Source organism: Clavelina lepadiformis, chromosome 3 (assembly GCF_947623445.1).
Source record: "Clavelina lepadiformis chromosome 3, kaClaLepa1.1, whole genome shotgun sequence".
Taxonomy (NCBI): domain Eukaryota; kingdom Metazoa; phylum Chordata; class Ascidiacea; order Aplousobranchia; family Clavelinidae; genus Clavelina; species Clavelina lepadiformis.
In genome coordinates, this window is record NC_135242.1 from 2,315,250 (window position 1) to 2,385,046 (window position 69,797).

Consider the following 69,797-nt stretch of genomic DNA (forward strand, 5'->3'; position numbering starts at 1 on the left):
TTAAACAGCTCAACATAATTTGTTCAGGGAATTACCGTGGTTTCCACTTGTATTGTTCTACGAACGACATATGCGTAAAATATGCACAAAGAACCTTAATTATCAACGACATGTTTGTTGTGATATTGTGCGTGTTGGCATGAGATGATCTTTTAAACGTGAGCAGCTTTAGAAAATATGCAAATTACGTCCAAATTTAGTGCCAAAAAATTTAGCAAGCAAACGATGTTTTTTAGGGAATTTGAACAAAAGCTTAATAACTTATCGCAAAGAAAAAAATTTAAGTATATTTTTTCACGATTTAAAAATTGAGAGACTGGTCCTCTATAAAAGACGAGTCGTATTCTCGTTGTATGCAGTCATTTTCGAATAGAAATTGGCATTACAACTTGATATTTAAGAAAACTTTGGAAAATTTTTTAAAAGGTAAGTTTTGCAAAATTTCTAATTCTTTTACTAGCAATTAGCTTATGTAGATATGGTTCTTTAAGAAAAGAAATTTATTTTTAACAAAAAAGGTTAATTTAAAGTTTGATTTTTTAGGTTCGTTTCCTCTTAAAAGAAAAGTTAGAATCATGAATGGAAGATTTTTATTCTCGTTGTTGGTGATTTGCTTCCTGGCATATTCAGCTGAATGTCAAGAGCTAAGACCCATTTCCCTTGGTCCCATCGTCGGTCATCGAAGTGAGTGTAGTTTGTTGATTTGATCATTATTCAAAAATTACAAAGAACAAGTTAAGATGTTTATTTGTCTTTGTATTTCTTCTTGTCTATGTGTTGTGTATGCACTTTGATATAGGCTGTTGAGAAGTTAAAAATTTTTAATACTTTTTCATTTTAACATTTTTAGTTTATTTTTGGAGACGTCATTACACCTACAGAATAATCAGAATCTGCACATGGAGATGCTATTGCCTGAAATTGCCTAATCCATTCACCTTCCAATCATCGGCTTTTCCTGTCCCGGTACGTTTATGTCGTTTCCAAAGTACTTTATTTTGCTGAATTATTCGGCTTGGTGGTAGAGTGGTTAGCGTAGCCTAACCCGGCTCGTAATTAGGCGTACGACTACCAAATTTGATTCCCAGTTGCGCTACCTTTGAAAAGCCTTAGTTCAATGTACGAACGATGCTTGCTTCTGTTCAGTGATTTTGGTGAATAGTTCCAAGTTCGGTCAAGGAAAAGGAATCATCGCAGAGTTTTAATCGAGCAGAATTTTTCCTTTGTCTAAGGATGAAAACTGTGATACTATACCAGATTAATCTATATAATAACACTATTGCGTTTGTATATATTTAGCAATAAAATAACAAATATTTTGTTTACTAAACTTTACTTTTGTTGATTTACGCAGGTTTCGTCTTCTCAATGTCTATCAAGCGTCCGAAGACCTGTTGAACGGCCCAGACAAATCTTTGAAACAAAAGCATAATTGTGCACCTACGACCAGCATTTTGAAAATATATGAGCCAGGCCTATATGTACCAGAATATGAATGTGTATTCACCTTTTTGCTTTGTTAAAATGTAAATAAAAATCTAGGCTGCATCTTTATATGTTTTAAGCTGAGTGTTATAAGCCATTGTAAATCATAGTAGGACTATAACTGAAGCAAATTGGAAATAACTAAACAAGTTGTAAACAGTTTTCACGTATAATGTCATATGAAACACTTTCACGTAAATTGTGGTGAAAAGCTTGTACATTAATGTGCAATTCTAGCAAAAGCGAGTCGATTTTATGCTAAAAACGACGTCTTATGTGTAGCTTTTATAATAACAAGACGGTTTAATTGCAGTTTGTTTTACGGCTGAGGCAATTAACTTGTACACTACTGTAGTTGTTCATACATTTACGAAGCATTTCATGTCGTAAGTCGTAACATTGTACACGATCTAGCTCAGCGGTTCTTAACCTTTTTCATCTGTTTCCCATTTACGCCAACTACCGAACCCAAATTTCCCCGCTTTGGGCGATTGGGCAGTGGCTACACTGCAAAATGCATGTTATACAGTAAGCTGTAGCGTGTATGTTAATTTACATCAAAACTTTTTTCGTGAGTTTGATTTTAGGGTACAAAACATATATAGGTTAATTAAATAAAATAGAAATGGGCCTTGGCTGTTGACATTCAGCTGAATATGCCAGGAAGCAAATCACCAACAACGAGAGTAAGAATCTTCCATTTATGATTCTAACTTTTTCTTTTAAGAGGAAACGAACCTAAAAAATCAAACCTTAAATTAATCCTTTTTGTTAAAAATAAATTATTTTTTAGAGAACCATATCTACATAAGTTAATTGTTAATAATAACATAAGTTAATAGTAACAACAAACTTATTTTGAGAACTTTAGTGAGACAAGTGCTATAAATTATTTGACATAAATGCTTCTTAAAGCCATTTGATATCGTTAGAGTACATTTTGGCAGCTGTTTATCAAAATAAGTTTAAAAGTGAGGTTACAATAACGTATTAAACTTTTGTTCAAATTCTGGATAAAACACTGTTTTGCTGTAAAAATTTTTGGCGCTGAATTTGGACGTAATTTGCATATTTTCTAAAGCTGCTCACGTTTAAAAGGTCATCTCATGCCAACACGCACAATATCACAACAAACTTGTCGTTGATAATAATTAAGGTTCTTTGTGCATATTTTACGCATGTGTCGTTCGTATGACAAGGCAAGTGGAAACCACGGTAACTCCCTGAACAAATCATGTTGAGCTGTTTGAGGAGAAGCAAACCTCAGGAATGGTTTAACAGCACGCTTAAAATTTCCCAGTTTTAGCAAAAACACTTCGCTGCACTGCTAAATAAATCCAATGCAAATGAGCAGAATTTCAACAAAATCTTTCTTAAACCGCCACCAGTCAATGTCTTTATAAACCAATGTTCAAAAACTTTTTGTGGCGTTATGCGTTTTAACAGGACATCATGTCGACAATTTTAAATCATAAAATCCTTTATTCTCTGGCGAGGTTTACCAGTCTTTACTTACTTTTCATCCAGGAAAGCTTTGGTATAAAACGGCTTTAAATTTTTTACATTTTGCGTCCTTATAACGCAAAACAATTAACGGATAACATATAATATACCTAGAAATTGCACGAATAATAATAACACACAATAACACAATAGTTCATGTCGGCTACGTTATACAGTAATTGTACGGCTACTTCTAAGGCAAGCATTGTTGCTTGGGATATACAGATACGCGATTAGGTAAGAGTGCTTGGTTAAGAAAATATTCAAACAAGGAACTTAACATGGCGCATATGACATAAAACATTTTTTGATGAGATTAATGATGTCAATTGCTGGTTAGTGATGAACTAAAATCAAGCATTAAAACTAGAACCTGAGTCGGTTTCTCTGTTAAGTTGAGCAAACTCTTAATTCACAAGTAAGTTCAAGGTTCAAGAGTAAGTTGGTTGTAAACGTCATAAAATTACTACATTTTCTGCGATTCTTTTAAAGAAAATTACAAGACCGGAACCTCTTTTAAAACAAATTTTTCAAACCTATACATACCAGAATATGTTTGGTTTAAGAAATCTTTAGCGAGGCGATTAGCCTTCAATAGGTTTTTAGCGAAAGTTGTTAATTATGTTGTTGCACAATAAGCTGATAGGCTACAGGTCTGTTGAAAATTTTATAACAATGCCTTATTCTTGTATCAAATATTTTTGATTTGGAATTGGCAAAAAATTTGCATTTTCTTCAAAACAGCTCACGCTTAAAATTCCGTTTTTACCAACAACAAAAAATCTCACAACTAAAATGCCGTTTTCGGAAATTATTTTGCATTCATTTCTGCCAATATCTCATTAGCATAAGGTAAATGCGGAAATTATCCAGAAAATTCAACTGTGTTGTTCGTGGGAAAAGTTAAAATAAAAATTCGTACGCAGTTCGTGTACGCTCATAACCATAATGCCTCGGGCATAACTTGTAATTTTTGCGGGAAAAAACGTGTTTTAACGAGCAATTCTTTCCGTCATACAATTTTTACCGGGATATACGTGATCAAAGTAGGCCTAATTGTCTATAGTTAAAAATTGATACATTTTGCACGTACAGTCTTCTACAATCTAAACCATGCCGTCAATGGTAATATAGAGATTAAAGAACCATTCAGAGAAAATAGTTAATAAAAACAACAGCACGGAAAATGGCGAAATAATCATGCATGAAAATGTATTCGACACAAACTGTTGAAAAGTTCACAGTTTTCCATGTTGTAAAGTAAGCAAAGAGTCAAAGACTGTAATAAACTTCTACACATAATCAGGAATTCTATGATTTGTAAATGTTAATGAATGCTTGTATAGCTGCCGTAATAAAGTTGTTGAAATTAAGCTTATTTAAAATTAAGAAACGTCGTTATAAGACGCATAAGGAAATAATAATCAAACATTTATAAGCTTTGACAGGTGAAAGGTTTTGTTGCATTTCTACTCATTTGCATTGGATTTATTCAGCAAAACAGCGACGAGTTTTAGCTAAAACTGGGAAATTTTGAGCGTGTTGTTAAACCATTCCTGAGGTTTGCTTCTCCTCAAACAGCTCAACATGATTTGTTCAGGGAGTTACCGTGGTTTCCACTTGTATGGTTCTACGAACGAGATATGCGTAAAATATGCTCAGGGAACCTTAATTATCAACGACATGTTTGTTGTGATATTGTGCGCGTTGACATGAGATGATCTTTTAAACGTGAGCAGCTTTAAAAAATATGCAAATTACGTCCAAATTCAGCGCCAAAAAATTTTACAGAAAAACAGTGTTTTTTAGAGAATTTGAACAAAAGCTTAATAACTTATCGCAAAGAAAAAATTTGAGCATATTTTTTCACAATTTAAAAATTGAGCGATTGGTCCTCTATAAAAAAACGAGCCGTATTCTCATTGTATGCAGTCATTTTCTAATAGAAATTGGCATTACAACTTGATATTTAAGAAAACTTTGGAAAGTTTTTTAAAAGGTAAGTTTTGCAAAATTTCTAATTCTTTTACTAGCAATTAGCTTATGTAGATATTGTTCCTTAAAGAAAAACAAAATTATTTTTAACAAAAAAGTTTAATTTAAGGTTTCATTTTTTAGGTTCGTTTCCTCTTAAAAGAAAAGTTAGAATCATGAATGGAAGATTTTTATTCTCGTTGTTGGTGATTTGCTTCCTGGCATATTCAGCTGAATGTCAAGAGCTAAGACCCATTTCCATTGGTCCCATCGTCGGTCATCGAAGTGAGTGTAGTTTGTTGATTTGATCATTATTCAAAAGCTACAAAAGACAAGTTAAGGTGTTTATTTGTCTTTGTATTCATTCTTGCCTATGTGTTGTGTATGCCTTTGGTATAGGTTGTTGAAATGAAGTTAAAAATTATAAAGACTTTTGTTTATTTTAACATTTTTAGTTTATTTTTGGAGACCTCATTACACCTACAGGATAATCAGAATCTGCACATGGAGATGCTATTGCCTGAAATTGCCTAATCCATTCACCTTCCAATCATCGGCTTTTCCTGTCCCGGTACGTTTATGTCGTTTCCAAAGTACTTAATTTATTTTGCTGAAATAATCGGCTTGGTGGTAGAGTGGTTAGCGTAGCCTAACCCGGCTCGTAATTAGGCGTACGACTACCAAATTTGATTCCCAGTTGCGCTACCTTTGAAAAGCCTTAGTTCAATGTACGAACGATGCTTGCTTCTGTTCAGTGATTTTGGTGAATAGTTCCAAGTTCGGTCAAGGAAAAGGAATCATCGCAGAGTTTTAATCGAGCAGAATTTTTCCTTTGTCTAAGGATGAAAACTGTGATACTATACCAGATTAATCTATATAATAACACTATTGCGTTTGTATATATTTAGCAATAAAATAACAAATATTTTGTTTACTAAACTTTACTTTTGTTGATTTACGCAGGTTTCGTCTTCTCAATGTCTATCAAGCGTCCGAAGACCTGTTGAACGGCCCAGACAAATCTTTGAAACAAAAGCATAATTGTGCACCTACGACCAGCATTTTGAAAATATATGAGCCAGGCCTATATGTACCAGAATATGAATGCGTGTTTACCTTTTTGCTTTGTTAAAATGTAAATAAAAATCTAGGCTGCATCTTTATATGTTTTAAGCTGAGTGTTATAAGCCATTGTAAATCATAGTAGGACTATAACTGAAGCAAATTGGAAATAACTAAACAAGTTGTAAACAGTTTTCACGTATGATGTCATATAAAAACACTTTCACGTAAATTGTGGTGAAAAGCTTGTACATTAATGTGCAATTCTAGCAAAAGCGAGTCGATTTTATGCTAAAAGCGACGTCTTATGTGTAGCTTTTATAATAACAAGACGGTTTAATTGCAGTTTGTTTTACGGCTGAGGCAATTAACTTGTACACTACTGTAGTTGTTCATACATTTACGAAGCATTTCATGTCGTAAGTCGTAACATTGTACACGATCTAGCTCAGCGGCTCTTAACCTTTTTCATCTGTTTCCCATTTACGCCAACTACCGAACCCAAATTTCCCCGCTTTGGGCGATTGGGCAGTGGCTACACTGCAAAATGCATGTTATACAGTAAGCTGTAGCGTGTATGTTAATTTACATCAAACATTTTTTCGTGAGTTTGATTTTAGGGTACAAAACATATATGGGTTAATCAAATAAAATAGAAATGGGCCTTGGCTGTTGACATTCAGCTGAATATGCCAGGAAGCAAATCACCAACAACGAGAATAAGAATCTTCCATTCATGATTCTAACTTTTTCTTTTAAGAGGAAACGAACCTAAAAAATCAAACCTTAAATTAATCCTTTTTGTTAAAAATAAATTATTTTTTAGAGAACCATATCTACATAAGTTAATTGTTAATAATAACATAAGTTAATAATAACAACAAATTTATTTTGAGAACTTTAGTGAGACAAGTGCTATAAATTATTTGACATAAATGCTTCTTAAAGCCATTTGATGTCGTTAGAGTACATTTTGGCAGCTGTTTATCAAAATAAGTTTAAAAGTGAGGTTACAATAACGTATTAAACTTTTGTTCAAATTCTGTATAAAACACTGTTTTTCTGTAAAAATTTTTGGCGCTGAATTTGGACGTAATTTGCATATTTTCTAAAGCTGCTCACGTTTAAAAGATCATCTCATGCCAACACCCACAATATCACAACAAACTTGTCGTTGATAATTAAGGTTCTTTGTGCATATTTTACGCATATCTCGTTTGTAGAACAATACAAGTGGAAACCACGGTAACTCCCTGAAAAAATCATGTTGAGCTGTTTGAGGAGAAGCAAACCCAGGAATGGTTTAACAGCACGCTCAAAATTTCCCAGTTTTAGCTAAAACTCGTCGCTGTTTTGCTGAATAAATCCAATGCAAATGAGTAGAAATGCAACAAAACCTTTCACCTGTCAAAGCTTATAAATGTTTGATTATTATTTCCTTATGCGTCTTATAACGACGTTTCTTAATTTTAAATAAGCTTAATTTCAACAACTTTATTACGGCAGCTATACAAGCATTCATTAACATTTAGAAATCATAGAATTCCTGAAGTTTATTACAGTCTTTGACTCTTTGCTTACTTTACAACATGAAAAACTGTGAACTTTGCAACAGTTTGTGTCGAATACATTTTCATGCATGATTATTTCGCCATTTTCCGTGCTGTTGTTTTTATTAACTATTTTCTCTGAATGGTTCTTTAATCTCTATATTACCATTAGGTATATTAACCTCTATATTAACCAAAAAGGTTAATTTAAAGTTTGATTTTTTAGGTTCGTTTCCTCTTAAAAGGAAAAGTTAGAATCATGAATGGAAGATTTTTATTCTCGTTGTTGGTGATTTGCTTCCTGGCATATTCAGCTGAATGTCAAGGGGAAAGGCCCATTTCCCTTGGTCCCATCGTCGGTCATCAATGTGAGTGTAGTTTGTTGATTTGATCATTATTCAAAAATTACAAAGAACAAGTTAAGATGTTTATTTGTCTTTGTATTCATTCTTGCCTATGTGTTGTGTATGCACTTTGATATAGGCTGTTGAGAAGTTAAAAATTTTTAATACTTTTTCATTTTAACATTTTTAGTTTATTTTTGGAGACGTCATTACACCTACAGAATAATCAGAATCTGCACATGGAGATGTTATTGCCTGAAATTGCCTAATCCATTCACCTTCCAATCATCGGCTTTTCCTACCCCGGTACGTTTATTTCGTTTCCAAATTACTTTATTTTGTTGAAGTATTCGGCTCGGTGGTGGAATGGTTAGCGTAGCCTACTCGGCTCGTAATTGGGCGTACGACTATCAAATTTGATTCTCAGTTGCGCTACCTTTGAAAAGCCTTAGTTCAATGTACGAACGATGCTTGCTTCTGTTCAGTGATTTTGGTGAACAGTTCCAAGTTCGTTCAAGAAAAAAGAATCATCGCAGAGTTTTAATCGAGCAGATTTTTTCCTTTGTCTAAGGATGAAAACTGTGATACTATACCAGATTAATCTATATAATAACACTATTGCGTTTGTATATATTTAGCAATAAAATAACAAATATTTTGTTTACTAAACTTTACTTTTGTTGATTTACGCAGGTTTCATCTTCTCAATGTCTATCAAGCGTCCGAAGACCTGTTGAACGGCCCAGACAAATCTTTGAAACAAAAGCATAATTGTGCACCTACGACCAGCATTTTGAAAATATATGAGCCAGGCCTATATGTACCAGAATATGAATGCGTGTTTACCTTTTTGCTTTGTTAAAATGTAAATAAAAATCCAGGCTGCATCTCTGTTTGTTATAAAATATTGTAAACCATAGTATAGGACTAGGCTATACCTGAAGCAAATTGGAAATATCTAAGCAAATTGTAGATAGCCTTTGCGTATGATGTCATATCAAACACTTTCGGGCAAATTATCGTAAAAAGCTCGTACATTAATGTACAATTCTAGCAAAAGCGAGTCGATTTCATGCTAAAAGCGACGTCTTATGAGTAGCTTTTATAGTAATAAGACAGTTTAGTTGCAGTTTCTTTTATGGATAAGGCCATTAACTTGTACATTATTGTAGCATCCCATGTCGTAAGTCGTGAAATTGGGGTCGATCTCAGCGGTTCTTAACCGTTTTCATCTGTTTCCCCATTTATGCCAACTACCAAACCGAAATTTTTCTCCATGAAGCGATTGGGCAGTGGCAACACTGCAAAATGCATATTATACATTAAGCTGTAACGTGTATGTTAATTTACATCAAAACGTTTTTCCTGCGTTTGATTTTAGGGTACAAAACATATATAGGTTAATTATTTCTCACCTGAACTTGCAAAATTTTGAATTGGTAGTAAAATTCCCACAGGTGAAGAACCGCTGATCCAGTTTAAAACAATATTAGGCTATAGATATGTAAGCACTGATACAAATATAATAAAAGAACAACGTCTCTTGCTGTTTGAACATAAGAAGCAATTTTCAGAAATAAAAGGTTTTATCGTATTTGCCCGATAACTTTCCAGTTATGTTGGATATGTCACGTAAGTTACTGTATATTTTCACTAAGTATGGGTCGAAACGAAAATAAACGTCTGTTCATCGCCAAAGTTGCCGCAATTTCTCTCAATGCATAGGGTCGTAGAGTAGCTTAGAAAACTTGAACTCGTCAATTACTTTACTAATTCATCAAAAAACATGTATACTACTTTTTAATGCAAGGACAAATCCTACAGCGTTTTTCTTAGCTACTGTTTTTATTCACTAATATAGTTACAGTCGTTCTCGTAACAAAAGCAAGCTGCCTGTTCCAATACTTGCATAATTTTTCGCCATTCGTTCTTTTTTTTTCTAACCAACGGAAACGGTTTCGAATGGCTTCCATATAATAAGTTAGTAGAAAATGTTTGTACGAAACTGAAATCCGCAAAAAATTTTCTGAATTTTGTATAAAGTTGTATTTTGTCTATCTGCTGTGCACTCGATTGTTCCCGTAACAATTAGTTCAGGTCACTCATTGCTCCAGAAATACTAACCATAACAAATTCCAACCTTTGTGAAGCAAGAGGTTTGTTAAGGGGAATCCCCGTTTACGATAACTGAAAGATCTGAAACTTTTCAATACTTGTATTTCAAATTTTGAGGATTATTATTGAGTCGAACAAAACTAAGATCATAAAAATTATATTCTAGACGTGTAAAAAGTAATTTTGTTTTTCACATTGATAATTAATTGCAGATTTTAAAAGCACAGTCCTAGAATCCAACTCTAAAATCTGTACACATCTCATCATATATTTGATTTCTGTTTATTAAAGCCACACAGTGAAGCGCCCACTAGGGGTGAAGAAACCAAGCGATGGAAGACACACCAAGCAAAGTTGATTGAAATTTTAAAACAAGAACGGAAACACTGTCGGAGTAGAATTGAAAAAAAAACACGGGCAAAGCGTCAGAGTTTCCAAATTTCGGAAATTAAGTTCGATTTATATAAAAAAAAATTCGCTTCGTCAACTCTATCAATCAACGCGTCACCTGTTACCTCATAAAACAAAAGCAGCAACAGTTGAACATACTTTCCACAGCGTGGCATCACAGACAAGTAGGGATACGCCACGCCGCGACAAAGTGGCGCGTAATGTCGTTAACCACAGTTATGCTTCATACGACAATGTAAAGGCACTAATGATGTCATCACATGATCTCATCAAACAAAAGAAAATAACAAACATCTGGATATAGATATGGAAAAATCACGCGACTAAAGGCGCTGACGTTACGCAAGTGACGTAATAATCACCCCATCGAGCCATTCGAGCAACGCGAAAGCAAAAAGGCCGTTGGCGGTAAGAACGTGCAGAAGATCATACGACCTCCTCCATAAATGAGGTGTCATAGTTCTGTACGAGAGTCCGGATGTAGGACATCTCCTTTCTGGTGTTCTCAAAGATGATGCGTGGATCGTCGGACATGCAGCGGAGGCAGTTGGGAGCCATGACCATGGCCAGATTACTCGCGTCCATCTTTGTCACTTTGCTGTTCTCCGGACGAGAAAAAACCTGAAGGGATTGGGAGGATTTTTATTAATAAAAGTCCTGGTGGTTTGAAATAATAATTTAATTTTAATTTATTTCTAATTTAATACAAATAAGAATTAATTTAATTTTACTAATTGAATAAAACTGAGCAAAGTTTTTCAGATCTACCAGACAATTGTTGTTTTCGAGAAACATATATCTTGCCCTACAAGGCAACTTCAGTTTAAATAATTTTACTTGACTACAAATAAGAATTTGAAACGACATAAAACTGGTCCAAAATGTACATTTATACCGCTTAGATCACCTGCAGAAATCGTATGAGGTAGGATAGGCAAAGTCTGTTAATTTCAGGAAGTTGTTGAACCACTTCGATAGCAGTGGAGGGACTGTTGTAGGACAGGACGCACGATTCGTAGAACTCGGATGGTATCAGCGGCTCCTCGAGCTCACGATACCAAAGTTTTAACAAAGAACCTTGGAAGGAAAAGTTGAAAATTTGCAACCGAAAACAAACTGAAGTACTTGTAGCTTATTAAATACATTTAATAAGACAAGATCCATTACAACCAATTTTTTGAAAAGTATGAAAATTTTCTTAAAATATAAAATGTATTAAGTACCAACGTGTTTATTTGTGCTGTATTTTGGCAAAGTGTAAAACTAAAATTAATCTAAGAGGTCTGACAGACAGCTTTGCTGTCATACATAGCTCAATTAAGCAAGACAACTACCTGGCACATGGGGATCGTGCAAAGTTGTTGGAACATTCCATTGGTCGATTTGGACTTTGAGCATATTTACTTCGTCAATATCACCTGGTACTCTGAAAAGTACATCGGTAAATATTGAAGTAAAATTAGATGAAGTTAAACACCAGCAAGTGCTTAAACTACAACAAAGAAGATCTGTAAGCGTGTTATGTGACACGTTGTCAGTTAGAAATACCTGAATATGCCTTCAGTCTGGTGTCCGTTCAACTTGAGAACTTGATCTGATAAGGTCGTCATTATCCACGGAAGACGAAGGTCAGGGTATCTGTAGATCGAGTGAAAATAATGTTAAAACTCTTTCATTAACACACCAGCCATTAGTTGGACTTGAACTGGATGCCGGAAGGATCCAACGAAAAGGAAGACGGAAGAAGATCCATCTGTACTCACTTCTCCTCCTGGAGCTCCATCACTTCATGCAGCGTGTTGCCGAACATTGATGGGTTGAAGATGGAATATTGAGATTGGGCAACTTCGTCACGGGTCGGCTTTTTCTGGCCCTGAAATAAGATCAAATTTGAAAAGATATTTTCACCAGATAATCAACCTATCGACAGTATTTCTTTGCAATACCATACAAACAATACAAGCGACCAACTTCATCACTCGTTATGATTATTACTGACTACAACTAGTCATCAGGCCCAGTGCAACAGACATTTGAGATAATACACGCAAAAAATAGAACGAAGCAAACTTACTCTTTTCGCTCCAGTTTGAATAATCTTGTTCAGTCGTTTGTGGCTGACAGCTGCGTATTGTGAAACTCGAACCCCTGGAAATATCAACACAAAGAAATTTATGCAAGACGGCCATGTCCAGTAAAGAAATGTACTTTCGGTTTCAACAGTATTGCTCGTAACATAACTTGAGAATACTTTCAAGTTTTGGTACAAAAGTATTTTAACAGTTCTAATTAAAGAGCAATCATTTCCAACAAACACTGAAACTTTAAGTAATTATATTAAGTATTTTAAGTATTAAAGTAAGTATTATAGTAAGTATTTAAAGTAAATTAAGTACCAAGTAAAAATCTGTCAAAGCACTCACCCTGGACATCAGGCAATTCATAATGCGTGCAAATGTAACCTTCTAAGTAGGAGTGGAATTTGATGGTAGGCGGGAAGAAGGCAAGACACATCGCTATCAATTCAAGGCCCTTCTCCATAGACTCTGGTCTCGGGTTTGCTGTCGTTTGTCGACAAAGTTGGATATAGATCTCATCGCGCAAACCTGAAGACATTAAAAGACAAATAAATTGGGTGGAGTGGCAAAAAGTTATATAAAGATAAGAAAAGAATTTGCCTGTTTATATTCAATCAGTAATTATGGGTGTATAACACAAACACATTGTGGCAGACACACCTGTGTCAAAGAGCTTTCACACGTAGTGAAATGCTACGCTAATGCATAACATGAATTAGTAACTACCTGCATTTTGCCATCCTCGCGTGATGACGTCATGTGCCAGAAGGTCGGTCTTTTTCACTTTCTTATCTCCCATGTAAGCCTGGATGAGTTTGAAGGTCTCGCAGGCTTCCTTCTTAGTCTGTTGGTGTGCATATGACATTACGTGTTAAAGAAAAGATGGTTGACCATAGACATAATATGCGTGGTGCGGTTTAAAAACAAGACATTCGGCCATAATTTTTTATTTCAATATTTCTACCTGCTTCTGTTTGGTCATAATCATCGGCTTTCTGATTGGCTCCCGTGTCCACGACAGCATAGTGTGGATTGTTATTTTCTTCCTCAACAAACCTTTCTTGTGAACATTCAGATTACTTCTGGCGAAAGTTGCGATGTCTTTAACCTCTGAGGGTCTCTTTGAGGATTTTCGGTAGTCTGGTATGAATTTAAAAGTTAAATGTTTAAATGTGAGTTACATTTGATTGCAAGTTACAATTACACACTTCGACCAATACAAACAAGTCAAATTGAGCATAAAAAGCTTTCCAATAATATACATTACACAAATATGATATCCTCTCTGCAAAGTAAATTAGAACAATAAATAACTTGATATGATCGAAGCCTCAAGCTGGTTTGATTTTACCTTTCTTAGCAGGGGCACTGTGCTGAGGGAAGCTCTGGCTCTTCGTGATTGATCCTCGTTCCGGTTCATCGCACACTTTCGGTGGCTTACGGAGCTGCACAGCGATGGGATTCAAGACATCTTGCGACATGGAACGGACATGATAATTGCTCACGGAGAGAGCGTCGTTGTTGCTTCTCAACTCCGGCATGGTGGCGTTGTGCAGATCTACGCTGCTCTCATCCTGCAGCTTCGCTTGCTTCGGCTTCGATTCGGAGGAGTCGAGAGATCCGTGTCCGTCCGTCGACCAGGGAGCTGCTCTCTCGTTTTGATGAGTTTCTTTGTTCGTATTTAGGTTGTTGCTTAGAACAACGTTTTCATAGCTGGGGTTCAACATGGAGAAACTTGTGCCCTTGTCTGCTGTAGCCGCCTGACATACCAATGAAAATATTTAGAATTTAGCTTCAATGAAAATAATTAGAGGGAAACTTTTTAAATATTCAAAACCACAACAGAAACAGCGAATACAACATAATTCCGGTAAAAGCCATCATACCATTCAATCAGACTCACTCATACATGATGAGCAAGAAGACATATTTGGACAAATATAAACTAGACCTAGAATCTAAAGCACCCACGGGAGAATCGTTACGAAGAGTTTTTCCGCCAGAAGTTCGGTGTCTTCGTTTGTGGGCGTCTTGTACTCGTTTTGCTGAGTCGCTGTCACTGCTCTCGGTCGAATCTCCTCTGCAAAAAATTGAAATTAACATTTTAGTTTCCAAGTTATTTAGAGTGAGAGTACATTTACAAAATGTAAAAAAGTATGTGCTGGCTCAAAAGCTTGTCAATGATTTCAAAGAGTTCAAGCCATGGTACAGTGCTCTATAGTCTGACATAATCTAATGAATACATGACAAATGGGAATAACACCATATCCATTTGGGCTCATTGTAACACAATCCAAAGAGTCGATTACTTAATTTGCTCAATCTCACAACAGTCATTATGTTAATCCCAGAAGGCATTCAATTATGAGTCTCTTATGGTTTCAACTTTCAGTGAAGTATTTTACACTGGAGACCCTACACAACACTTACCCTATGTGGAGTATTGCAAAATTCAGGTTTAGTTTTTGTGTAAACTGTAAATTATAATAACCAAATCAAATTGATAAATAATAGCTAGAAGATTAAAAACTTCCTAGTTTTATTTTTAACACTTGCCGATGCTACAGATCAGTGTTTAACTTTTTACTCATTAAGATAAATAACGAGTTGCACGTACCTTGACGTATTGTGGATTCCACTTCCTCTTGAACCTGCTGACTTCCTGTGAATAAACAATAAGGAATTATGAGCAAACAATGAACGCGCTGGGTGTAAGCTACAAATATTTGCTTCACATTTGAAGTGGGTTGAAACAGATCAGCCACTGGTGCAATCATTGAATGCACAAAATTTAAAAATAAATCCTTTTTAATGGAGTTCAAATGTGTCGTGAAACTTGTGGGGTAGCATGCATTGAATCAAAGCAGCACTTGCACCACTCAGTAATAAATTTCAGTACAGTGCTGCTAATAACATGTTTCTGTCGAAAAATTACTAAGAATTTGCAAACAAAGGCACCATTTGATTGAGGATGCCTTAGAAATCTTGAAATGTTTGCAGCAACTGGGATTTCTGCAAGTTTCGCAGTGAAATTATGAAGTGAGCACACCATGCACCTGTATTTTGTTTCATATCCACTCAATCGGTGAAGCGATACTTACGAAAACATGACAAATTATAAAGAAGTGAATAACAGGATACGCGACTCAATAGTGAAATGCATCCTGACCTTAAACACCAGGAAGCTTTTCAGCAACTACATGACACTACATTCACGGCTGGTTTAGTATTGCATGCCACACATAAGTACAATCATGGACTCTCGATGCAGCAGTGATTACTTGGTTAACATTCACTGGGTCTCTCAATATTAATGTTTAAATTATAGGTTTCATGTGAAAGCTATGACATGACACGAGCTCGCAACAAACACTCAATCACAGTTACATAAAAGTTTAAGTTAAAAACATAACTCTTTTGCAAATGATTAATTACAAATTCTCTCCACCTGTGACGGATTTTGCTGTCTCTCTTCTCATTTTTTGGACTTTCATTGGCTGCTTGCTGTTTGATTGTTTGCAGTTTTGCAAGAGAAACGATGTCAGCCCCTCTTGGCCTGTGCCAAACAGTCCTTTGCGAGCTGGCATTGTAATAATAAAATCGAGATGTTTTCTGGTCAAATAGTTCCCACCTGTGTGTAAGGAAACAGACAGTTGTATCAAAAACTGTTTTGGTTTACCAAGGAAAGCATAGAGATGAAAAGGTAATTTTTATAAGTCAAGTTTGAAACCAGAACAAAAGAAAAAGTGAAACTTGCTTTGACAAATGAAAGTGATTTGAGCTTTACAAGTAAAACTAAGATGCATGGTTTCGAGCCACAAATAAAATTCTGATAAAGTGCAATGTAATATAATAAAGCTTTGAAATTCAAAGGATTCTGCACAACGCCAGTGATTTGCAAAGTTTGCACAACTACAGGTGGAGCACAAGTGCTACTAAACATGCCATAACCTCTGATGTAGTAATTTGATGAGCGTGGAATGATTATTGCACATATTAAATGTATTTTGATATCAAAGCTTTACAAATTGCCACATATCAGGTAACCGATCATCTAATCTGACATAATTTAATCAAACAAGTGTAAAGAAAAGCCAATGTAGAAAATTACCATTGCTCGTCGGTCGAATGTTTAATGGGAACATTTGGTGGGGGCTCCCAAACACATTCACCAGTGAGAAGGTTGGCGTACATTCGCTCACGAGTTCGAGGTTCAACAATTTCTACCCATTCCAACCTAAAAAAAAACAAAATAAATGTTCGAACTTGATTTGAAAACAACACTTGTGTATGTGTAGCTGCGTGTTAATAATTACACCTGTAGTACTTTCTGAAAACTGATCAGACATTAGGTATGTACATATGATAGAAAGAAAAAGTTTTAATATAGTAGTGCAGCAAATTATAGCAATAACTATAATTAGTATAATAAGTTAAAATAACTTAGAAATTAGAATCTCCTTTATCAGGTATGTGCAGTGATGCTGACAATCAGGTCGGACAAATATAAACATAGCAAATAGAAAAAACAAATTCTGAATCAGTCAGTATGATTTCAAAGTTGAAACAGAAATCACACCGTCTGATTCAGAATTTGTCTATATTTGTATCACTCCATGTATCATGTACCAATTACTATTTTACAAATAGCAGTATTTTAAGAGCAGAATACGGACTCTATAAAAAGAGCATTATTTGTTGAACTTACCCCATTATGATCATTATCAAGCAAGACAAACGAGATGATAAAAGTACACAAAATAAATTATTAACACCCTACGATAACCATTAACATGATCATAAGTGATCTATCTGCAAACAATTGTAAAGTTGCACAAAAATCAAGTCAAAAAATAAACTGCAACGACACCGCGCTGCTCTAGCTAGTCAACTTCAACAACACAGCTGAGTAACTGCAACAACGCTTTCTAACTTATATCAAGGATCAACAACTAAAGCTGCTTGCTATAAAGATTGTGACAGTTCTTATCGGCCTATGTTTACCATATAACACGATCTGCCACCCAACTAAGACATATTACAATGACGCCACTTCCTGTTTAATGACGCCATCAGGAATAACCTGAGAGAACTAGCTTCCCGGTAGAGGCAGCAAAAGCGCGCGTGGGAGTCTTAGTTCAGGCGAACTACCAAATGCTCGGTTGGTTTAACCACACGAAATATAAATAAACAATGGCGGTAGTGTCTTGTTATCGTGCCATTCTGAAACCGAATAGAGCAAATAATCGTTGTAACTCGTTTCAATGAGCCGATTACTGCAATCGCTTTTACCCACAAGCCGAAGGCTTGTTTTTTTATTGAACCGAGCAAAAAATCTAGCAATTGAAAGGACAGGTAATCAGCGCTATTAAAGTACGGGATGGAAAATGAAGATAGCCTTAATAGTTTAACTTCCTCATAAGCGAAAGTAAAATATAGCTGACGCGCATTTTATTTGCTCACAGCGTGGAGTGACAAATAACCGCGGCATATTTGCACAACACCAAGCTTGCACTACGGGGTGGTGCAACTTTGCAGACGTTTTGCGTCCAGCGTAGTAAACGTCGTGGGAAGCTGAGAATGACGTCATCACCACACATATTTTCCAGTGAATCAGCTAACCCACTTCAGGGTACGACCGGACGGAATAGATAAATTGTTCCGATAACAGACAATCATTTCAATCTTACCAACTTTGGTATCAAGCATTGTTGTATTTAGACGGTTATTAGTAACGATGCAAGAAGCGTGCTGATGATGCGGTAACCCCGTTTCATGGAATAAACGGGAATTAATCGACTTGAATCCAAGAAATCTTCGTTATTCCGGTCATCACCGATCTGACTAAAATGTCCTAGACACTAAAACCGTCTCATTAAATATTCGTCATAGCGATTGAAGATGGGAAACCACTTCTAATCACCAGGTTCTAAAAATCCTAATTTTTCACAAGGTATGAGTGGAAAGTGGTTTGATGACTGACAACCTATTATATCAAAGATATAAGCAAGAGCAAAATAACTCCAAACCGTTGAAAATGAACATCTAACTTTCACACTTTCTTATTAATTTAAAGCAACAAAGCTAGCGATCATTTTAAAGATATTAGTGTATGGTAGCGGTCTCCATACCACAGTCTGCAAAGGTGAAATGTCGCCCATATTTGCTAACAATAACAATTGAACATCATTTGGTGTATGACGTCACAAAGACGAAACACTTCTTCAATTTTACGTCACAATCACTATTGTCTTCTCACTTTCAACGACTTTGACCTTTAAGGCTAAAAACGGTTTTTGTGATTTGCGACGTGAATGCAAACACGCGTTTCCTGAAAATCAAAGTAGGTTGCGCCAGTGTGTTATAACAGGACGTCATATGCGTAGTAACCAGAGGCCAATGTACAAACTAATCAACTAAATCAAACGATAGCGTCTTTTACCGTCGAGCCAAAAACGAAATTCTTGACATTGACATAACATTGTAATATCGACATCAAAAAACAATATACTGTACGGCTATATTACCATGATATACCTGTCAATCAAACGGGCGTAAACCAATGCGTGTGTGACGAATCGTATTTTATTTACATTTCACGCTTGAACGAGCACACCCGCGCGCCCAGGCGTGCAAAAAGTCAACACGTCCGTCACGTGTCATATTGTCAGACTAAAATGTAATTTGGTGATTTGTAAAACTACTGATTGCGTCTTTTAATTTGCAAAACCATGACACAACTGTTTACGAGAAACACCACCCAAACTGCTACGTGCTGATCGCGTTGGACAATACAGCGATCAGTCGGACACGACTTAACTCTATGACCTGCTCTCATTTAAAATTAATCCTAAAATTACTGAACGCTGCCGCGTCATAATTATACCCACGTTAAGTGACTTCTACATTTAATCACAAGGATTTCAACATTCCAATAAACTTAGAGTACTCATTACTTCGAAGATGGTAAAGACTTTGCACTTGTAAGATAATCTGCTATAAGGGACAGTGGAAATTACTGCACTGATGAAACAGCAACGCCACCTATTTAACCAAAATAACTTAACACACGAACAACAAAGCAGTAAAAGAAAATTTACACCATGTAGCGTTTATAAATGCCGCGAATCTGCGACATAGTTTTGAGAACTTTGGCTAACTTAACAGCCGTTTACGTTTCCTACATCTACATGCCTCTGTACACAGTGTGCAGTCCAGTATCACTGTCAGCTATGGTGGAGAATGGGGAAAAATCCCACGACTTTGCTCAGATCCAAGCGTTTAGTTAAAACCTTCCTAAACTATTTCTAACAGTCAATATATCATGCTTACGTGCATGATTTTTCTGGTGGGCTAGACGCTAGCACCATATGACGGTCTAAGCAACGCCAACAATAGATCACAACGTCCAAGTGGTGCGTGCCTATAGCCTTTTCTGAATGCATTTATGGCCTGTTGCTACTTCCTCAATGTATTGAAGCCAAATATGCTCAACTATTTCAGGAAAAATGTCACGTTACCACGCTCGTGCGTCGAAGACATCCCATGAAAAGCTAATTTTAGACGATTTGAAAAGCTTAAATTCTGATAAATAAGAACCGTGTATAATTAATCCCTTTGTTCATTATTTTTGAGCTTTTGCAAACACTTCTACAGAAACCAATGGTATAAAAAGATAAGTAATTGCGTCATCATCGGCAGGCGCTACGAAAAAAGCTTCTAATTAGTAATTAGTTAATTCCTTAAAAGAGCAAACCCTTAATGCTTTATAGAATCGTACATATCCCATGCATTGAATCATACATTGAATTGAATTTTCAAATTGTTTTTTGATACAATCGTCCAAGTAAACGTAGGCAAAATATGTGGACAATGGCAAATTGCATGATACACAAGTAAGGGTATCCCGTTGCACACCTACGGGTTAGCGAGCTTACGAGAGCAAAGTACCCTCTTGTTTTCAGACGGCGAAAAGACGGTTAACAAAAAATTCTTTGTTTTTATTTTCGCAAATATTTTCCCACGATATATGAGCAACACAACGCCAGCCATCGCCGGATTCTTCACTCGTATTGATACCCCTGCTATGATCCTCAGATAACAAGGCGCCGGTTCGTTGTGGAAATAACAGCGATGGCAATCGATACAATTGTACCCGTGAAACAACTTAGTTTTGCCACTTTGACGTATTCGCATCTGTTGTGATGTGGATAAATAATAATGATTAATGACACTATTCGTTAGATGTTCATCGAATTCAGGTTACTTCGCTTTGAAATTCGAAATTTCGATCCAATTTGAAAACTCGAAAATAAACGCGTCGTAAAAAAACAAATCAAAAATACATCTTTTCAGAAAGATTCTGATAAAATAAATTAACACCCAAAAAAAGCTTTACAATATACGTGGTCAGAATAGAAACACAAACGCCATATGACATCAGCGTCAAAGTCAACACAGTAGCTTTGGTCGTTACACGATTTTTAGCCAATTCAGGACAAAAATGTCGAACAGGTCTCCAGCTAATCAAATATATCGACCGTATTCAAGATCGATGACGATTAGGATTGTTCAAATTCCTATGATCAACATCGACTCATTTCCTTAGCCATTGTTGTCATCTGCCAACAATTAGCGACTGTGACGAAAAAGGACGTAAGAAAAGACAAGCCAAAGTGGGCCAACTCATTTATAGCAATATTTAAAAAGATTTTGTAAATATTTAAAGCAGCCGCTAAACAAGGAAAACTTCCTTTTGGCTCGAAGCCGTCATCGTGCCAGGTGACGTCATGCAGATCCCTGTTTTCATAACAAACAGGCTTTGAAGTTAGCCGCTCAACTTCCAAGTCTTAAAATAAATATAAAGCATATTTTGCGATGGTATATAAAGTACAGTAGACTTTACGCCACAATACACATACAATTAATACACGCTTATACAAGGTTATTACAGGGTGCCGACATCTGTATTTGTGTGTCGGTAGCCTGTTACCATTAAACGCAGTTGAGGCTGCTTTACATCTAAACCGGCTTTGCTTTACAGGTTAATGAAACACAAAAAACGCGCATCATAGACAACTCTCGAGCGAATGTAGGGTAGCAGACCTCATACCAACCTTCACACTAGCAAAGCAACTCTACAAAATACAGTTGCAATGCGTCTTACATACCACGTGATAAAACTAGATATGACGTAGTTTTCTTCAGGAACGCTGATGCTGTAGTAAGCGAACGGCAGACGATGTGCGAGATATGTCAGACGCGTGTTTGCTGTCAACGAATTAAGATAAGTGATGTAACACTGATAGGTTACCAAGATACTATCATTTGTGTTTACAAAACTTGAGGTATGATGCACAAATGGGAGAGTCATGGCGCGCTGATAACCTTCAAAGAATGATCGGATGAGAAATTGATTAATTTTCCTGTCGGACAACCTCAATTTCCTTCCGGCCTTTTGTGGAAGGCTTACAAAAAATGTTTGTAAAAGCTGAAACAATACTATTACAGCCCGTTGGCTTAAACAAATCCGCTTTACTAGCAAGGGCACCGCAGTGAATGATACTGCGCCGTACAAAAGCCGTTTGTCTTGCGCTCAAATTTTTCGATAGAACTGCTGTTTCCCCCTCTTCTGTTGCTTCAAAGCACACCTGCTGTGGTTAGTGATCAAGCCGTGAAACTGATACGAGCAAACAACTTCAAAACCCGATCGCGGTTAAGTGAATTCTACATCGATCGAGGCCTGCTTAAGTGCCACCATTAAACTCAATTTGAGTAATACTTCGCAAGGGTCAAACGAGTACAAACGAAAATGGCTGTGTTGGTACGACCGTTTTGTTTTTAAATAACCGCCACCTTTCGATGTAATAATTGCTTGCCAAAATAATACAAACTTCGTCGATGATAAAACCGGTCTGCCGCTGATAGCAATTCTTATTTGAGCGTGGATACCTGATGGCGGGATAAAAACCTACTATCTGTCTAATACGGGAAATTACTAGCTATCATCCTTTACGATTATTATTAATTCGGTGACGTCAGAGTGCTTGAGGTAGAGACGACAGCGTAAACCACAAGACATTGACAATGCCGCAGATTAATAGCTTCGTTATTGGGTAAAGCAAGTGACGCAGGCAATAGTTTGGATCATTGTCATAAAACGGCGCCGCGAATGTTTAACTTATTTAATTACGACCGTAAATTGCGCTGACAGGTCAATTGACCAACGAGGGTAATTACTAGTTAAATTAGAAGAACAACCACGGGAGCACCGTGACATTGCAGTTGTCACTGCCAACTAATTAATACAAATTCAATCGCAATATTAGCACGCCGGGTGCAATTGGTACAGATTGCCGGTCATCATACCGGGATACCAATTACGGGCAATTAGCAAATATGGCAATAATCTCAGTGGATTGCTTCGCCTATTGCCAGTTGTAACCTTGCTACCTAGATAGGCGTGTCATGGTGCTTATGTGGAATGACGGAAATTAGAATCAAAATTACGCTGCTTTAAATTTCTCGCGTACGTTTACTGCGGTCCACCACTTCAAAATAGCAAGTCACAAGCGATCCATCCTTTGTCGCGCAACAATGCAAGCTCGTTTTGAAAAGTAAACAAATCGGTTTAACTTATTCAGGCCAGCGGTGGTACGAGCACAAAACGTAACCTGCTTTCAACCGGATAAGGTTACCGAATTCTTGAAAGCGCAATGACATAGCGTTAGGCGAACCTTGACCCGGGTCACTTAGAAATTTATAAAATCTATTTTGTTGCCAAAACGCTCACAATTACAAACAAACTTTTAAAAAAAGTTGCCTTTGCAACGTCACAAGGGAAATATCAAACTCGCAAGACTTAAGTTAAGAAATACGAAGGCCGTGGTATGGTATGTTGTAGTATGGAATATTATGAGCGCTGTGGACAGCAAATAACATTTAACCACTCTCTAGCACAAATGCCCACAAGAGCACAGCATTCATGACAGTACACGAGGGACTTCCACGTTCATTAGGACAATTTCCTCCTATACTTCAACTAAGTTTGTGCGCAAGTTATTACAACAGGCGGCCTGCCACATACTTGAGAGTAGGTTGAAGTATTACTGGATGAGGGGTTTAAAATACAACACTATGATAGAAAAATGCACTTCATATAAGCCATGTGTGCTGTCATAATTTACAACGCTATTCATTGCAATCTAAAAAGGGATTTTATTTCAGCAAATCCCCATTATTTCAATGATTTGGTGAATTGAAGAATAACGAGCATCACCAAATGAAAGAGCCATTACAACAGCACAGGCAAACGTAATTTGTATAATTTTAAGACTTTTACTAATGTGGAAAATTCAGCAATTTGACATGTACAGAATCATTTAGAAATTTCATCTTTTTTATAATAAATCAGAATGCTTAAGAAAATTTTCTGCACGCACAATAGCAAGCTTCTTTGATGCTTGTAGCATGCTTTCTACCATAGGGAAATCGCTGGCTAACAAAATACAAAAATATAGAACTTAAGTCGGTGTTCTCTTGATGCAGTACATTCAGTTTAGTGTATACTAATATGTTAATGATACTAACATGCTAGTAACCCTTTCTAACCATTCACAATCAATTATTAAATGACTCCAAAATATCTAAAGTGTATGCACATCACTATTTATTCTGATAGACCTGTTAGGGAAATATGCCAGCCTTGGGCATATTTTACCTGTGTTCATAACATTCTGTTTTGTATGCTCAGTAAATGATTTAAGTTAGGGATGTCCAATCTTTTATTATAGTGGGCCGCATTGTCACTTGAAATAATTCAATGGGCCGCAGAAACTATTAATTTTCAATAAAAATTGATGAAATTAACTACTTTAACAATATCAGTCATCAAAGTATTCGGAGTGAAAATGACTAGCGGGCCGCAGAAAAATCTCAGGCGGGCAGCAGGTTGGACATCCCTGATTTAAGTCATATACTTAAATTAAATTGCAACTATTCAACCAGTTACATAAGAATGAAACTGAAGAAAAGTAAAACCAGATATATTTTCAACTGAAGAAAATTTATCAGTAAACTTAATAGTTTTACAAAATTTTCACCTGGTAAATCAATATAAAATAAAACAAAACAGCACCTGCTTTGAAATACTTATGTGTACCCAAAATTGTTTAAAACCAATGTCCCACTAACCCAACTGGAAAGTATAGCAGGTTTCGACAAAAAAGTGTACGTGCAAAACGTCGAATTTTGCTGTAATGACATGCAAGGAAGCCTCAAGTTCTTGTTTATTTATTATACAATGGCATTTACACAAACCGTTTTTTTGGTTAAGTATTATAAATCAACATGACGATAAAAACATTTTGTTGTTCACATTGATGAATCTCATGTGTGCAGGTAGCACACTTTCTACGATTTTTGCACGCATGACTTCTCATATAAAATTCCATACTTCCCAGTCACCTTAAGTCACTGGGCACTAACTGCCAGTTAAAGTTACCAACACATTGCACAAACAAGTTTACATAACAATCATTAAGTATACTGGCTAACCGGCACAAACTTATACCAGAGCAAGATTGCAAGCTGCCACCAGTCAGCCGGTATAGGCCTATATCTGTGTATAGGTTGGTAGGTTTAATTTTAAAGGCAACTTACCGGTCAGCGGTCATTATGCTGTTGTGTGATTTTTGTCGTCTATAAACGTCTTCTGTTTGGTAAGTGGCGATCATATTACGATTAATATCATGCACATGGCAGTTCCAAGTGGTGCGTAATCTTTAATTTTTCCAAATTTGAACAGAAATTCAAAATATGTACGTTGACTGCTTCCACGCTGTAAACTACCTCTTAACTTCTCACCTTCATTCACACGTTTAGTGACGAACTTTGCGATCCGCCAATGGCAACAACATAGAAATCAAATATTTCTCAATTGCAATCATGGTAAGTTTTGTGCCAAGATGCGCTAGGTAATTTTCGCAATTGCTGTGATTTTATTCAGATGTTTTATGAGAAGAATACTTTATGTCAGAATTTTTTTGGTTTTAACAAATTTTTTAAATTATAAGCAACATATTTCTAAAAGGCCAATCGTCTTAGTTTTTTGATCGGTTTAAAAAAGAAAGCCTATTTGTGTAAAATGAGATCCTAGAAGGCACTTTTTTGTTTGAAAGTCGATGCAAGAGGGGAATTCTATCTTATGGTCACAGCTTATAAACAACAAGTTTTAAAGTGAAATGCAGCGTTCAAAAGTAGAGCACAGGCGTCATCATAGCGCAAGTGCAAGCCATATTTTGAAGAATTTTCAGCGAACTGGTAAGCTAGTTCTTTGTTTTATCTTGAAATCTGCCCTAATTTAAGTCCAGAAAAACGTGCCGTCCAGGCAGAAGCTGGAAATTGCTGAATTACCGGTACGGTACAGCCGTATGTCATTTTTGATGAGAACTCTTTTCAGCTTTTAGCCAAGCATGAGGAAAGACACATTTTGACATAACGGCGTGCACCCAAGCCATAAATCTTTGGTTATTATCTTTCATGGCGTTTAATTTGCCATGTTTCAGTGTTTGTTATAAATCTGCTTAAACGTAGTAGCCTACGTCTTTCTTTCTGTACGTGTTAAAGTTAAGGGTTCAGACTGGAAAGCAGGTTTTGGTATGGCAGTTACCTGGTTGTGAACAAGAAATCTGGAAATAATGCAGACACAATTTTTGGCGTGAAGGCATGTCCTTGACCATTATAGTCTGTGTATTTACTATAAATTGGCGTTCAAATAGACAGTTTGCTCTTGTTTGTTTATTATAACTAAACATGAGCGTGTAAAAGTCAGATGTGCACGTGGACCAGTTGTCTGCATATTTCGTGCCTATGCCACACTTTCCACAATGGTGTGCCGCCAGTATTTTGAATGATCAAACTGGAACTATGTTAACTTGCAAACCTTCAAATTGGTTAAAATAAGTTACTTTTTGTTCCCGTATGTTTAGAGAGTTCAGATTCGATGCTTCTGCGGGGCGCTGGGACTTCCCCAGAGAATTTCCATGCAGCAGGGGGAAGAAGAAGACCAGGATCTGATTCGGATATTCTCGAAGCGAAATCATCTGGAGCTTCTCTTCAACATCAGGTTAGGAAACATATTCACTTGTGAATTATAATCTGTTTGCTTTGTGAAGTGTGATTGATTCTGGGTTGGCTATTAGTTTAATAAAAAAATCATTTTGTGCAACATTTTGAAGGATTCATTAATGCTGGCTTACCACCAACGACCTTCTGTTATTGCCGGCCACAGTGCAAGTAAGTATAATAACAAGATCTCATTGAACTGCATGCAATTGCATTATGAATAATTTTCAAAAATCTTGATTTTTCAAAGTCTGGTTTATGTTGAATTTTTGAATGTTGTTGAAGTATTAAAATTTTGGATAACTTAGATCTTTATGTATACATAGACACAGCTGCTAATGTTCCAGTTCGGCAGACAAAGCCAGTCTACGTGTGGACACAAACGGAGGTTTGCAAATGGCTTAAGAGGCACATACCCCAGACCCAAGCCCATTATGCCGATCTTTTTGCTCACCATGACATAACTGGTATGTCGTACAGTTTGTGTAGTTCAAATATAAACTGTTGCTGATCTTTTCGTGTGTGCAGTAAGCAATTGTTTGTGTGTATTGCACTTTATGCTTTATTTAGGCGTTGAATGTTATTAAAAGGCCGATATTTGTATTTATTTATTTGTTTTTAGGCAAAACACTGTTGATGTTAAACGACACAAAACTCATGAGAATGGGGGTATCAGACTCTGGTCATAGACATAACATACAGAATGAAATACTAAAGCTCCAAATGAAAAACTACATGCAGTGTTTTAAAGGATTGCAATCAGGTGAGCCAGTTATCGGTTGCAGCAAGAACTCTACTATACCTGTGGTGATAAGTTATCGTAGTACTTAACAGATGCTTTACAACTTACTTTTACAAGCATTATCTTCTATAAGCAACCTTGTCTAATTTCAGCTGGAATGTTTGACATTCAGTGAAGAAGGAATGATTGATTGTTGGAGCTCAGGTTTTGCAGAAATATACTTCTGAAGACAACATGTGACACCTCTTCTAATTGCAAACAAACCTGCTTCAATGACAGCAGAGTTTAATTTTAAACTTAACGTTGTGCAGTTTTAATATAATAATAATAATAATTTTTTATTGTAACGACATGCTGTAAACATATCAACTATCAAGGTGCTGTTTCAAAGCTTAGATTATTGTTAAGTTGGTTGAGATGAACGTGTCACAGTCTAACTAGACTCTAGATAGAGAGTCATCTGCGTTTGATTTTTATATCTCTTATGATTGGTAAAGAATTTGTTATTACTGCCAACATTTGGTTTTTCATTTTTGTGATTTCCTTTATTCAAAAGCTCTGGGTGTTATGCTTTCTACCTGTTGTTATTGTTTCTGTTTTTTTACCCATCATAGCTTGTTATTCATATCAATTTTATTTTTCTGTTATGCATGCATCAGTTGTTGAATTTATATGACCTGTATCTCGTAGATGTTCTTGTATTGTCCGAGATAACCATTAATCTCTTGTTATATATGTGACTTTGTATTTTTTACTGTGATTGTTTTGCAGGGATGGATGCAAATAGGAAATTTATTCAAAAATCTTTTGATACCTTAAGTAGAGAGTCTTTGATCTGGGACCAAACATGCCGGGAGTGCCAGATTTATATTTCATCCCTTTCAAACTTGGAAGAACAAATAAATTGCTGTGGTCGATCGCAATTATGTGACACTCAGTTGTACAGACACTTTCCAAACGTCAAGGATGCCCTGGTTTTAAAATTAGTTGAAAATTGCAACTCCCTGATTGAAAAAATTAAAAACAAGATTTTAATTTTACGTCAATGTAATAAGAAGATAAAGAAGTCTGCGAATGATGCGATGGCATCAATTAAAATGCTGCCTTTAGCCGATGTATGTGAAGCAACTGAACTTGAACCTGCTCTCAGTGACATTGTTGCATGGATTATGAATGTTGCTCAGTCGAGTAACACTCAATTGGCTGAGAAAGAGACACTGCTGGAAAGTTTCGATTTGAATGCGTTGCAGATTTCAGAGAAGGGGGAGTTTAAGATGAACCAATTCGAAAATTTTAAAAAACTCTGGATAACTCATTGCAAGCTTGTACCTATCTGTGATGAGATGAGCTCCTATTTGTGTTTTTTCCTTCATAAAAAATGATTGCTTTTATGTAAGATTAGAGATACCTGTATCGAATTCAATCAAATTATTTACTTGTTTTGCAGAACGATAGGAAAATGAGTGATAAAAAGGGAGCTGTACCATCACGTAAACGAATCTCGAAAGTTCTGCAAGAAGAATATTGGGACTGCAGTGTGTGTACTTACACCAACTCGCCGGAGGCTTTTAAATGTTCCATGTGCGATGTGAGGAAGGGTACGTCAACGCGAAAGCCGAGACTAAGTCAGCACATCGTTGCACAGCAGGAAGGGAGACTAGTTGCCCAAACTCCCCAACTCTCTCCGCAGGGTTTAAGCCCAAAAGAAGAAATGCAGACGACGAAAACGAGATCAGAGTCTGAATCCAGAGTGGGACGACCAAGACTGAAAGGAATCGATCGTAGCACACCTGTCACTATGGCTGTCACTGTAAACGATGTGACAGTTGTATTTACAGAATTTAAAACCAAGTATAATCCGGAAAATGAGGAATCCAGGAATAAAACAAAGCATGATTGAGGTCTTAAAAATGTCATTTTTACTGTGATTGTAATTTGTTGATTAGAATTATTTCTAAAATCTTATTCCATCTTCGAAAAAGTGAATTTAAATTTCACATATGTAGAATTATACACTGCCTACTGTTTCAAAATTTTTTAAACAAATTCAGGATTTATCTATAAGTTGTTTGTACTGAAATGTGCCATCAAATTAACGATGCAGTTTTTTCTTTGTATCTTTTATTCATTACCTGTGTTTTATGTGAAAATTGCAAATGAAGAGATGAACTTTGCAGATTTACCAGAGATACCGTATTTTTTTCTATATAGTACAGTTAAAGCACGTGAAGTATTTTCAATTGTTGCAAACAAACAATTGAATGAATTATCCGTAAACCTGTATTTCTACTGTACACGTGTTTTGCGTTATTTACTTAAATCTATGTCCCACCAACTCGGTTTGTGCGCCAGACTCGTAAGTCATTGTTTGTCTTGATGTTTATTATGCGGGATAATGTTTGCATATTTCTAACATACCTATTTTTTCTTGTATATGCATTGTGTGCGCCTTGATAGCAGGAGGTTTTAATACATTTTTGATCTCAAATAGAACGCAGATGCAATCCTGATTACGAAAAACTTGTCAGATAAAGGTCTTGAGCCTGGAAAGAGTTTTCTTCACCCAACAAAGTAGTTGTCAAGTCGCCAGCCGTCTACAGTGCGCGGTTTTATTTAATCCTGCTTTGAACCTTCAAGCGTAAAAACGTAGTAATGTTACCGAGCGGAAAGTGCTTGTAAGCAATGGAATCATTTTTGTGTTTTCGCTACGCTGAGTGTCATGGCTTTATGTAGGATGGTGCCAATAAAGGGCAGGATGAACATAGCTTAGAAAACGTCGACTGAATCGAATGCCTGAAAAGTGAATATGGGAAATCCCCTACCATGGAATGTCGAAACAAAAATTGCCTTTGTCTTCATTTGTTTGGGCAATGTGGCAAAGCACAACATCCACCCATTAAGTACAATTTTACAAATAATTTTTTTAAAGTATGCTCTACGTGCGGTATGTAAACAATAACCGGAATCAATTTTGCTACAAATGTTCCACCAGAGTTTTGTGATTTTATTGCTCGAAGGCCATGTTTTTTGATTGAAATGATTCTTTGCTAAGGAAAAACATTCTCTTTATGTCAAATAAACACAAAATTGCTAAAACATATTGAAATTCAGCAATAAACAGTTCCCTATTGCAAAATTCCTTCAAGATTCAAGATTGCATCATTTTCTGCAAGACATTGCAGCAACGTTGGCCATACTTACCAAATGTTAAATAGTTTTTAATTCACATATTATGTAAGCCAATAAATAAACCTGGTAATTGAATTTTTGTATAAAAATAAAAACTGTTTAAACAATATTCGTTTAACCTAGGTTATATCTAGAAAGATATTTTACAGATCAGGAAATAACTTTTGTAAGTTTTTCAATATTGAATTACAAAGGTGTGTGGCGAATGGATTATCTGAAATAGAAATGCCTGATTTCTCGCATATTTATGGTGATTCTGCCGGTCTGAACCTGTTTACTAAACTGCCAGAAGGAGGTTGGCTTGAGTTTGAGTGTGATGTACCGATATATAATAATAGGTTATTCTACACGTGCTGGTGGCATGCATACTTGTACAGTGGTGCCGACGTGTCTATATGCAAGGTTGTGTCTGTGGTATAGTATCGTGATGTTTATAGTATGTCTGAGAAAACCAAATCTCGACGGAGATCCCTCAACGAGTAACGACTTAGCTTTTATTTAAAGTGTATTATCATATGATGGATAGGCCTAGGCTACAGTACAGTATTGCTAGTAACAGCTAAAGGTGAGCCTAGTACTGGAAGTCAAGCATCGGGAAGTGAGAAGTTAAAACTGTCAGATCTTTTGCACACCCACGGTTTTGTTGAAGAGGCCAAAAAGTGCAATTGGGATTTTCTTACTTAGACATAGCCTGGCATAGATGTGTTTAAAAACAATTTCCATGCTCTTTGATAATACTGAGCCAGTTTATTTCTTTAAATATCACGAACTTCGAAAAGCATTTTAACAATGTTTGTATTTCAGCTTTTTTCAAGTGTTTGGTGTGGTTGTGTGAACTGGATTTAATGAAGAACTGCGAATAATTTCTAAAGTTTAGCCTACTATGCATTGACCTGAAGTGTTCTTATTTACACTTAAAAACTAGTTCATGTCATTTATGAATCCGTTGGCAATAAGATGATCAACTCACAAAAAGAAGCTTGGAACTTGTTGAAACTGGCGGTGGATAAATACTCCCAAGCCACTGGATCTGAGGTGAATTGTACTCAGTGAATTATAAGACAAATATGCTACTTTTTTATTTGCATGAGGTTTTGTGCTGGACATATAGTTTACTGTGAGACTGCAGAGTAAAAGCATGTAAAATATGTGCATGTGCAAGTGGCTGCATATCATGAAAAATTATAACTTTGCTGTTCTACAGGTCGCGGTTGCAACAACTTTCTTTCCTGACTATGATGAGAGTCACAATTATTTATTCAACAATGACACAAAACCAGTAAGAATATCTTTCATTTCTTCAATCATTTTCATTTTTGTTAATTATACTTTTGAATACTGTTCATTTAAATGTAATCCATTACCGATCTATTTATCTAGAAATCAGCGGTATATGGACATGGCCATCTCATGCATCGAATAAAGAAGGGTCTTGAATCTGATGCTAGCAACGATTCAGCAGAATGGCACAGCGTTGAGAAAAAGAATATTTTTGGTGGCAACGGATCGATGGAATCTAGAGTTCCAGCCACCAGACAAACCTCCCTTACGAATGATCCAACGGCCAGGTAATCATCAGGTGTCTACGTTAATAATGACACACATGATTACAGGGCAATAATGATATGATGTCTTATTTATTGCAGGTCATTATCTTCAAGTTTTCGAACGTTAAAACTTGATGGTCACCCTTCCCAACTACATTCAGGATCATCCGGCTCAATGTGTAGCGCTCCTCGAAAACCTGACTCGAATCTGGAACGTGATCCTGGCAAAGGTGAAAGTTTTTCCACCTTCTCACCAAGCTCGTATTGTAGAATGTGAATCAAACATTTTCTAAGAACTCCTTTTTAGTTTGTCTCTTCACTGCTATCTCTATTTGCAGTTCATCACAATCAGCCGAGAAGTGGAAAAATGAAAAAAACAAAACGGAAGAAGCCGCCAAAACTGTCTGGTGATTTTGAGCTTGACGATAATCGTGAGTTGAATCCAAGCTTTGGTTCACAAACGCAAAACTTCAATTTTCGCCATTGTTTATATCCTTCAAAAACAATGAATTCTGCATGTCAAAAAACGTGTTTATGTGATGTTGATTGTTTCCAGTTATGTTTGGTGAGGAGGAGCACAGTCCTTCATGTGATGAAGACGACTTGTCGGACGATTCCGAAGAAAGTGAGGAAGGCATGCCTGGCAATCTTCCTCCACGACGCAAGTTCAACGTACGCCAACATTATCCCGGCGGGTACAGCAATGACCAGTTTGCAACATCTTTACCTGTTAACATCCTTGCTTGGGGTAAGATCAATGCTTCTTGTAAGCTGTATGTCGGTGAGGCTTAAAAGTATACCTTGATATTTCTAAGTTTATTTAAATGCAAGTGCTTGCATCCCAGTTGCATTGCAAAAGAATTGATGTACGTACACTGCTGGCACACTACACACAAAATGGACTTTCTTATAAATAGGAACTGAATTTCATGGTTGTGAATCATGGAAGAGAATGATTCAAAAATTTTTTGCCAAATCCTCATTCTCTATTTACAAAAACAAACCTCAAATTGCTTGTGCATAGACTGCACTTTCTTTTGCAAAAGCAAAGTTAAACGCATAATAATAGTTTGTTGTGGGCACACACAACCCAAATCCAGGTGAAACATTTATCACCTGCATCAGATGCAAGTACAGTATTTCCCACCAGCCAGTCTGCATATTGTTAATGTAGTTTTGTTTTCTTTACATGTATTTCACCAAGGCGGCCAGAACGAAGGCGGGATGCATTTCCGAGAGAACCAAGGCCCTCACCCTCCGGCTTTCAACACTCAAACAGCCACGAACAGCGGCCCGAAGATAATCAAGGCAGAAAATGTAAGATAAACTTTCATCAACAACACTGTTCTATGGAAGTTTCGAAGTCGAGTACTGTAATGCGAGTTTGCAATAAATGGAGATCAATTCTTACGCTTTGTCTAGTGCTTGTCTTTAGACTAGTGCCGTCGCTAACATCGAACTTCCACAAAACTTTCATTAAATAACAGATTTCCTTGTTAGATCCAGCAGGTAATTGGTCAATTCTTCATTTTAACAGACACCTCAACTCGACACAATGATGGCTTCGATGCAGGCATTAGCCAGAAGTGTCACTGACGACACGGCCTTAATTTTCGGCGACCGCCCGCGACCAAGAGTGAAACTGGAGCAACGACAAAATTTTAACTGACAACAACGCCCTAATCGACCCCTTTCTGCTTTTCCTTGATACTGTATGACTTTGGTGTGCCTCATAGATCCTGTTCATGCTTTTCTCCTTAATGCAAACTGTCAGTGAGAGGTTAAGTGTTTCGTTTAAAGTTGTGGCCTTTGTTAAATGACTTGTTGTTCGTCTCGTGTTATCATGATAAGCACTGAGACAGAATTAACGCTAAAGTTCAATCCTGATTAACACTGCCGGAATGGTTCACGCTTCATGATTTATTGCAATTTAATTCCATCGAGTAATTTGTAATTTCTTCATCTGCTTTTCAACACAGCTCGGGTTGATGAGACCTAAGATGTCGGCTGTAGTGATATGCATGCACTATCCTAATGACAAGGTAAGAGGTGTCTACTGCCTGCCGAGGCGATTGCATTTTGAAACTTCTTCCGCATGTTGGTGCTTTCGCGTTCATGTTTGTTTTTGTGCATTTTCAAGGGTAAATTCTTTCGTTTTACTGCTCATAACCGTTAACTGTGGTCACATTACTACCAGCTGGATGGTGCGGATACTTAGTCCGCGCTCCATCTACTGTTGTGGTCTTTACAGCTATTACTGTCGCCGTTTAAGGTATTCGCACCTTCGTTCATAGTCTACTAAATCCATTCATGATTTTATGGACTTTGGAACGATGGCTAGGTGGCGCCCTTGAGCTTATTTTTTGAAGTTAAACTTTTATATTACAAATCACCGTCATTGGTGCATGAGCGTGTAGTAATCTTGTCTGCTGTGACGTAAAAATTACATTGGATATTTATTGAGTGCCAAATTAATTTTATGGTCACTAAACCTAGTAAATCATAGTGTTTTTGTTTCTTATCGCGTATTGCTCAATGAAAGTATGATCATGCTTTAATCTGGTGTAACACGTTCAAACCATTTCAGATATTTTAATCTGTTTTCGAGGCGAGGTTCCAAGTAAGGTTACTCAATAACCGATTGAGTAAGGTAGGAAGTTAAAACCACACAGACAGCACAGGCGTGTCACGTGGCAACTCAACCGATTTGACAAATATGCTTGGAAGAAAATTCATGCGGTCAACTCAGGTTTTATGTAAGAGTGAATTACTGGAGTTTAACTTCTGTTTAGTTGATCGACACTGATCGGTGTAAGCATGTTTTAGTGGACTACCTCAAGTCATAGCAGTAGGGGACTTCAGTAACTTAGTTTAGTGTTGTCCATTATGGTGTGATATCACAATTTCATCCTCGGGCTGAAGAAAGTTTTTTCACAGCTTAAACCGCTCACGTCCCGTCTACCGAGCAATTGTCCTTCGTCCTTTCAATGAATACAAATTTTTTATGTTTGAATTTTTTTGACTCATTTTCATTAACTCATTTTCTGAATTCGAAACTCTTCACCAAAATCACTGAACAAAAGCAAGCATAGTTCGTACATTGCTCGAATTCGTTAGAACGGTACCGCAACAGGGAATCGAACCCGACAGGTTAACCATTTCGCTGAGTAAGATAAGAGTTTTTAGCAGATAAAACAGAACTCTTGTTGTTCATATTCTTTTTTGCAACAAAAGTATTTCGTGTAGCCAGTAGCTCACATCTTATTTAACTCAGTGGATGGCTTAAACGGTTCATTTATTTAATGACTTTTGTTTTTGCAAAAATAGTTAAAATGATTTTTTGCGAGCTACAGTGATCTTACGCGTCATTATGACAAACACTAAAACAAATTTTGTGATAAAGTTTATTCCTAATTAATATCGCAGGAATAATTCTTCCTTCAGAAAGGTCTACAAGTCAGCTTCACCATATGTTCACGCCTCACGGTAACATGTTCTGTCGCATTTTTTGTGTATTTTAACAGTTTTTATGACGTTTCTGAGATCAATTGTAAATTAGATTATCAATAAACGTGTATGCACTGTGCTTCAGAGTCGCAATTACTCAAGTCACTTTTTGCAAGGATTATTCTGTGAAAATGCATGACTCGATTCAGTTGTCATTGACCAAATTTCAGCACTTAAATGAAAAAATTTTTTCTTTTTACTTTAAAGTTTAAGTTAAACACATCAAAATGTAACTTAACACAAAGTTTTTGTTCTTAAACCGCGCATGAGGCAAAAACGAAGCAAATTTGTAAAATTTCTTGTTGACACAAAATTTTTGTTTTACACATTAAATGATATTGATTTGACTTGACTTGCGACTCGAGTTTGGTGACTTGGTTACGACTCTACAAGACGTTTATGTTATTCATTAACTGTGAGAATCAATTGTTTGTCTGTTTTTAATTGTTTATAATTTATGCGTTTATCTTACTCCAAAATATATTAAAACGGAAAAGACTCACAGTCAATAAATGGGAAAAAAATGGCAAAGTCCGGGGGGTTTAAAACGTACAAAATGTTTATTATGTAAAAGCAACGGCCGACAAACTCAATTTTCGAGCAAAATTGCAATAAACTAAAAACTGGACACCTCGATTGTAACAACGTATTTCTCTAAAACACAGAAGAGTCGTGTTCAGAAAAATGAGAACTAAAAATAAGAAAAAAAGATAACATAAAATGTGTAGGTAGCACAAAAGGAAAGCAGACTAAATGTTACTTTTTGCTATGTATTGCTGGATTCATTTTATCTTATGTTGAAGATCATTTGAGGTAGAGGAAACAGGGGCGAAGTTTAAAATAAAATGATCATCTAATTTCAAAATTGTTTTGTAGTAAGTTGTATTTCGTGAAGTTTTTGTCAGCACTTCTGACACATTGCATAACTTGTATGACGAAAACCACACCAGTAGGCCTACTAAATTATGTGAATTAATATGCTCACAGATAAAAAAGAAATTTCCTACAGAAAACATTCACAAATTACTTTTTTAATTTGCACAATTATTTGCGGCTATTTGCTCATCTCTGCAATTTTGATGAACAAACGCTTATGCGCTAATAAACTTATTCATCAACTCATCTTTTGCCACAACTCCATCAACTTTATTCAAGATTTCTAGGCCCTGCTGAAAATATTCAAGAGCGTCTGGCAATCATTCAAGACATTCTCCAATATTGTAGCAAATAACTGAAGCGTCTTTGACAGCGCCAATATGACCAATTAATACTTGCCTCCTTTTCAAAAAGCGTTTCAAGTAACACTTCGTATAGCACACCGGTTTTAATGCTTTTCATTCTATTGTAGCTTACAAGAAGTTATCTGTAAGCTTTAAAGAAAAGTTTTCTTGGTTATGATATATTTTATTACGAGGTTATCGTTTATCTAGCTGAAAAACGTTTCCTCCTCGGGCGTGTCTGAAACTTGTTCACGTTTGTGAAAAGAGGACTCCGTAAATATTTTTCAGCCAACACATCTCGTTAATATCATATCATACTTAATTTCCAACTTTTATTTTAGACAGCAGTTAATAAATTACAACGTAAGCTTGTGGCAAGTAAGTACTTCGTAAAGTCCGCTGATTTTTGACGTTTGAAAATTTGTATAAATGCAATTTACAGGCATTTGCTTCCTCGCATCTTCCTTTACGTATAATGCAGACTTTATTCCAAAACGGTGCACTGTGTGACTTGCCTCCCACTTAACCGAACACCATCTTCAGTCTTGGAAAAATCCTATCTGCCATCGCCGAGCAGCTCGCCGACCACTTTGAAATACTTTTGCCCTGGCTACACCGCCACTGTCACAGCATCCCGACAATAAAGTCAAGTGCGACTTGTGACTAACACTGGAACACGCGGTGGCGAAAAAGTTGTCTTAGATTTCGTTATTTCATCGACGACGTCAATTTTCGTCCCTGCCACAGATGGTTTGGGTTCGGTTAATCCCCCAGCGTAAAACAACATTAGACGATTCCGCTCAACTTCTCACGAATGGGGAGTGACACACCACGTGTAGCACGAAGAATCAAACCGTATACTTTATCCACTGCTGTACGTCATCAAATAGCCAACAAACCGATGAAGATAACCGCCTTTGGTGGATGAGGGATTTCCAATTTTCGTCGCATTCATACAAGTTGTATCTGCAATGATCTATTTATTCTATACAGACAGCGCCTTATTTGTCATTATCCAAAGGTGCTAGATAATCGCATGTTACTAACCGTAAAGTGTGCAAAGATCATACATTATTATTATACATGCTAGATTTGTGCTTTACTTTTTAGCCTTCATATATTTTACTTTGTTTTGTAATAACATCAAAGTATGAACCTTTCATAAAAAGTATACGCCCTCAAGATTTGTCCTTATTTCTATGGCAACCTATTTTCGATACCTTCATTGTACCATTTTGTATCAAAGAGATACCAAAGTTAAGAACATTGTCTCGTTTTTTTTTCTTTTTTGTTATTATCATTTGAATCAATTTGAATCGCATTGAACTGTCTAGACTCTAGAGGAAGGCTTCTCCGGCAACATCAAAACGACTCCATCACAGCCAAGTACCACGCCCACATTGGAACTTGCTATGCACAGTTAAAATGTCATGAACAACCCTTGCAACACTTTGGCTCCGCTTTGAAATTCCAAAGCAAGAAAATATCTGCTAAAAGCACCATGAGCAACAAAGCTCGTAAGTCTTCAGGAGACGGAAAGGCAAAACGAAGCTAGAGAAAAAATTAAAACTGACAATAAAATTTTTTTCAAATGAACAGAAAGACAAAAATGTCGCCAGTGCACTGTTGCATGTCCTAGCAAGACTGAAAACATACATTAAAGCGAAAGATAATTTCCAGAAAGCTTGATGCACAGACAAGAAACGTATTTCAGTCAATCCAGGGTTAGACAAGGATATTTCCAATTGCTTGTATGTGGTTGGCGTAAGCTCTAACTTACACGTGGCTTTTCTTCTTACATAGGGAAGTGCTCATTTCATTTCACTACCTAAAACAACCAAGCAGTCAAAATGGACCGTTGTTTCAAAAAACTGTTTTTATTTATTGTGTACAATACGTTATACAGCGTTTCGCGTGCGTTGCTTTTAATTCAAAACCTGCGGGAAAATTTATGCGTTTGCTACGCTTACTAAGTTATAGAATTTGTTGATCTATTTTCAAGATATGTAAATGTTTTAGAAATACTTTGATGTTACAATCATCCATCACCACTTTTATTGCATTGTGGTGTATTAGTTCACACAATTATGAGCACTTTACATTAGTAACTTTAGAAGCAATATGTGTTCCACAGCATACTTTCGTGCACACGACGCCCTCATAAGGTGATTTGTTTCTCTATTTTTCTACTTTGCATTGACGGCGTTTCCGTGCTTGGTTTTCGTTTGGCTGATGGAAGTCTTGACATGCTGCATTGCCCAATCATTGATAAGCTCTAGGAGAAATTGCCGACGAGAAAGTTTGTAGGACTTAGTCACCTCTTGATAAACTATGTAAGCGTTGATTCACGATAAATCAAGGACATTTCGTACGTGTGATAGCTTGACATTTGTTCAAGGAGATCAACTCCTACCTTGCATTAAGGACCTCTCTTCGTTGTTTTCTTATGGTACCAATAATGGTAGTTACCAGGCCCTTGCAAGTTGAAGTCCTATAAAACATTCAAGTTCTTCCAGTGTTACGGTAAACCAGCAATGGTCTTTTGGCCGTGAATTTCTGTGTACTTTCGTATGAGATATAACATAGGTTCATTTATAATTCTATAACTTACACAATCTGTTATAGATTTTTCTGCTTGAATTGCGTATGATGTGCGCCCACATTTCTGTCTAAATACGTTTTCAGCAGCTGCTCTTCCTCTTCAGTAACATTTGTTCATTAAACTCCCTCATGAGCAGACGGAACCCTATACTAACGCTATCATCCACAGTATCTGATGGCGAAGAAGTTCGGTCAATTGCTTCTTCATCCGCGTCTGCATCGTCAGAGTCACTGGGGTATTTCACTTGTAGTTGATCTACAAATTTGTTGTTGTTCTTCAGCCATAGATTCATCTTCAGCACATGCTTGAAGTAAACGTAGGGCTTTATCTGTTCCAAAACGTCTTTTTTTCCGAACGGAAGCGCCATTTCCCGGCAAAGTAGAAAAAGATAAAGTTAACCTTCAGAGTACCAAACTATTTCCTATTTTTTTATTTTACAATAAAAATAGCTGACAGAAGCAAATTCCACGGAGAGAGAGTACAAAATGCAACAGCGGTCAAAAATGAAAGCTTGGTATTTTCCTAACGACAAACAACAAATGTTACGGAAAAAATTATCAAACATATCACAAAGAAAACATATCCAAGAAATATAGCAGCGAGACACGTATCTCTACACATATCTAAGTCGAAAAAAAAGATGGAATGGTGACCCCCTTTTTCAAAACACTGGCTTTGCATGAAAATTGTGCCTGCAATTCAAGACAGGTCCTGAAAAACGCTTTTTCGTGAACCAGATTGTAGATAAGTTACAATATGATTCTTTAGTACGAGGTTGCAACCTTTTCTGTTATTGCTTTTTAGGTCTTACCACAAATGCTTATCGATAATGGTGAGTCGGTGTTAAGTTTTGATCGGCAAAAACTTATGGCTGAAGTAATTTTCTTCACCAATTCATCTTCCAGCATAGCAGCATCAACTTCCTTGCACATCTCCAAACCTTGTTGAAAATATTCAAGAGCTTCTGTAAATCGTTCAAGGTATAGCAGACATTCTCCTACATTGCCACTTATTATACAAGTATCTTTATCTACTCCGACTAGCTCTTTCCTCATTTTCAACGCCGACGTAAAATGATGCAGTGCTTCTTCATACTGATCACCCTTGAACAAACTGCAAGCGATTTGATGCAGCGATGCAATAAAGTTTTTTTGATCAACTTTGTCAAAGTTTTTTGTCCGTGAGATGTTTAAAGCTTGCCTGAAGTACTTTCCTGCCTCGTTTATTCTTCCCATGCTTTGTAAACAACTTCCTATGCTATGGTAAATATTTGCAACGTAAGCACTGTCCTCTTGTTGCAACTTTTTTCTCGTTTCGAACGAAGATTGAAAATATTGCAGAGCTTCTTCATGTCGAAGATGACGAACCAAATAAGCACCACAGTTATAGAGCAACAATGCAGTTTCGCCATTTGCCTTTCTATCAGATAAATTATAAGTCAAAATCTCTTCATAGACTCTCTCCGACTCTGCAGTACGGTCGGCTAAATTTAAGCACTCAGCTTTGTTGTAAAGTAAAGAAATGAGGTCTTCGTTATCTGAGCTTTGTGTTTTTGCATGTATTGCGAGATCAAAATACTGTATTGCTTCCGCTAAACGACCCAAACATGCCAGACACATTCCCACAAAACGATGGGTATTTGCTACGTCACCATCTAAAGTAGCATCTAATGAAATTTCAGTTTTGATTCGCAAAGCTTTGAGCAAATTTTCTAAAGCGTCTTCATATTTCTCTAAATCATAAAAAGATGATCCAACATTGTAAAAAGCGGCAGCAAGCGCCGCATCCCTAGTCTGGTGTTTGGAAATCTGCTTTATTATTTTTAAATGCAACAGACCATTGTTTAAAGCTTTTTCAAACTCATACAAGCCAGTAAAGCACAAACTGATTTCATAGAGGCTATTTGCCACGTCCTTATCTTTGCTTTTATCCAGTGATGCTAAGTTCCGTATTTGCAGGCTTTTTTCACAAACCTCCAAAGCCTCTTCAAACCTTTGCATATTTCTCAAGCACCTTCCAATATTGTCATAGATTGCAGCAATATTTTTATCCTTTGCGGTAACCTGCGATAGAGCTGTTTTTATCCTTATAGCCAGTTGATAATGATTCAATGCTTCCTCCATTCTGTTAAGATTTTCCAAGCAGATTCCGATTTCGTTGTGAATACTTCCAACATCATCTGTTGAAGTTTGTTCAGGTAACAATAATTTCAAAATTTCCAGTCCGTTCTTAAGTTGATTCAAAGCTTCTACCCATCTCTTTGCTTGATGCAGTGAACTTCCAAAACGCCAATGGAGTAAAGCAGTCGGTTTATCATCACTTGATATCCACTTTCTTATAGAGAGGGCAGACTTATAACATTCCATGGCATCATCATGTCTTTGGAGATTATCCAAGCAGACTCCTTTCCTTTCAAAGCAACCAGCGTGGTAAAAATCTTCCATCTGAACTGCAAGAACATTTTCACGAATGGTAAGTTCTTTTTCAAATAGTTGTTTTTCTCCTGTAGGATCTCCCATTGATTTTAAACAAGGAGCCATGTTGCTATATATATCTGCGACTAATTCGTCTCTGGTTTCGTCTTGAGAAATTTGTTTTTGCGTATTAAGTGAGATTTCGTATTGGCTCAAAGCTCTTTTGAATTTTTGTTTATTAAAATATGCAAGTCCAATTGCTTGATGAAACCTGGATAAATATCTCATAGCTAATGCATTGGGTGCCATTTCCCGCTGGAGGCGTAAACCTTCTCTGAGTGCAACTATTGCTTCGTCACTTTGATGCTGTGCGTTACATAAATGACCAATGGTGTGGTAGAGAACAACCAAATCTTGCTTTTTACCTGCGTACTCCAGTGAGGTAATGAGATTAAATGATTCTTTTACTTTCAGTAAAGATTGCTCATAGTTACCTAAACCATTCAACACAACTCCACGACCATTCAAACATATTGCCATATCCCTTGCACTCTTTTCACATCCTGGAAGTTTTCGTCTCAACTGTATTTCTTGTTCATTTAAAAACAATGCTTCTTTATACTTCTCCATTCTCACTAAACAAATACACATTATTTTCAAAGTATCAGCAAGATCTTTCAAAGGAATGTCTCTCTCAAAACATAACTCAGGTATTTCATCATGTTTTATGCTGTCCAAATGGTTCTGAATTCGCGAGTAACTCTCTCCAAAACAAGTCAAGGTACTTTTGCAAGAATGATTGTGTTGGGCCCCCGTTGAGTTGTTGTTGGCTCTGGCATTCTTTATGAAAAACTTTCCAGACCTGATGGCATTTTTATATCGTCGAAAATAATAGTTCAATACAGCAACCAACACTTCCGGATTTTCATAGAAATGTTTCAAAGAAAATGAAAGGTAGTTTGCAATGTCATATTGCAATGAATAGGCGATTAAAAAGTAATCGATGAGACTTTTTGTTCCAACGGTCTGACTCAGCTCACCAACGTCACTCATTATTAGCGACTTTTCATTAATCCAATTATCTTGTTCTTCTTTTCTGGAATAAATTTTCAAACGAACTTCACAGGCAACAGCCACTGCATATGTTAATTTTCGTGCAAAATCATTGGTCACACCAAATTCGGAAAGTTCAGTGACAATTTCAAAGCAAGAAGGTGACCTTATATCAAGCAGCTTTCCAAGAGCAGATATAAAAATAGTAGTGCTCCTGTAAACAACGACCTTGATGTTACAACTGTCTGCATCGCTCACGTAGTAAAGATTATTTCTTATTCCAAACTTTTCCAAATCTTCTTTAATATATTCGTAAAGTTTAGAAACAATAGCAGATTTGTTTTGTTCAGCTGACAACTTGATCTTAACTTGTTTGTCAAACTCTTCATAGAGAGCCACATTTCCAGCAACATAACAGTTACGAGAAAGAATATCCGCTAAATTATATCCATTGCGAGCATCTTCTTCACTGTCCAGGTAATGTATCATTGCACTAACTGGTTTGATCAGTTCTGTCGTGTGAGATTTATTTTTAGTTTTTATTACCCTACCAAGTGGGACGTTACTAGCAAAAGGATAAAATGCATCAAATGAAATACCATGCCTTGTATTTTTATCCCAAAACCAATTCCCATTTGGTGAATTGAAATCATTTAAACTTGGAATTATTACACTAGGAATTATGGTTTCCCCAAGATTGATGATGACGACTTGAAAAATGACAGCAAACCAGCGATAATGTTCCAATATCGATTCATAGTTTGGCCAATTCTGCACACCTTCTTGCAATACAATAAGATTTTCGAAATCAGAATATGGTGTTACTTCAACTCGAGCTAAAGAACCCATTCCAACCAAAGCATAATCACAAGGTAATTCCCCCAAAACATGAACGCAGAACTCGGCTAACTCCGCCATAAGAGCCTTGAAGTCGTTTGTAATGTTATTTTGTAGTGTTTGAACATCTTTTATTTTGGCCTCTTCCAGTTGTCTAAGTTCATCAGCCTCTGCCTCATCCGGAATATTATTCAACAGTTTAAGCTCATCCTTTGTCTTTTCTCTCATCTTGTCCACCATTTCTTTTACCCACTTGGTTTCCAACAGCAGATCAGCTTGATCGTCATCTGCATTGGCTGATTTGAGAAGATACAAACAAAGTGTCTGGAGATCTTCTTCTACTTTTGCTTTGTTGGTGGGATCTCTCACAATCGCAGCATTCAGCAACGTTGCGCTTTGGATGAAACAAAGTTTATCTCTGGTCAGATTTGCTCGATTCATGTAAATGATTCCCATTTTGTGAAATATCTCAGCACACTTAACTGGATCTTTTTCTCGGCCATTTTCGTCACAGAGATCAGTTTTCAATTTGGTGGCAAGTTCTAATTCTTCTGCCTTGCTTGCTTTAATTTTCAAGGCAAAAGAGACATAGTGACACACTTCACTTATAAATGCAACTGAGCTTAACATCTGTAAAATTATTAACAAAGCACTGATAAACCATCCAATTACACATTATAACCACCAACACCACTATACGATTGAAGATTTTTAATAACAATTTACTAAAAAAATAATTAGAGTTGTAAATTTCACTTATTGCAATATGTTGTTAAGTAGCCTACACGTCAACACTTGCTGACGAAAAACTTTTATGTTGTTGATGTGGGTAAGAATTTATATAACTGAAGTGTATTAAGTTTATAACTCATTATTATTTTAAACTTCAGATAAACCAAAGTTTGAGTTATTTGGAGAAAACAACTTTCTTAAAAATTAAATCAGATGATAAATAAATGTGTCTTTTAGCAATCTTTTATAAAACTTTTAAATTAGACTTAAATTTTGTAAAAATTTTTATTTATGTTTTTTGTTTTGTTTTGTTATAACACAGGTGTTTTATTTAATTATTTATCAAAATGGTAAAGGTTTTGTGAATATTTATATCAATCATTCATAAGTTTCCCACAAACACAAGTGACAATGCTGGAGTGGAGACATTTTCTGTCAAATTACCTAAAACAATGATTTGGATCAAAACAAAGAGTAAATAGCAAGGTGAGATACGAAGGAGAGAGAATCTACTAACGTACGTCACATCCTTCCTAACAAGCCATAGGACTTGTGGAGTTAGACAGCATCGTGATATTAAGCTGACTTTACCATGGAAACATAGGACTACTTCTGGCAGAAAAAACACCTATCAATCGTGTAAGAAACTTCTAATTTGGATGATGATAGTAATCATCGTTTAGTCGCAAAATTAACGAAATCAACATCTTTCAACGAAAAAAAAACTAATCAACATTCAAACGTAAGGAGAACTGTCACACTAAATTCTCCAGTTCAGCATATCCCGCTTTAACGTCTAGTCAACTATAGCGAATCTTCGAAGTTGTGCAATTCAATCTCCCACCTCGAACGTGTATACGATAAAAACAACGGTATTCTTAACATCGCCAGTAAAGAAAAACCAGCTTCTCTTAAAAAGTGTAAAACGTAGAATGCTACTTTTCTACCCAAGCACTCCCCACTCGAGAGTCACACACCAAAACCGAACACAGATTCGGCGAGAAAATAAGCGTGGGGCGCTAATTACCAATTAGATCCTCAAGGATAGCGGGATAACGCGTCACAAGAAATAAGCTAAAAGCATGTAAAAGATGAGAAAAAGTGCGACAGTGCGAGGGTAGTTATGAAAACCGACAAGTATACACACGAATGAAGCAACGCACCGCACCAATAAACACAAATGTTAACACACACACTGGACTAAATTACTGCATAAGAGTGGAGTAAGCAAACAGTGAATGGACATACTAAGATAAAAGCTCCATAACAGTTTACTGGGTAGTAGATATGAGAACAAACTCTAAATAGTAATAAAACGTTTACAGCACCGTAAACAATTGCATGACAAATTTGGAGATACAACATTAAATTACAGTGCTTATTAAACAGGTGGGTAAAAATATTCCGTGACCGAACTAGTGTCATTATGCCACTATATGGCTATGCAATATATTAATACAAATTTATGTTGCCATCAACAATTTGGTAAAATAAAAATATTTTAATAAAATTCAGAGTTTAACTACCTTTCTCTTCCTCAAGACTTAGCCATATCCGTGTTAAATTGGTGTAATTACATGCATTTTTCCACAGATACTGCAGTTTAGTTTTTCCTTACACGCGTATAATCTTGGTACAAATACTGAGTATTTAGTTGCAAAAAAGATAAGTAAAAAATTGAAATGTATCCCAATACTTCTTGGCAGTATTTGTCACAAAACACTTGCGACTAAGCTGTTTAAAAAGATGCTCACAACTAATGGGTAAAAGCGAAAGAAAACAGCCTTAGATGTGGACTTGACGGTGTTTGAACTGAAAACAAGCTGAAGTTCAAGGCAAAGCAAGAACTCTGAAAATCATCAACTATTGCAATTTTTCAATCTACATGTCCCCAGATATAACATAATGCAAATGCTTCTACTGTTTATACTATATATGTTTTACTGTATAAACTACTACGAGCAAATTCAAGGTAAAAAGATACAAATGAGATCCTCGTTCACTAAACAAGAAAATACAAGCCGCGTGTCAGAGTAAATCGGTTGAAGTAGACCAAATTCTATAGAATACGTTTAATTAATGTTGACTATTTGTTGGTTTACGACAAAATAGAATCCTTCTGCTTTCTTAAACTGCAATAGGTGTTAATACTGAAGCTTGCCAATTAACTCAACTTAACATGTAACAGCTACAGGTCCACGCCGACTTTAACTGAAGTGCAAAACAAAAATCTCTTTCAAGCGGATTTAACTTTGCTCGATGTTTGAAAAGTTCCTGTTTCACTGCGAGTTGGGAACGGATGGCTAAGTTCAGTTGAGCGGCAAGATGATATTCTACCCAATCCAACCCAAAATGCCATTTTATGTACAGTACTCTTTTGTTATGTTTTGTTAGTAAGTCTCTTTTGTTACTGTGGTCACATTAGTTACTTTTGTTTTGTTGTCTCTTTTGTTACGGTTCTTTAGACACGCAATGTTTTGTTGCACGATTTCTCAAAACGCAGTCACTCGTGAAAACCTGTTTCCAGTCACAACTGCCTTTGCCGATTTGGGCTTCTAGAAATAGTCGGTTCTTCCACTGTATAATGGCGACAAACTTAAGAAGGTGCAGATTTCTTTTGGTAAATTACAGATACACTGCGGTCCACATTTCAAGGCTTAATTATGACGTATGTATGATTGGGCGTTTTTCGTTCAAGTCTTATCAAAATAAATTAGATATATGGCAACTTGACATTAACTTGGATATAACTAAACATATCGAAGATAATCCACAGTTATTTTACGCTATTTCTCGTAACTTATCCCACTTTTTATAACAACGCTAGTATATATCATTGGTCTACCCAGTTAGGCTGAGTTACAAGTTATTACAAAATGATAGCCGCATACCGATTCAATGAAGAGTAAAACCTTATCTTGGATTAACAAGTATTTATTAACTCTGAGGTGTCACAATCTTCATTTCTCCATTGTAGTAAAAGTGTCTATCAAACTTTTTGAAAAATATAGCTTGAAAATTGAAGGTATAGTTATATTGCTGTAACCCAACCTACATCAAAAAAAAAGTGAAACCCGAGGAGAATTAAAACTTTCTCAACTTGAATAAAACCTTAAGTATATAAATGACAAACTGTGGACACCATAATGCTAATTAATATTTTATTTTCAAAAACAGCGTCACCTATGGAGATCGCCATCAGAGAAGTTGCGTGGGGGGGGGGCTATGTATATGGGTGAGATCACTTGGAACAAGTGCAAGCACTGACATTCTGCGTTCATGGAACATGTTGATTTGAATTATTTAAGCAAACAATTTACACTTACAGTTCATTTCATTACAACGTAAAACGTTTCAACCAACTGCAACCATCACCAGGTCTTACTTGATGAAAAGCCGACCAGCCAAGCTTGAACAAGGTGAACTATTTCTACGAGCAAGCTACAGCGGTTCATTAGGGACATCTAGTGATACAATATATTTTCTCTGACTGTCGCTACATGCTGCAATAAAACAAAATCGAAACTTCACGCCAACAGCTAAAATGAGCGTTCACCAATTCCTGGTAAACAGATACCACCATTAAGCATCCACCATCACTCAAATTGCACTGTGAGCTTCCTCCTCATTCGGAGGATAAAGATTGTGATAACGTGCGTCATACAAACAAAGCATTTGTGACAATTTACAAATTTTAAATTCTTTTTAAGCGTTGCCGCAAGTTCGCAATCAGCCTTGTGCGTTTCTTCGTCTTCACGCTGATTAATTATTATTGCAGCTTTCAGTTCGGGGCGTGAGCAACGTTGCCACGGTCAGTGAGCATATAAGCTTGGCTGGGCAGTGGTTATTTTTCAGTAGTGCTGCTGTACGACTGATGGCCTTGCGTGCTAAGGAAACTATTAGTGGTATTTTGTATCGTTTTAATTAGAATACAATATCGGTTTCGATGTAGCGAGTCGCGAAATGAAATAAAGAACCTGGCAAGACAGAAGTAACTTTCCCGTTGCAACTCATCACTTCGACATAAATAAACGATTTCGCGTTAGTTTTGCAATATCAACTTTTCTTGTCGATATCAAGCATGGTGGAATAAAATGTAATAATTAAGAACGTTGCACAGAATGATTATAAAATATGCTTAGTTTCTGAAATGCCTAGAAAATAAGTTATTTACTTTGCTATTAAATGCAGTTGCAATTCATTTGCGAACATGCAACATAATTTTGGCAGTAACTGCTAAACCACTACATATTTTTAAAAATCTATTCGCCGGTATAATTAGCGAAAACTGCTCTTTGATTTAAGGTCAACTTGTTTTAGGACTTTATCCTTACTTTAACAGTGTTTAAGACTGGTTTTGGGGGAAAGTAATTTGCAGCAGCAGGTTTACAACAAACTATTTCACTGAGATTGCAAGTTTGTAAGATCAGATTTTTTATCTTTCCTCGAAGTGTTGACGAATTATTACTATTAATGGGCAAAGGACAAATATGCTGTGTACATGATTTTTTGAACTTGATTTGTATTGTCTAGTTGAATTTGTATTTTATCAGACGCTTTGTGATAGATCGGTTGCGACACCTACCGGTTTGTTTAGTTGCAGTTAAACGGCCCATTTAGACTTAAAAACAATTAACCTTACATAGTGTGAAATGCTGTGCTGAAATTACGCATTTAAATTACGTGTTAAATTACTACATGTTGCTTTTCAGAAAAAAAATAATTTTCTGGGTGTTAGTTATCTTCCGCTGATTGTCTTCGCTTGTCACAGTAAATTATAGGAAACAGTAGGAACAACAGGTAGGAAACAATATTGATATGTTGTATAAAATTTATCTCGATTTAGCTATATCTGATGGATAAGCATAAACGATAGAATTAAATTAACTATTTTTAACCCAATAAGTTCACAGAAGTTTGAGCTCGCAACAAAGAACAAGTGTTTTTATAGTTTTTTTTTAGCTGTAAGTTTTGTTTGGTTAAATTTTGATAATAACTGGCAGCTGTACGTTCAAGGTAATAATAAAGCACAAAATATTCTTAAATTTTTGGATTTTTTGTTTGCTTTAGTATCTTCGTGCTCGGTTCCGGTTCGTAGGAACGTTAAAGTTAAAATTTTGGTTCCAATTAACCTGAGATATTTTTGTTTCTTTTTCTTGTGCTTTTTGCTTAATGTTTCGTAGGCAACCGACCAACACTCAATTGGGAAAATGCACATGCATATGTGTAATGGCTTTAAAAAATGCTTTATTTAGTGACTTATTGAGAGTTATGTGCTAATACAGCTCGCATTTTGACGATGTTTTACATTTTGCAGATTGAAAACAAATGAAAACAGCAACGATAGCGCCCTTCTTGGCATTGACGTTGACTGTTGACCTGGTGACAGTTGCAATAAGTCGCAATCACAATGACGAAATATGCTTTCCCACTCAAGATGGGCACCTAGTGGTCCCCCTAAGCAGAGGCTCACGAGGAGAATCTGGGAAACGAGGCTTACCTGGACTTCATGGTCTGCAAGGCCCACAAGGAGAAAAGGGCGTTCCAGGGATTACAGGTCATAGAGGACCGCCTGGAGAGGAAGGTATTCCAGGACCTCAAGGCCCACGAGGAATAATTGGGCAACTTGGCTTACCAGGAGTAGAAGGCCAGCGTGGTAAAACTGGAGAACGGGGTACACCAGGGCTTCAAGGGCCCCCAGGAGTACCTGGGACACAGGGGTCACCAGGACTTGATGGCTTACCAGGACCATTTGGGAAACACGGTGTACCAGGACCTCAGGGCCCGCAAGGTATGAAGGGGAATCCCGGTCCACCTGGCCAGTGTCAATGCAATCAAAGTAATGTTGTCGAACTTAAGAAAATAATGGATCAGTTGTTTTTCTTGCATCCAAATCTTCGAGGTAATTAAGATTTTTTAATTAAGTTGGTCGCGTTATGACAATTTATTTATAGGAATTAGAGCTGGGAACTTAGCCGATTTTTAAGCCGTTAGCTAGCGGTTAGCCGCCATAGTCGCTAATTGTCTTTCCACATTGTTAAATGGAGGCAAAACTGCAATTAATTATAAAGAAATGTGATGGAAAGAGTTGTAGCCTAATAGCAACTTACGTCATGCTAAACCACAGAATTTATCAGAAAAACAAAGTAGCCCTATATGACCGAAACATTTGCTGATAAAGATGCTTTGTATGGACATTTTTGTTATTTTTTGTACAAAATCAATATCGATTGTGAGAAAGTTTTCCGCATCTTAAAGTGTTTCAGCAAATTATTATATTTTCCAGACGAATTATGCTTGGTGGGTGTTAAAAGTAAAAGAGTTCGAAATATTGACATGACTGCATCAACAACTTACGGCCAATTTTACACCGCCTATAATGGCCGATTGGACGGAGAAAGTTATTGGAGTCCTCACCCATACAAACGTAAGTGATGCGCCTCATCGCTAAGAAATCTGCCAATCCATTTACAGTCAAATCACCTGTAACTTTCATCTAGAATTGCCCGGGGAGTGGCTTCAGGTTGATTTGAGAACACCAACCATAGTGACAGGTGTTGTTACCCAGGGTGGTGAGGATGACCACTGGTGGGTGACAAACTTCAAAATTACATTTGGAAATATTGCCGATCAATTGCAAATGATAAAAGATGAAGATCAAAACGACATGGTAAGTTAATACTCACAAGTAACCTCGGTGTAAGGCCGGTTGTATTTAGGATTTTATCATCCTATACAGCTCTGATTTTTTTTAATTCTCTGTTTAACTTCGTAGATTTTTTCGGGCAACACTAACAAGGACACTCGCGTGGAGAATACTTTCCCCAACCCAATTAAAGCCAGATTCTTTAGACTTATTGTCGTCACCTTCCACAATGGCATCGGATTACGCTTGGATTATCTGACTTGCTAAGCTCACGAGATGACCGGCTCAAAAAGCTCACATGTTGTTCAGAGAAACTTCTTAGTGCTTCCTACAATTCTATTATATTTATGAACAGAAAATGTGAACTTAATCTATTTGCTGTTAAATATAATGTCACTACACAATATAAAATCGTACGATATAAATGTCGTGAATGTAAACCGAGTGTTTCTCATTCGCCACTTCATGTGTTCTGAAATACAATGTGGAATGCCAAATATTTATCTACCGTGAGTTTCATATTTTCTTCTGCATAAAATACACATTTTCTGTCTCTTTTTTTCAGATTTTCTCTATTGTTACGTACTTATTCGGCAAACATCTTTGGTTTATACACAGTGCGCCAATAATGATAATGAATGAATGCTTTACGACTAAAAATTTACAAAAGTATCTGCACGGCATAAGCCCAGCAGCCCGGAACACCGGTGGCAGAGAAAAATCTTGTGACAATTCAACAACCATGTCTTGAAAGTGAATTTCTATGGAACAGATTTTACTTTTCAACTTCGGGTATTTACCTAAAGAGAATCTCTTAGGCAGATCCGAGATTTACAATTAACAAGATTAGGTTTAAGTCGAGCGTAGTTTATAACAATATCTAACAACTAAAAGCAAATATTTAATCGATGAAACAGCTTTGAATGTACAACTTGTGACGGCAGCACCGTCTGTGGTCTCATAGTTTAAAAAGCAACTTTGTGCCACTCCTCAATGTTTCTGAACTTCTAAAGTATTTAGACGAAGCTTCAGTCGGAGGCACCTTGGACGTAAAGTTAGTCCAGGAATTGCGTCAAGCGATGGAGGATGTGCTGGATCTGGCATCAACTCGCATGTCTGAGCTAGGATGGCTGTTGCCAGGAAGAGCCAACCTTTAGCAAGGTCAAGTCCAGGACATTTTCTCAAACCCATCGAGAATATCAAATATTTATCAACTGCCTCGCTATTCATTGTCATTCCTCCAGATTCATCCTTGCAAAGAAACCTCATTGGATCAAATTTTTCCGGATCTGGCCAAACATTCGGATCTCGATTGACGGAATACTGGTTGACAAAGACCATGGTGCGTTGAGGAATGTGGTAACCACAAAGCGCGGTTTGTTTGAGTGTTGCGTGAGGAATGGAAATAGGTAAAATTGAAGATTGACGAAAGGTTTCATGGATGAAGGCATCGATGTAAGGCAACTTCGGACGATCGAAGAGAGTGGGAAGACGATCTCCTACCGCTTCATTGATGTCGTTTTTCATCCTCTTTATCACGTTCGGGTAAAGAAGCAAATAATTAATTATCCAATTAAAAGCAGTTGGAGTGGTGTCTTGGCCTTTAAAAAACAACATATAGTTAACAATATACAACCTAGTTGTGCTGGGATTCACACCGAGCATGATTCCAAGATCTTTATTCATTGTTTGCGACTTTATTCTTATACCTGCTGCGAATACTTCTGAGCAAATGCTGGCAATCTGATCCATATATTTTGTTGTAATTTTTCTTTTTCCATTTGACTTAATCATGGAGGTCACAACGTTTTTTGGCTCTAGTAAATCCTTATCCGTTGAGCTGGTTGCTATTTCTTCCACTCTAAGATATTAATTGAGAGTTTAACTTTGTGGGAAATCTCACGGTTCCTATTTTCATGAAACAGAACTTCACTTAACAGTTTAAGAGCCCATTTGTGACGGTATTTCATTGCTTTCTTGTAAGCTTCCAGAATTTGGCGATATTTTGGAAATACCTAAACAATATCGAACAAGTTACCGTTTTGGAGATAAATTCCAAATTTAAGTTGCCCATAAAACTTCATTATGAGTAAATAACAACTGATGCGATGCCACAGAGGAAAATGACCATATCCCACACTATTTTACCCTGATCCAAGGCATGGTGTCAATCATCGCTCCCGCCGAAACCACTGCGCTAAAAACTTCGTTTGCTTGAAGCAATTCACAGAAATCCTGCAGTTAAAAAAGGATTAACATGTCTACGTCATACAGTAAGCAGTTTCAAAGCAGTTACTATAGGTCTACTGAGATGACCATGCCAGGTAAAACTGAGATGACTGAGATAACTGAGATAACTACTGAGATGACCATGCGCTGCCAGGTAAAAGCCATGGTTTATTCATAATAAGTAGAAACTTTACAGTTAAACTAAAAGAGGTGACATGGATCGAATTTACCGAGCAACGTTTAAAACAACACTGTGTCGCTCTCTCACCAACAACAGGGGTTTTGTTTTACCTTGTCGTCATAATCGTATCTCTTGCCAAAGCAAATTGTGCACAATGTGTTGGCTGCCGCCTTGCGTATTATGTCTTCCGGATTGACGAAGTTCGTCTCAGATGTAATTTCAAGTTTCTTCAGCATGTATATGACGTCATCAGTGATGAAATCATTCATCTTTTTGCGAACGGTCGTAGATGTTGAGAGATTGTGAAGATGACGTAACATTTCCAACTTGGTTTTGCTCCATACCTCTCCTTGTGTGCTGACGTCATTAAAAACATTGCTTATTCCATTTTGTAGATACTTGTAAGTCTCAAAACGCATCCGGCCACCAAACACTTGTCGCTGCTTGACCAAAGCTTGTTTGATAGTTTTAAGATCGCTCAATACAATTGCCTTCACGCTTCCCAGCTTGATTCTATAGATTGGACCGTATTTCTCGGCCAACTCATGAAAAGTTTTGTGTGGTTCTGATCCCAAGAGTGGAGCATTTCCTACAACTGGCCAAGGAAATAAGCCTGGTGGAAGCTGCTTGCCACTTTGCTTAGGACAGAACAAGTTGTTGTACGTCAAAAAAGCAACATAAAATAGAGCAAACAAAACCAAAACTTCTAACAAGCTTGGTAATTCCATTTCAAGTTGGTCTTTAAACCTAACGATTTTGTTTTCAATCTATTCCAGTTAAAAAAAGGGAAGATCAACTTACTTCTGCACTCACAGCACAACAATAAAGACAACTGTTGATTAAAAAAATGTTTCCTTACGTTACCTTACAAAGTTACAGGTTTGGTTTTCCACTTGGAAACCAACTGTCGAAACCAACAACTGCTCAAAAAATTTAATGTTGTGTACGCCTTCTGGTAATAGACAGCTCATTAACTTTTTTTCTGGTTTGTTAACTAAACTACTAGATAACTAGAGTATCTGACGTACATTGTACAATACTAAAACATTGTATACATGAGAAGCTTAAAAGCACTGGTACTTGCTATTCCGCATTTTAGAAATGTTATAGCTGCCGTGTTCAAGAACTCGTTTTCGACGAATCATTTCTGCAGTTCCGGGCATTCGTGATTCTGTAACTTGACATGGGCGAAATTTTGTCGAGCAAAGACAACGAGTTGTCGAAAAAGTTACGAATTCTCAGAAAACTCGGCCTGAAGCTGAGAAAGCGAACAAAAAACTTTGCTTCAGCTTTTCTAAAACCAACTTTATCAACCACATGTGTGCATTAATAACAGCACAGCCAGCTTGGGTTATGTAAACTTAGCATAAAGGTTACTTCGGATTTCAAAACGTGAGAGCTGAGTTATGATCTATACATATCGGTCGCAAAATCCTCCGCTGCCAGGATTCTGACATTATTGAACGTGCATTCAGCTCAACAAAACGTGTCCGTATAGAACAACATCACGAGACACTGGCTTCTGTACTAGACTGCTGGAAGTCGAAATTAAACTGGATTGAATGACACAAGGGAGAGCTTATACTTACATCATGAAAATCGTGCTCTTCATTGTGTGGGACAGGAAAATGTTTTGTCATGTAGTTTATTACTCTCCGCACGATGAGGAAAACATGGTCCTTGTGATTGCTAATAACAGTTCACAGAATTTCTCAAGTTACATAATTTCAATTAATGCTTACTTTATCAGTATACATGTCTTAGACTTTCTTACGTCATAGTAGTAAATAAATTTTAAACTAGAAACGCTACAAGGTGCGTGATGTTTTCAAACTGTTTTTACCCCTTTTAGCAATACAACTAAAATGTGACAAAATTCCACAACACAGAACACAAAATTAACGTTATTTGCTTGTTAGAATTAAAGTTTTCTAGGCTTAGATTTCGGCGTCGTAGGAACGACCTAATGGCCTGGCTATTTATGATGTGCAATTTTGAAACTCTTTATAACCAGATTTTTACATGTTTTTCGATTTCATAGTCGATTAGTAATCGTAAACAAGAAAATACCTTGAATAAAAAGAATTGAAGACAAAATTGCGCCTATGGCCACAAAAATAGGGTTTGTGAGGAGGAATATAGGACCCGGGCATTTGTGCTTTTAAATTACATGCAATGTTATTTAGAAAGAAGTTGTTTCATTTAATTGGATTACTTCTCAGTAATTTAGCAGTTTCTCTGATCCCAAAAGGTACAGAATTTTCGAATAAAAATAGGCAAAAAAGCATCTCTTAGAACTGAAAAACATGCTCAAATCGTTAGTTTTAAGACGATAAAGCTTTCTGAACGAGAAGTAGCAAAGCGGTTAAAGATTAGCAAGAAAACAGTCCGTAATACTCTACAATCTATATAATATTAGAAAGTGACAGCATTTGAATTTAAGTAGCAAGGATTTCAGATCTTTTACTGTTGATATCATTGTTTTAATAACTATGAAAAGTTTTCATTAGCCTTAAAAGTTTTGTAGCTACTATGGACTAAACCTATAATTTGGTCAAATAATTCTGAGAACTTCTTTAATCAAACGCAACATATTGTAACCTTTGTAGTCGTTTCATAGCAAATATAAAGCACCAAGAGATGAATGACGATGACAACTAAAGACTAATTGCAAAATATTTCCATTGTTTGCGTGATACTGTTGTTATGATTTGTACAACGTTTGATTATAATTAGGCCGGAAATATGTTTTTTAGTCGTTAAAGATCACATCACACTCAAGCGTGGCGGTAATTACGCAATCTAAAAAATCATTGCGTAACACATGTTGCGCAGTTAGTGACGTATTGAAGCACAAGTGGCGACAATTAACTAGATTTATACAATATAGATTATTACATCATTAGATTTATTGTTACATTCACTTTGTTTCCAAATAATCTTGGCAATTTTTTGCGCAAGGAATGCCTTACGCCTTTGCCTTACTCAAAGAGCAGGGGCGTGAAACCTGCGGCCCGCGGAGCGAAAATATGTGGCTCCCGGCAGGCTTTTGGTTTTTGGCCCGCGCCACAAAACATCCAGCTGAAGGCTTTTGTCCCGCTGCTAGATTTTTATCTGCGTAACTACCAGTTATAAGAAAGCACCAGTTCTGTTTGATGTGTTGTCGTTCACTTTCAAATTGCTTCAGTACAACGTTGCAACTCCCATTTTCTATGCTAAGTGGAGTCACTTGTTTCCTTTTATTGTCCGCATGTTTCCTATTTTACTCACTGTATGACGTATTCTGCACTGGTTTGGTTTTGTTTTCTTCTTTATTAAGCAACAATCATAATCATCATTGCATCTTCGCTCTTGGTCATTTTACGCTTTTTTAAACTTTAAGAAAGTTAAATTCAAGCAGCGTATGGCAACTTCTGCAAATTTCACAGCAAAAAAGAGGAAGGAAGAGGAAGAGACTTTTCCAAGAAGGATGGACTTTAAGGATACTCTTTTTGCTCTTGGGTCAAGAGCCTTACTATACGGTATCCCGCTGGTTCTCAAACACTGGTTTGCATCATGGTAAGCTCATCGCGCTAATATTGTCAGTTTTATTCGCTCACCAATTATCCAATACAGCCTTTATATCTTGGTGCTACTTAAATAGCTAACATCTTGTGATGCTGTGAGAATTCTAATTTATAATTTTTGGTCAATTTTGCTTTAATACCACTGGCCCGAAACTAACCTAAGCTCCCTGACTCAGATAATGACGGAATTGTAGACAAATCTTGATTTTAATGCCACTAACTTATGTGCAGTGGGATTATTTTGGTGTAGGTTTACTTTCACTTTCATACGGTTTACCTCTAACTAAACATTTCACTCCTGACCTGCTATACCAAAGTAGTCATTGGAGCAGTTCAAGAAGAGTTTTTTGAGGATTATTTACAATATTTACATAAAACGATCACATCCAAGTCCAACACAGTAATAAATCACAACAAAACATCGTAATTTTAACACAGTGACAAAGTCACTACAAAGTTGCGGACTTCATAAAATTAACAATGCACATATTTTGGTTTAACAACTCAAACAATTCCCTTCTGTCTTGATCAAGTTTTCTAGGCTTTCTTTATCGAAAAAATTTGACATTTGTGAGTCGCACATTTTGTCTTTTCTTAATGCTTAACGCACAACAATAAAGACACGATTATCTGTTATCGTTTACATTTCCCCAGTTAGTGTTGGGAGCAAAAAAATTGGTGCTAATTATTTCACGGTATAATAGAACAAAATCATGCTAACATTGCTCAAAAATACATAATCGTTAAGCGGGAAAAAAGCGACAAAGCCTATAAAGCAGTGGTTCCCAAACTTTTTCAGCTTGTGGCACACTAGAAAAATTAGAAAACGCTCGCGGCACACTTACAAGAGAAGAAATGTTGCTTTAAAAAATTACCCTACTCTATCGTCAATGCCATAATTGGTTTCATCGTCACATGTGCTTATTTCTCATTGGTCGCTCTCATTAGATCGCTCTTGGTCATTTTACGCTTTTTTAAACTTTAAGAGAGTTAAATTCAACCAGTGACGGCAATTTCTGCAAATTTCACAGCAAAAAAGAGGAAGGAAGAGGAAGAGAAGAGACTTTTCCAAGAAGGATGGACTTTAGAATAATTTATTTGGTCTTGGGTCAAGATCCTTATTATACGGTATCCCGCTGGTTCTCAAACACTGGTTTGCATCATGGTAAGCTCATCGCGCTAATATTGTCAGTTTTATTCGTTCGCCAATTATCCAATACAGCTTTTATCTTGGTGCTACTTAAATAGCTAACATCTTGTGATGCTGTGAGAATTCTAATTTATAAATTTTGGTCAATTTTTTTTAATACCACTGGCCCGAAACTAACTTCAGCTCTCTGACTCAGATAATGACGGAATTGAAGACAAATCTTGGTTTTAGTGCCACTAACTTATGTGCAGTGGGATTATTTTGGTGTAGATTTACTTACGCTTTCATATGGTTTATCTCTAACTAAACATTTCACCCCACCTGACCTGCTATACCAAAGTATTCATTGTAGCAGTTCAAGAAAAGGTTTTGGAGGATTATTTAAATAAAACGATCACATCCAAGTCCAACACAGTAATCTATTACAACAAAACATCGTAATTTTAATATAATGACAGAGTCAATACAAATTGCGGACTTTATAAAATTAACAATGCACATATTTTGGTTTAACAACTCAAACAACTCCCTTCTGTTTTGATGAAGTTTTCTAGGCTTAGCCATTATCAAAAAGAATTGACATTTGTGAGTCGCACATTTCGTCTTGTCTTAATGCTTAACGCACAATAATAACGACACGATTATGTGTTATCGTTTACATTTCCCCAGTTTGTGTTGAGAGCGAAAAATTGGTGCTAATTATTTTACGGTATAATAGAACAAAATCATGCTAACATTGCTCAAAAATACATAGTCATTAAGCGGGAAAAAAGCGACGAAGTCTATAAAGGGCTTAAAACGAGCAAGATGTAAACTAGACGGTGGTGCTACAAAGACAAAAGCTTAACACGGTCAGCAAACCTAAATGTGGTTATGAACCTAACTATGACTTGTTCATGGCAAGATACAGATGCGCATATACACAAAATATTATATGTACATAACATTTAACATAATATACAAAGTTTTCAAGAAGAAAAGATGCTTCATAAAATTCAATCTTACGTTTTGTAAGCAATACGTTAGAAATGTTATTAGGCTGGAAGATACAAAAAGTCACCACAAAGTTCCACGCAATGAGAAAATAAAGTTTGCACTGAAATGCTTGTTTTAAAACCAAAGTATTTCTCTGATAAACAAGATACACGTTCATAAAAAGTCGAACCAGAAAACATTTTCTCTTTGCAAAACATGACTAAAGTGAAAACAGTTTTGGGAATTCAAGCAGGAATTTAATTGACAAATTGGTGAATAATTTCACTGTTTAATGTATTAGAACCTATTATATCATATTTTGTTGCACTTTGAAGTCAATATTATCTATGAAGGTTATAGGCCTACTAATTAATTATTTATAACTAATTACTTAACAAATTCCTGATAGAAGATGACATATAAAAGTGTACCATACTTACATCTAAGATAAAGAAATACAAGTCATACTTTTAAAACAAAATGCTTCATTTTAACATAAATATCTTTTTACAGAGACATGGTTTGCAATATTTAATAAATAAATTTGTCATTTATGGTCATAATTTCTAAATCGTATTATTATTTACACGGTTCATCACGGTTCACGGCCATCGTGAATATTACATTAGGCTACAGTTAGGTGCAGTTGTAGTTTGCAATTTTGACGAGCAAAACTTGATATAAGCAGTAAAGTTTGTGATCATTTCATCTTTTACAACAGTTTCATCAACTTTTTTCCAGATCTCTAAACCTTGATAAAAATATTCAAGAGCATCAGCAAATTGTTTGAGGCCCGCTAGACATCGTCCAATATTGTAGCAAAACGTAGAAGCGTCTTTGTCAGAGACAATTTTTCCGATTAACTCTTGCCTCATGCTTAAAGACCGCTTGAAATAAGGTAATGCTTCCTCAAAACGTTGGAGTGAACACAAGCAGGAACCAATTTGATTCAGTGAGCAAATGAAATCCCGATTTGGATGTTTATCAGGATAAATTTTCTTTAAAATGTTTAAGTCTTCCTCCAAATAAGTAAGAGCTTCTTCTGCTTTTCCCATTTCTTGTAAACAATTTCCGATGTTGTGGTAAGTGCTTGCGATCCTTTCATCTTCCTCTGGTTGATTCAACTGCTTCCTCATTTCTAAAGATGCTTGGAAGTTTTCTAAAGCTTCCTCATGCTGGTGAAGATGGAATAACTGAAGAGCGCAATCATAAAGCATTCCAGCAGTCTCATAACTGGGACTCCTATCTGATAAATCAGATTTTAGTATCGCCAACACTTCCTTACTTATTTCTTTTGCATCATTAGAACGGTTTGCAAAACTTAGGCAACCGCCTATATCGGACAGAACCTTAATCAAATTCCCTTTGTCTTTACCATTTATCGATTGCTTATATATATCTAAGGCAAAACGAAGATGTTTCAACGATTCCTCAAAACGACTAAGAAATGCCAAACACTTGCCCATTTGATGTTGTGTTTTAGCGACTGTTTCATCCATAGAAACGTTTGAAGACGTATCTCTCTGGATTTCCAGAGCTTCTCGAAAATAGCGTAATGCATCATCATACTTATCAAGAGCAAACAATGATGTTCCCACATAATAAAGTCCTGTGGCTACTGCCTTGTTTCCATGGTCGTTTTGAGGATTTGCTCTTTTTGTTATCTCTAAATAACATAGATGTTTTTCCAACGCTTCATCGAACTTATTGAGCCCAGTAAAACACAAACTAATTTCATGGAGACTTTTAGCCACATCCATATTCTTGCTTTCATCCTCTGACGCCAACTTCCTTATTTGTAAACTCATTCCACAAACTTCTAAAGCTTGATGAAAATCACACATCCCTCTCAAGCAAATTCCCATGCTGTCGTAAATTTCGGCTAAATCTTTATCTTTTTCTCTATCATTTGATGTTGATGTTTTCATCTCCACCGCAAGTTGGTATTGTTTCAATGCTTCTGCTTTCCTGCCAAGATTATACAAACACGTTCCCATTGCAGCGTGAATCCTGTAGAAGGTAGTGTTCCATGAAGCACTCTTCAGTGCTTTGTCGTCTGCTACATGCTTGTGGAGTTTATACCAAATATGTAAGCTTCGATCATAATAAATAAGAGCTTCTTCGAATTTCTCAAGGTTCAGCAAGCAAATTCCAATATTTTTGCATATCACCGATACGTCTTTATCAATGCTAACATCTGTGGCTAACTCTTCCCTCATACTCAACGAACGTTTGTAATAATCTAATGCTTCGTTATGACGAACAAGTGTATCCAGACATAAACCGATATCATTGAGGGTGCAAACCAAATCATAGTGGGCATTTCCATCAGAATGAATATTTTGCTTGATGTTTAAGTTTAACTGAAAATAGCGAAGAGCATCTTCCACCTCTCCAATGTTTTTTAAGCATGTGCCCAATCCATTGTAAATACCTGTTATTTTATATTTGTCATCTTGCTTCAATTTTTTCCTCATATCTAAAGAAGATTGAAAATGTTGCATAGCTTCTTCGTATTGCTGGAGACGAAGCAAGTAGTTTCCGCAGTCAGAAAGCAGAACAGCAGTCTCATAACTGGACGTTCTGTCTTTTAAAGCGGATTTCACTATAATCAAAAGTTCTTCATAAATTTCGTTCGATTTATCGTAACAGTCTGCTAAATAAAAGCAATAAGCTTTGTCATCAAGAACAGAAATAAATTCTTTCTTGCATTGATCGGTTGACAATCGTTTCTTTACTTCTATTGCCAAATCAAAGTGATGCAATGCTTTCGGAAAACTACCTAAATATGTTAGACAGTTTGCTATTTCGCGATGTGTGTTTGCTACATTGTCATCCACCGAGTTGTTTGTTGAAACCTGAATTCGTATTTCCAAAGCATTATGCAAGTTTTTTAAAGCATCCTGATACTTGCCGATGTTAAACAAACATACTCCTACACTGTGATAAGCAGCGGCTACAACTTCATCTGTGTCTTCGTTTTTCGAAAGTTTTCTTTTAATCTCTAAAGACAACACATCGTTTTCCAAAGCTTTCTTGTAATCACAGAGGCCAGTGAAGCACAAACTGACCTTGTGTAGACTATTCGCCACATCCAAATCTTTGAATTTATCCTCTGATGCAAGCCTGTGTATATGCAGACTCTTTTCACAAATAGTCAAAGCTTCCTGGAACTTGTGAGCTTTTCTCATGCAGTTCTCCATGTTGTTATAGATGACAGCAATATTTCTATCCTTTGCTGCATTTTCTGAGAACAATTTTCTATTCTCTACAGATAGTTGATAATGTTTCAACGCTTCCTCGTATCTATCAAGATTTTCCAAGCAGATTGCGATTTGATGATGAAAGTTGCTGAGATCATCATTCCAGCTTTCTTTAGGTATCAACGCTATTTCCAAACCATGCTGATAGTGACTTAGAGCTTCCTCCCATTTCTTCGCGAGACACAAGGAATTACCGAGACGGAGGTTAAGCAAAGCGATATATCTATCTTCAGGCAAATCGCTTAAACACTGCTTTCTGAAAGTAAGAGCAGACTTGTAACATTCAATCGCCTCTTCGTGTCTTGTGAGATTATCAAGGCAGATTCCTTTTCGATCAAGCCTACCGGTAATATAAAAATCGAAAGCTTGATCTGATAAAACGTTTTCATGAATGACTAGTTCCTGTTCATAAAGTTTCTTAGCTTCTGTAGACTCCCCCATCGATCTTAAACATTGAGCCATGCTGCTAATGATAGCTGCGTTATCTTCATCTTTAGTTTCGTGTTGAGAAATTTGCTTTCGCATTTTTAGTGACGTTTTATATTCGTTCAAAGCGTTGTCAAATTTCTGTTTATTAAATAAAGCAACACCAATCTCCTGACGGAATCTTGATAAATACCTTTTAGTTGTAGTAGTAGGTGGCAATTTCCGCAGAATACGCATACCTTCTCGAAGTGCTGTTAGGGCTCTGTCACTCTGTCGTAGCTCATTATGCCTACAACCGACATTCAAATATATCACTACCAAATCCCTATTTTTGTCTTTGTATTTCATTCCGAGAACAGAATTTAGTGACGATTGTGCCTCCAGTAAAGATTGCTTTTGGTTGCCCAAACCAGACCAAGCAAGACCAGAAGCGTTTGAACATATTGCAATGTCTCTTTCCTGTCCCGCGTACTTCGGAAGCTTTTTTCGTACAGCTAGTTCTTGTTCATTTGCAAGCAATGCTTCATTATATTTTTCCATTCTAACAAAACAAATACACATTATTTTTAATGTATCAGCAATATCCCGTGAAGAAACCGCCTGTTCAGAAATATTGTTCAGCAACCAAGGTATTTCTACACCTTTTATACTGTTCAAATGCAGCTGAATTTGTGAATAGTGTTTTCCAAATGAAGAGAGTTTAGTTTTATTTGAAAGTTTCTGCCAATTTTCAGTTAGCCGATCATTTTTTTCGGTAGCATTAGTGAGAAAAAACTTTCCAGACTGAATAGCACTTTGATAACGTCGAAAGTAATAGTTGGCTACAGCAACCAACACTTCGGGACTTTCATAAAAATTTACTAAAGGAAACTTGAGGTATTCTGCAATGTCGTATTGCAATGAATAGGCGATTAAAAAGTAATCGATGAGACTTTTTGCTCCAACAGTCTGACTCAGTTCCCCAACCTCACTCATTGACATTAAGCCCTCATCAATCCAATTATCTTGTTCCTCTTTCCCAGCATAAATTTTCAAACGAACTTCACAAGCAACAGCCACTGCATACTTCAATTTATGAGCAAAATGTTTAGACAAAACAACCGAAGCAAGCTCATGGATAATCTCAAAGCAAGAAGGTGATTCGATAGCAAGCAGCTTTCCAAGGGCAGATATAAAAATAGTAGTGCTTCTGTAAACAACACTCTTGATGTTACAATAATCTCCATCACCAGAGTAATAAAGATTATTTCTAATATCAAACTTTTCCAAATCTTCTTTAATATAATCACAAGTTTTAGATATAATGGCAGATTTGTTTTGTTCAGCTGACAGCTTGATTTGAACTTGTTTGTCAAACTCTTCATAGAGAGCTACATTTCCAGCAACATAACAGTTACGAGAAAGAATATCCGCTAAGTGATAGCCTATGCGAGCATCTTCTTCACTGTCCAGGTAACGTACCATTGCACTAACTGGTTTAATCAACTCTGTGGTGTGAAGGTTATTTTTTGGTTTAATCAACCTGCCAAGTGGGACGTTACTAGCAAAAGGATACAAGGCATCAAATGAAATACCATGTCTTGTGTTTTTATCCCAAAACCAATTCCCATTTGGTGAATTGAAATCATTTAAACTTGAAATTATTATACTAGGAATTATGGTTTCCCCAAGATTGATGATGACGACTTGAAAAATGACAGCAAACCAGCGATAATGTTCCAATATCGATTCATAGTTTGGCCAATTCTGCACACCTTCTTGCAATACAATAAGATTTTCAAAATCAGAATATGGTGTCACCTCACCTCGAGCTAATGAACCCATTCCAGCCAAAGCATACTCACAAGGTAATTCCCCCAAAACATGAACGCAGAACTCGGCTAACTCCGCCATTAGACCCTTGAAGTCGTTTGTAATAATATTTTGTAGTTTTTGAACATCTTTTATTTTAGCCTCTTCCAGTTGTCTAAGTTCATCACCTTCTGCCTCATCCGGAATATTCTTCAACAGTTTAAGCTCATCCTTTGTATTTGTTCTCATCTTGTCCACCATTTCTTTCACCCGCTTGGTTTCCAACAACAGATCAGCTTGATCATCGTCTGCATTGGCTGATTTGAGAAGATACCTGCAAAGTGTCTGGAGATCTTCTTCTACTTTTTCTTTATTGGCAGAATCTCTTACAATCGCAGCATTCAGCAACGTTGCGCTTTGGATGAAGCAAAGTTTATCTTTGGTCAGATTTGCTCGATTCATGTAAATGATTCCCATTTTGTGGAATATCTCAGCACACTTAACTGGATCTTTTTCTCGGCCATTTTCGTCACAGAGATCAGTTTTCAATTTGCTGGCAAGTTCTAATTCTTCTGCCTTGCTTTGATCCATGATAATATAAGTAATAGCAGTTGCTATTATTATAGCTAAACATACTCTGCAACAAAATAAGAAAACTTTGGACTTAATATCATTCAAGAATATCAATTATATATATAGGAACGGTGTCAAAATATACTCTATGCTGTGTTAGCACTAAACCGACACTTTTTAATAAATGCTATCATTTTCAGTGTGTTCGAGCTGTGTTGTGCAAAAACTTTGTGTACAGTAAGTTTTTTGCATTAACCATAACCATATAACCGACCTATCTGTTTTCCACACATATTTCTATGAACATATAAGTAAAACGTTACATTCATCTGAAATAACTTTTGCATTTTTGATGAAGCAATTGTAACGGTGTAAGCGGGAGCTTACCATAAAAAGCACAATTTTTTTATCGACTTGTGAAAGTATTTGGACCACCTGGGTTGCATCAAAAAGAAACGAACAACAAAACAAATCGCACAGGTGTGTAAGCTACGTAACATAGAAGAACATGTAACATAGAAGCTATGGTGACAGCTGTGGTGGCATGAAAACAATTTGTAAACATCCACATCAAACACTCCGTATTTAAGATTGCCACAGACAGACACAGCAACAACAAAGGAATATTGAAAGGTCGGTTCTTTTCTATGGTGTCAAATTACGTAAAACAAAGCATTGAATCAACATAAAGATGTGGCAACAACATATGGCAACACGATATCTGAATCAAGAAGATTCCAGGCCTGTCACGTCTTTCAAAACAAGACGAACTATACCTAGAGATAAGCAGAGAAAATTTCGATGACGTGTGTATTTAAACAGTAAAATATGAAAACAGAATTTTGACCGAGGCGCTTTTTAATCGATGCAAATTAATGCTTGATATCAATACTTTTTAAAATAATTAAATTTTTAAGTAAAAACATCTACGAAGCAATGTTTCTACATTGTTTTTTACAAAATTTGTACATTTACATTTATAAACATTTACATTTATAAGTTAAATTTTATAAATTAGCGAATTTATTTTTTTCCTCTTAAACATATAATCCTTAAAAAGGGATGCAATCAAACAAGAAAATATTAGTCGAACACATTTTTGACAATAATTCTTACTTGAAGATTGCAATTAAGCTACGCAAGCCTAAGCAGCTTCCATTGTACATGTTATATCCCTGCACCCAGTCTCAATCAAGATAAGTGTTAAATATCCTTTCTTTCTCAATTTTTATTTTTTATGGCTCATTACCTCTTTATGATTGGACAAAAAACTTTTTGATAGCTTCGGGAACTTGGTTGAATTTCCTTTAAGAATAGCCGGTATACGCCGATCCGCAAGACCGCCTCCGTCTGACTATAACGTTATAGGGAGACCACAGGTCGTAGCTATTTGACACAAATGCCCTCGCCTTCGCAGATTTTTTGGAATTCTAACAGAAAACATTTTATTGCTGAACTACATTTAACAACATACTTATTCGGGGCCGTATCTGACATATTTGCTTCCTTAGAAATTTTACCCTGGCTACGTTCCGCTAAAGAAATGGCAGAAACATACTACAGCACTCAATCACCGTAACACTAACATAAGTTTCTGTTTCTAAAAATCTTTTGCAGATAGCGCTAACTTTTATAGCACCAAACACTCGAGTTGTAAATCCGGAATAGCGGCTGATGTAATGTCCCTCTATTGTTATGGCTCGCACAGTTGCGAAATTCTTTGTCACGCTATCATTCAAAATCCAGTCATTCGTGAAGACTTCTTCATTCACAGCTGCGTTCGCCGATTCGCAGCATTGCCAGTAAAAAAAAAGCAGTCTCTCTTAAAAGTGCAAATGGTAGAATGCCCATTTTCTACCCAAGCACTCCCCACTCGAGAGTCACACACCAAAACCAAACACAGATTCGACGAGACAATAAGCGCGGGGCGTTAATTACCAATTAGGTCCTCAAGGATAGCGGGATAACGCGTCACATGAAATAAGCTAAAAGCAGGTAAATAATGAGAAAAAGTGCGACAGTGCGAGAGTAGTTATCAAAACCGACAAGTGTTACAGTTTTTAAGACACGCGATGTTTTGTCGCACGATTTCTCAAAACGCAGTCACTCGTGAAAACCTGTTTCCAGTCACAACTGTCTTTGCCGATTTGGGTTTCTGGAAATAGACGGTTCTTCCACTGTATAATGGCAGCAAACTTAAGAAAATCTAGATTTCTTTTGGTAAATTACAGATACCCTGCGGTCCACATAATCTTCATTTCTCCATTGTAGTGAAAGTGTCTAGCCAACTTTTTGAAAAGAATAGCTTGAAAATTGAAGCTATAGTTATATTGCTGTAACCCAACCTACATAAAAAAAAACGTGAAACCCGAGGAGAATTAAAACTTTCTCAACTTGAATAAAACCTTAAGTATATAAATGACAAACTGTGGACACCATAATGCTAATTAATACTTTATTTTCAAAAACAGCGTCACCTATGGAGATCGCCATCAGAGAAGCTGCGTGGGGGCCTAGGTATATGGGTGAGATCACTTGGAACAAGTGCAAGCACTGACATTATGCGGTCATGGAACATGTTGATTTGAAAGATTTAAGCAAAAAATTTACACTTACAGTTCATTTCATTACAACGTAAAAAGTTTCAACCAACTGCAACCATCACCAGGTCTTATTTGACGAAAAGCCGACCAGCCAAGCCTGAACAAGGTGAACTATTTCTACGAGCAAGGTGCAACGGTTCATCAGGGACATCTAGCGAGAGAATATATTTTCTCTGACCGTCGCTACATGCCTCAATAAAAAAATATAGAAACTTAACGCCAACAGATAAAATGAGCGTTCACCAATTCCTGGTAAACAGGTATCACCATTAAGCAACCACGATCACTCAAATTTCACTGTGGGCTTCCTCCTCAGTCCGAGGATAAAGATTGTGATACCGTGCGTCATACAAAGAAAGCATTTGTGACAGTTTACAAAATTTAAATTCTTTTCAAGCGTTGCCGCAAGTTCGCAATCAACCTTTTGCGGTTCTTCGTCTTCACGTTGATTAATTAATTATTATTGCAGCTTTCAATTCAGGACGTGAGCAATTTTGCCACGGTCAGTACATACTAAGTATGGGACCTGCATACTTCATTGCCACGGTCAGTGAACATTAGCTTGGCTGGGTAGTGGTTGTTTTTCAGTAGTGCTGCTGTACCATCGATGGCCTTGCGTGCTAAGGAAATTATTAGTGGCATTTTGTATCGTTTTAATTAGAATACAATATCGTTTTCGCTGTAGCGAGCCGCGAAATGAAATAAGAAACTTGGCAAGACAGAAGTAATTTTCCGTTACAATTCATCACTTAGAAGTCGACATAAATGAAAGATTTTGCGTTAGTTTTGCAATATCAAATTTTGTTGTCGACATCAAAGATAGTGGAATAAAACGTAAGAATTAAGAATGTTGGACAGAATGGTTCAAAGTTATAAAATATGTTTAGTTTTTGAAATGCCTAGAAAATAAGTTATTTACTTGGCTATTGTATGCAGTTGCAATTCATTTGCGAACATACAATACAATTTTTGCATAAATGTCACGGGATTATTTTTTAAGCTCCCGTTTTAAAACCATCACATTGTACACTGTATGTACGCACCTCTCTTATAGGTTAGTTTAGTCAAATGTGTGGTTCAACTGCTGTTTTTATTCGCATTGTGTCATTTGTATGCATGCTCGTCAGATTTTCTTATGTTTGCTCACGTGCTGTCGTATTTTACCTATTCATATGTACACGTGTTTTTAGTCGATCTCTTGTGACGTCTTACATCGCTACCCCTAGGGCCTAATTGGTATTTAGCGTCCCGCGTTTATTTCCTCATTGTATGACAACGGTGGAATCTGTGTTGTGTGTGGTGTTGCAGTCGGTTGGGAAGTGCTGTGCGAGTGTTAATTGAGTCTACGTTTGGACTTTTTAGACTTAGAGGAAAGATGGTTGTTTTATCTAATATATGCCTTTAAAAATTAGTAAAACAAAAAGAGCTAATTGACTAGCTGTAAAGCTGTAAGTTTCCTGACTAAGGAAAAGCCTGGTTACAGTAACTGCTAAACCACTACATATTTTTAAAAATCTATTCGCCGGTATAATTAGCGACAACTGCTCTCTGATTTAAGGTCAACTTGTTTTTGGACTTTATCCTAACTTTAACAGTGTTTAAGACTGGTTTTGGGGGGAAGTAATTGGCATCAGCAGGTTTACAACAAAATATTTCACTGAGATAGCAAGTTTGTAAGATCAGATCTCTTGTTTTTCCTCGAAGTGCTGACAAATTATTACTATTAATGGGCAAAGGACAAATATGCTATGTACATGATTTTTTGAACTTGATTTGTGTTGTTTAACTGAATTTGTATTTTATCAGACGCTTTGTGATAGATCGGTTGCGACACCTACCGGTTTGTTTAGTTGCAGTTAAACGGCCCATTTAGACTTAAAAACGATTAACCCTCTACAGTCTATA

General features: G+C 36.5%; 8 protein-coding genes across 12 annotated transcripts in view; 6 read left to right on the forward strand and 2 right to left on the reverse strand.

The window, feature by feature from the left end:
* Positions 1 to 269: 269 nt before the first annotated feature.
* LOC143449713 (uncharacterized) lies at positions 270 to 1,554 on the forward strand. Its single transcript, XM_076950023.1, has 4 exons — positions 270 to 426; positions 544 to 684; positions 851 to 966; positions 1,355 to 1,554. The coding sequence occupies exons 1-4, from the start codon at positions 354 to 356 to the stop codon at positions 1,430 to 1,432; spliced, it is 408 nt and encodes a 135-aa protein (XP_076806138.1). The 5' UTR covers positions 270 to 353; the 3' UTR covers positions 1,433 to 1,554.
* Positions 1,555 to 4,829: 3,275 nt separating this feature from the next.
* On the forward strand, positions 4,830 to 8,805 carry LOC143449497 (uncharacterized). Of its 3 annotated transcripts, none has more exons than XM_076949721.1 (4): positions 4,830 to 4,987; positions 5,107 to 5,247; positions 5,418 to 5,533; positions 8,612 to 8,805. In XM_076949721.1, exons 1-4 carry the CDS (start codon positions 4,915 to 4,917, stop codon positions 8,687 to 8,689), a joined length of 408 nt encoding a protein of 135 aa, XP_076805836.1. In that variant the 5' UTR covers positions 4,830 to 4,914; the 3' UTR covers positions 8,690 to 8,805. The 3 variants fall into 3 exon arrangements, with proteins under 3 accessions (XP_076805836.1, XP_076805835.1, XP_076805837.1); XM_076949720.1 differs by lacking the exon at positions 8,612 to 8,805 and adding an exon at positions 5,926 to 6,119; XM_076949722.1 differs by lacking the exons at positions 5,107 to 5,247; positions 5,418 to 5,533 and adding exons at positions 7,801 to 7,942; positions 8,109 to 8,224 and having other exon boundaries at positions 4,845 to 4,987.
* Positions 8,806 to 10,296: 1,491 nt separating this feature from the next.
* On the reverse strand, positions 10,297 to 25,409 carry LOC143449724 (rho GTPase-activating protein 39-like). 2 transcript variants are annotated; one of them, XM_076950035.1, is made up of 15 exons: positions 25,183 to 25,409; positions 16,634 to 16,759; positions 15,971 to 16,153; positions 15,140 to 15,184; positions 14,494 to 14,602; positions 13,874 to 14,282; positions 13,487 to 13,662; positions 13,249 to 13,366; positions 12,868 to 13,050; positions 12,519 to 12,592; positions 12,208 to 12,317; positions 11,993 to 12,082; positions 11,779 to 11,870; positions 11,352 to 11,521; positions 10,297 to 11,065 (listed from the first exon to the last, which is right to left on the reverse strand). In XM_076950035.1, the coding sequence occupies exons 1-15, from the start codon at positions 25,254 to 25,256 to the stop codon at positions 10,871 to 10,873; spliced, it is 2,154 nt and encodes a 717-aa protein (XP_076806150.1). In that variant the 5' UTR covers positions 25,257 to 25,409; the 3' UTR covers positions 10,297 to 10,870. The 2 variants fall into 2 exon arrangements, with proteins under 2 accessions (XP_076806150.1, XP_076806151.1); XM_076950036.1 differs by lacking the exon at positions 25,183 to 25,409 and adding an exon at positions 17,231 to 17,355.
* Positions 25,410 to 25,679: 270 nt separating this feature from the next.
* LOC143450107 (protein aveugle-like) lies at positions 25,680 to 28,159 on the forward strand. Its single transcript, XM_076950519.1, has 6 exons — positions 25,680 to 25,842; positions 26,511 to 26,647; positions 26,760 to 26,817; positions 26,973 to 27,113; positions 27,269 to 27,409; positions 27,541 to 28,159. Exons 1-6 carry the CDS (start codon positions 25,764 to 25,766, stop codon positions 27,561 to 27,563), a joined length of 579 nt encoding a protein of 192 aa, XP_076806634.1. The 5' UTR covers positions 25,680 to 25,763; the 3' UTR covers positions 27,564 to 28,159.
* A 548-nt stretch (positions 28,160 to 28,707) lies between these two features.
* On the forward strand, positions 28,708 to 29,881 carry LOC143450108 (YY1-associated factor 2-like). The gene has a single exon (XM_076950520.1). The coding sequence runs from the start codon at positions 28,848 to 28,850 to the stop codon at positions 29,286 to 29,288; it is 441 nt and encodes a 146-aa protein (XP_076806635.1). The 5' UTR covers positions 28,708 to 28,847; the 3' UTR covers positions 29,289 to 29,881.
* A 1,481-nt stretch (positions 29,882 to 31,362) lies between these two features.
* On the forward strand, positions 31,363 to 34,680 carry LOC143450594 (uncharacterized). The gene is made up of 8 exons (XM_076951200.1): positions 31,363 to 31,612; positions 31,782 to 31,856; positions 31,958 to 32,145; positions 32,224 to 32,354; positions 32,463 to 32,555; positions 32,681 to 32,872; positions 33,329 to 33,441; positions 33,662 to 34,680. Exons 1-8 carry the CDS (start codon positions 31,535 to 31,537, stop codon positions 33,791 to 33,793), a joined length of 1,002 nt encoding a protein of 333 aa, XP_076807315.1. The 5' UTR covers positions 31,363 to 31,534; the 3' UTR covers positions 33,794 to 34,680.
* A 15,132-nt stretch (positions 34,681 to 49,812) lies between these two features.
* The window catches only part of LOC143450678 (uncharacterized), a 23,287-nt gene continuing 3,302 nt past the window's right edge, over positions 49,813 to 69,797 (forward strand). The window contains exons 1-4 of one of the 2 annotated variants that reach the window (XM_076951321.1): positions 49,813 to 50,391; positions 50,776 to 50,916; positions 50,990 to 51,159; positions 51,265 to 51,518. In XM_076951321.1, the coding sequence (XP_076807436.1) occupies positions 49,818 to 50,391; positions 50,776 to 50,916; positions 50,990 to 51,159; positions 51,265 to 51,402 (1,023 nt within the window). In that variant the 5' untranslated portion in view covers positions 49,813 to 49,817 and the 3' untranslated portion in view covers positions 51,403 to 51,518. Of the gene's footprint in view, positions 50,392 to 50,775; positions 50,917 to 50,989; positions 51,160 to 51,264; positions 51,519 to 69,797 lie in introns of those variants that run through there. The other variant, XM_076951322.1, reaches the window with a different exon arrangement.
* LOC143450679 (cytochrome P450 1B1-like) lies at positions 51,662 to 54,934 on the reverse strand. Its single transcript, XM_076951323.1, has 5 exons — positions 53,656 to 54,934; positions 53,284 to 53,370; positions 53,074 to 53,150; positions 52,845 to 52,996; positions 51,662 to 52,736 (listed from the first exon to the last, which is right to left on the reverse strand). The coding sequence occupies exons 1-5, from the start codon at positions 54,271 to 54,273 to the stop codon at positions 52,126 to 52,128; spliced, it is 1,545 nt and encodes a 514-aa protein (XP_076807438.1). The 5' UTR covers positions 54,274 to 54,934; the 3' UTR covers positions 51,662 to 52,125.

Excerpts from the sequence above, each read along its gene's own strand:
- LOC143450594 (XM_076951200.1), top strand. The coding sequence starts at position 31,535 with ATGATCAACTCACAAAAAGAAGCTTGGAACTTGTTGAAACTGGCGGTG. Across the intron at positions 31,613-31,781 it reads CCCAAGCCACTGGATCTGAG|GTCGCGGTTGCAACAACTTT; the intron begins GTGAATTGTACT and ends GCTGTTCTACAG. Across the intron at positions 32,146-32,223 it reads ACGAATGATCCAACGGCCAG|GTCATTATCTTCAAGTTTTC; the intron begins GTAATCATCAGG and ends TATTTATTGCAG.
- LOC143450679 (XM_076951323.1), bottom strand. The coding sequence starts at position 54,273 with ATGGAATTACCAAGCTTGTTAGAAGTTTTGGTTTTGTTTGCTCTATTT. Across the intron at positions 53,151-53,283 it reads ACACCATGCCTTGGATCAGG|GTATTTCCAAAATATCGCCA; the intron begins GTAAAATAGTGT and ends GATATTGTTTAG. Across the intron at positions 52,737-52,844 it reads CTCAGAAGTATTCGCAGCAG|GCCAAGACACCACTCCAACT; the intron begins GTATAAGAATAA and ends TGTTTTTTAAAG.
- LOC143449713 (XM_076950023.1), top strand. The coding sequence starts at position 354 with ATGCAGTCATTTTCGAATAGAAATTGGCATTACAACTTGATATTTAAG. Across the intron at positions 427-543 it reads TTTGGAAAATTTTTTAAAAG|GTTCGTTTCCTCTTAAAAGA; the intron begins GTAAGTTTTGCA and ends TTGATTTTTTAG. Across the intron at positions 685-850 it reads TCCCATCGTCGGTCATCGAA|TTTATTTTTGGAGACGTCAT; the intron begins GTGAGTGTAGTT and ends TAACATTTTTAG.
- LOC143449497 (XM_076949721.1), top strand. The coding sequence starts at position 4,915 with ATGCAGTCATTTTCTAATAGAAATTGGCATTACAACTTGATATTTAAG. Across the intron at positions 5,248-5,417 it reads TCCCATCGTCGGTCATCGAA|TTTATTTTTGGAGACCTCAT; the intron begins GTGAGTGTAGTT and ends TAACATTTTTAG. Across the intron at positions 5,534-8,611 it reads CATCGGCTTTTCCTGTCCCG|GTTTCATCTTCTCAATGTCT; the intron begins GTACGTTTATGT and ends TGATTTACGCAG.
- LOC143450107 (XM_076950519.1), top strand. The coding sequence starts at position 25,764 with ATGCAGCGTTCAAAAGTAGAGCACAGGCGTCATCATAGCGCAAGTGCA. Across the intron at positions 27,114-27,268 it reads TGCTCACCATGACATAACTG|GCAAAACACTGTTGATGTTA; the intron begins GTATGTCGTACA and ends ATTTGTTTTTAG. Across the intron at positions 27,410-27,540 it reads TTTTAAAGGATTGCAATCAG|CTGGAATGTTTGACATTCAG; the intron begins GTGAGCCAGTTA and ends GTCTAATTTCAG.
- LOC143450108 (XM_076950520.1), top strand. The coding sequence starts at position 28,848 with ATGAGTGATAAAAAGGGAGCTGTACCATCACGTAAACGAATCTCGAAA.
- LOC143449724 (XM_076950035.1), bottom strand. The coding sequence starts at position 25,256 with ATGATCGCCACTTACCAAACAGAAGACGTTTATAGACGACAAAAATCA. Across the intron at positions 16,760-25,182 it reads AGCATAATGACCGCTGACCG|GTTGGAATGGGTAGAAATTG; the intron begins GTAAGTTGCCTT and ends GTTTTTTTTTAG. Across the intron at positions 13,051-13,248 it reads GCGAGGATGGCAAAATGCAG|GTTTGCGCGATGAGATCTAT; the intron begins GTAGTTACTAAT and ends TAATGTCTTCAG.